Here is a 72089-nt window from a genome sequence, read left to right on the forward strand (position 1 = left end):
AGTACCAGCCTTGAGGGAAAAAGTTAAGAGACCAAAGCCCAGACCCTGAGTTCAAGCCCCGGTACTGGCACAGAAAAAATAAAGAAAGTTTTCAAGAGATCCCAGTCCACTGTGGAGAAAGGCCATTATCAACTGGGCACCAGTGGCTAATGCCTGTCATCCTATCTACTCAAGCCTGAGACCTGAGGATCAAGCAAAATTAAAAGCTAGCCTGGGCAGACTCTTATTTCCAATGAATCACCAAAAAGCTGGGAAGCAGAGCTACTATATTACAAGTGGTACAGCACCAACCTTGTGAAAACAATCTAAAGGATAGCACCTAGGCTCTGAGTTCAAGTCCTGGTTAACACACACACACACACACACACACACACACACACACACACACACACACACACACACGCTAACATCCTTAACAGGTGCCAGTGGCTTATACCAGCAATCCTAGCTACTCAAGAGGTTGAGATCTTAGGATGGTAGCTTGAAGCCAAAACAGGCAAGAAAGTCCATGAGACTCTTATCTCCACTAAACTACTAATAAAAGATGAAAGGTGAGCTCTGGTTCAAGTGATAGAATGTTAGCTTTGAGCAAAGGAAGCTCAGGGACATATCCTAGGCCCTGAGTTCCAGCTCTGAGATTTTTTTTAAAAGACATCTTTTGCCACCCCCAAAGGCCATAAATCCTGATTTTGGTCATCCTAGACCTCACTTCCACTCCTGCCACTTGCACAATACTACCACAAGTGGCCAGTGTGTGGCCAACAATGGGTTAAGAAAGTACACAAGGGAGTGCATAGCCAGGTCAACACTAGTACCCCAAAACAATGAGGTATTAGCCATACCAGTCTCTCATCCCCCAGTTCCCTGGTCCTGGAATCTAAAGTCTGTGCCTCTGTATTCTGAGCATCTGGAATTGTCTAGAAGGACCTGAGAGGCCCAGATGGGGCCGGAAGATAGACTGTCCTGTGATAAAGTACATTTACATTTCCTAGACACTGACCTATACTTCCAAGCCACCTTGGCCTCACCTCTCATGGAGCCCTAGGTCCTACTTGCTTGGGCAGTGTTCAGTCAGCTGTCAAGCTCGAGGTGGCCAGAGACACCAGCAATCCCCCATTCCCCACTCAACTGCCAACCTGCTGAGAGGGATGTGCAGTCAGAGACCAGCTGAGGAAAAGAATAGGACATCGCATGACTGAGGCCCTCCCTCTCCGGCAGAGCAGACCCTATGCTAGCTGGCATCACTGACCCAGAATCCCCTGGAGGCGGCCAAATATTGGGACAGCCAGACTTGTGCTCCAGAGAAAAGTTTGAACACAAGCCTGTGGGAATTTAGGACTCATTGTAGACCCTGATAGGGGGCTAAAGGCCAGGTCGGTGTGAAGGAGGGGCACCATCTGAGGTCAGAAATAGGCAGACCAGCAACCAGGAAGGGGACAGAAAAAGACAAGGGAAAATTACACACACACACACACACACACACACACACACACACACACACACACACACACACACACACACACACACACGGATATTCCAAGCCCTTAGCAGTTCCTGAGAACAAAACCATGAACTCCCTCTATTAGGATCATATCCAACCCGTGAAAGATGGCACTATCATACTCAGACTAACTGTAGATACAGCATTGAGCCTCTCTTATCTGGAATGTCTCATAACCCAGCATGAAATTTTCTACTATACGCACTTCAATGTGGTAAACTCAGCCAACCTAATTTGTTTATTGTTGGTCATGGGGTTCGAACTCTGGGTCATGGCGCTGGCCTTCAGCTCTTCAGCTGAAGATGAGCACTCTACAATTTGAGACACAGTGCCGTTTCCTGTTTTCTGGGGGTTCATTGGATATCAACACCCACAGACTTTCCTGCTCAAGCTGCTTTGAACCGTGGTCTTTACATCTCAGCTTTATGAGTAGCTAGGATGACAGTTGTGAGCCACCGGAGGTGCCAGACTTCATCCATCTTCATATACCCAGAGGAAACCCAATTCATCAGGCCACAAACTTCTTGTAACCCTTTACCTCAGACTTTAACACCCAGCATCCAAATCCATTCTTCATTAGGGAGAATACAAACACAACAATCCCACCCCTGCACCCAATTACACACTCCCTGCCTGCCATATGCCTCGACGACTTGAGTTCTTGGTAAGGCTCCATCCATTCTACTGTGGCTTCAAACTGGTGCAAACTTGGGGAGTTCTTAGAAATGTCTGTAAAGTGAGGCCAGCACCTGGTCTCTCAATCACAGCACCCTCCCGTACACACTTCCACATCTTTGCAGCAAAAATGTTTTACTTTCTTTATTTTTTTCCATTGTTTGCTTGAATTCTGGGCCTGGGTGATGTCCCTGATCTCTTCAGCTCAAGGCAAGCACTCTACTACTTAAGCCACAACACCCCTTCCAGTTTTCTGGTGGTTTGTTGGAGAAAAGAGTCTCAGGGTCTTTCCTGCCCAGTCTGGCTTTGAACCGTGATCCTCAGATCTCACCTCCTGAGTACCTAGGATGACAGCTATGAGCTACTGGCACCCAGCAAAACATATTTTTCAATGCCTGTCATCCTATCCTCCCAAGAGACTGAGATCTGAGGACTGCTGTTGGATCTCACCCTTGGCAGCAAAGTGCATAAGAACTCTTTATCTCCAATTAAACACCCAAAAACCTGGAAGTGTAGCTGTGGCTCAAGCAGTAGAGGGCTCCTTGAGTTGAAGAGCTGAGGGATAGCACCCAAGCACAGAGTTCAAGCCCTATGCCTGACCAAAAAAAAATTTCAGTTTTCACTAACAAGTAGGAGTAAAAATGTGGGATTGAATAACAACTAGAGAAGTATCATTATATTTATTTCTCAGTGATCATTCTGATTAATGAGAGTTTTCCAGACAGGTTTAGCTTGAGAGTTAGTGTTAAGTAATGGATTAGATGGTAAGTAAATCTGACATTGTTTTAGGGTACAGGGGTTCAGGAAAAAGTAGGATCATTAGAAACTACAATATGTTTCCTGATAAGGGAATTTGAGGAAAAACAATATAATACTTCATGTAAGGGAAAAAGATAACTTCAGAAGTAAAGTCAGAAAATTTGTGGGAATTAGGGCAAATTGAAACACATTTATAGAGTGCCAACTGGAGTATCCATTAGAATGATTAAAAATTAGAGTCTTTTTCTTAAACATGAGAATTGGACTATCATTAGAGTGAAAGTTAGGTTTCAGTTCCAGCTGGAGTTAGAGTTAGAGTTAGCCTTAGGGAAATGGAAAGTTTAGGGTCAAACTGAAAAGTAAATCTTCGAATAACAAGTCTAGTTAGAATTAGGATGAATATTAAATAGGGTTCTGTCCAAGATTAGAATTAGAATTAGGGAAATGGAAGATTGAGAAATTGAGTGACTTACTTTCTTTGTGTATGTATATGCACTATTCTAAGGTTTGAACTCAAGGCTTGGGTTCTGCCCCTGAGCTTTTAGCTGTAGGCTAGCATTCTACCACTGGAGCCATGAGTCCACTTCCAGCTTTCTTTGACAGTGATTTGGAGATGAGAGTCTCACAGACGTTCCTATCGAAGCTGACATTGAACTGAAATCCCCAGATCTCTGCCTTCTGATTTAAGGTAGGATTAATGCATGAGGTACTAGTGCCCAGGAAAGTGCGTGAATTATACTGATTGTTTTTACTTTTGTTCGAGATGGAGACTTGAATTCATTATCTGAAAGCTTTGTTCACTAAGTACCACTCTGCCACTTGAGCCATATCTTCAAATATGATTATTTTAAATAGTTGGAAATCATCAAATTTTCTTCAGATGATATGTATCATTAGTATTGTTCTAAAACTTATCCTAACCCAAAAAGATTTATTGACTATTGACCCTAGATATTATCTGAGCAGATTCTCATGCTTTGTTTCTAATTTCATAACATTTTAGGAACATGATTTTTTAATTATTATTTTAAGTAGCAAGCGGTTATCATTAAACACAGCAGTTTATGCGTACAATTTACCTTGATCAATGACAAGCCTTTCAAAATTCTCATCCATTCCTCCCCTATACACTCTACTCCTGGGCATTTACCCGATAGATCACAAACCAGGATATAGTAACAGTTTCAGCACAACCATGCTTACTGATTCAGCCCTGATACTCCTCAAGAGAGAAATGAATCAAGTAACTGTAATACACACACACACACACACACACACACACACACACACAGGAAATTCTACTTACCCATCAGAAAGAATATTGTACCATTTGTATCCCTCATTTCTCATTTCATCTGCCTGGTATCTCATTGCCATCGTATTGTCCCTGTACTGCAGTAACTGATACATGCAAACTGATATAAAAGGGTTATGGGCTAACCATAGATTCCTGAGTATGAGTTCTCTGCTCATTCTCTTTGTCTATTCATGTCTTTGAGTAGTGATTGTACAGATTTATTTGTACCATTTGCTACACAGAAAAGATGAACTATACACATATATGTATGTACATACATGATTATATACATACACACATTTATACATACATGGATATATGCACACATGTGCATATATATTAAATAATTGAGTACATTTTATGTTTTCAAGAATTATGGAGCTAACAAAAATCACATGCAGTTTCCTACCTTTTCAATTTTTTCAAAACCTGAAGACTTCGTCACTTTTGAATACCTAATTTGTAAGATAATATCACCATCTCTGATCTGTCAGTGGCCTTGAAATTAGATGTTCAAATAGGACAAAGTTATTTAGTCTTTTTGGTGGAAGAAATTAATATTACTAGTGTTCTGTTCAGGGGTTCTCTGCTTGCTAGACAGGACTTTTTCTGTATAGCACCAAGCATCTCAACTACTTTTGCGATATACTTCTAGTCCATTTTATTTACTTGAGGTCTTGAACTTTTGCCCTGGTCACATCTGAGATTGACTGAGACTTTGCTACCTATGCCTCAAAACATAATTAGCTAGGATTACAGATGTGAAACTCTATGGGCAGCTCATTTGTTGAGATGGCTGTCTTGGCAGTTATTTCTTTGGCCTGGCCTCAGACCAAGATCCTTGTCATTTCTGCTTCCCAATCAGCTGGGATTACAGATGTGGGCTACTATAATTGGTGTACATGACACCTTCTGTTTTTGTTTTTTTTTTTGTTGGTCGTGGGGCTTGGGCTTGGGCGTGCTCCCTGCACTCTTCAGCTCAAGGGGAGTGCTCTACTGCTTGAGCCACAGCACCAGTATCGGTTTTCTAGTGGTTTTATTGGAGATAAGAGTCTCACAGACTTTCTTTCTTGGGCTGTCTTTGAACCGTGATCCTCAGATCTCAGCATCCTGAGTAGCTAAGATTATAGGAGTGAGCCATCAGTGCACGGCACATCTTCTGTTTTTTAAAAGAGGTTTTCATTGCAAAAATGCTGTGTAGAGGGGTGATAGTTACATGATCAAGTTAATGAGTACATTTTCTATCATACATCGTTACCTCCTCCTTTGTTTTTCCCCTATCATCCACTCCCACCTCCAAAACTACACTCCCCTCTAATCCCTTCCCCTATTCCCTGCCTATATTGCAAATATCCTTTTTCAACATAGTGTCTTGTGCATCTCATTGGTACAGTGGGTCAGCCTGTATCACTATTTATCTATTTTGTTTTTTTTCCCTTCCCTCCCCAAGCTAGAGAAGGGTGTACACAAGATGCAGAGCACCGACCCTAAATACAGTGAAAACAAGGGTTAAGCAATGGTGGAGAAACATAATAAGAAAAAAAAACACATGGTAGATTATAAACCCTATCTTCGGGTTCATTTCGCTTACCAGCATCTTATCTTGTCGTATGTACATAGCTTTTGAATTTTTATGCTTGTCCCAGACATATAATAGTTATTGCAAATAAAGGAAACCATAAGACCAATGTTTCTTTGGTTTTGGCTTACTTCACTTGATATAATGTTTTCTAAGACCTCACTTAGAGCTCCCCTATGATCCTGGAGTCCCCATTTTTTGGTATTTACCCTAATGATCACACACAAGACCATACTAAGTTACCGGTACAACTATGTTTATTGCAGCATTAATAGCTAAGATATGGAACCAACCCAGATACCCCTCAGTAGATGAATGGATCAAGAAAATGTGACACACACACACACACACACACACACACACACACACACACACACACAATGGAATTCTATTCCTCGATCAGAAAGAATGACATTGCCCTAGCATGCTAGGAAATGGAAAGACGCAGAAATGTACTCATTATCTTGCCCAGGTAATTTTAAACCCTCTGTAAAATTTTTTCACAATAAAAAATAATAAATTTAAAAATAGAAAAAAAGAAGAAAAAAAACATGAAAATGGCATGATCTTATATTTAATGGACCGCATGGACTCCACTCCCAAGTTACGTGAGCTGATCAGAAATTTTGGCCAACTAGAAGAATATAATTTTGTCTCAATAAAAACAAACAAGAAAGGAATAAAAAATAAACAAGAAAGGAATACAGTTGGAAATGTGGGCTAATTTTGTCATTATGCTTTGAGAAGTCAAGTATCCTATTGAAATGCAACTCATATATAATCCTCAGTTGTGTTTTAAATGTTGTATTAATTACAGAACATTTCTACATGCAAAAGAGCTCATGATTCCCAACCAAAAATTTGAAAAAGGAGGTATCATTCTGTTAGAGTCCAAAGAAATGAGGAAGGATTACAAAAGTTTAAACCTGATGAAATAGGAAAGTTCATTTAATGTAGGACTTTGTACACCTGGCTAAATTAGAATTTAGATTTAAAATAGATATTTTTGTTTGTAATTTAATATTCTATAGGATACTACAAAATTCTTTTCAAGCAAAAGATTTAATTTACAAATTCTAATTTACAAATTAGAATCTGGCATTCTAATTGACTAGAATATTCTTTCAAGTGAGGTATAATAAGAACTTAGTTAATAGATAATTCCACCAGTTCATGTGTAAGATGATAATGTAAATAATCTAGGCAAATTGCCAACAAATTGATGATATTAATCTATGAATATAGAAAAGGAGCCATCTTTTGAGACTTTGGTGTAATGTGGTATGAAGAGAGTAATTGTGTGACATCTTTTATTCTACCTATACATAACACAGGAAGAAATTTCCTTAATTATGTCCCTCTGTATACAATGAGAAAAATGTTAGGTTTGAGGTTTGTTTTTATTTTGTTTTTGTTGTTTGGTTTGTCCTAGGGCTTAACCTCTGGGCTTGGGCACTGTCCCCGATCCTGTTTTTGCACAAGGCTACTGCTCTACCACTTGAACCTCAGTGCCACTTGGGTCTGGCTTTTCCTTATGAGTTTATTGGAGACAAGAATCTAAGGAACTTTCCTGTCTGGGTGGGCTTTCAACCATAATATTCAAATCTTAATATTAAGATATACAGATCCTGAATATCTAAGATAGATGCTATATAATAAAATAAATATAAAATAAAAATAAAAAATAAATAATATTTGCAAGTGTTCTGATCTCAAGAATACCATTGCGGGGAAAATGATATAGCAAAGTTTAGTGTAGTATTCTTTCCACAATAGGAAGAGCATCACATTAGCAGAAGTGTACTATATTTAACAATAGTGATAAAGTAGTCATGATGTGAATTTAGGGAATTTTAAGGTGCACCTTACAAGTTGGAAATTGTTGGGCTAAGATGACTTTATGGCATAAAAACTTGGGATTGATTGTCATAGAAATAATAGCTTACTCTGATGAACAAATGTTTACTCTTAAGAATTAATTATTATAGATACTTCATAGTTTTAACATCTACCAGAACGTGTCTATTTTTTCTGTTGACTTTTAAATATGTAATGCCTCATTGGAAACTGCACCTATTGCTGAATTAATTAAAATGCAAACAGGTACTTTTTGAATGTCTCTGGCATGGCATGTTCAGAATTTGAAAATGAGTAGTTAGTAGTCATAGAATGTTGAGGACCAGATATATTCTGTCCTCTTAACAATTAGTCAGTTTTCAACGTTTCCATAGTATTGAAATGTTTTCTGTTTTAGTATGAGACAATTTTAAAATAATGATTTTTTTTTCAAAATAATGGCAATTATATTCTGAAAATATTTTATATTTGATAACATTCACGTTGATGTCCCTCCGATAAAGAAAGAGGTAATTCAAAATAGCAGGCAAAATGTTCCTTTTTAAAAAGGTAATACACATAGAATAATATTTACTAAAGCAATACAGTGAAATTATATTTTATGCAGCTCATATTTAAGTTAATTTTATTGTCAAGGTGATATATAGAAGGGGTTGCAGGAATTGTAAGGTATTGGATACATAACATGTCAAAATTTTTACCCCCTCCCTCATTTTTCTCATACTTTTCCTTCACGCCAATACTCCTCACAAGTTGTAATGTAAATTTCTAACATGTTGTCTTGTGAGTATTGCTATTGTATTGCTTTGCCTTTTGTCTTTTGTCTCCCCATTTTATTTTTCTGTTTCCCTTGCCAAATGAAGATAAATGTATATACAATACACAGGATACTGAAATCAAATACAACAGTGGACAAACCATAGAGGAAAACACAAAAGAAAAAAGAAATCACATAGTATATTAAAGACAACAACCACAAAAAAAACCTCTCTTTCCATATCTAGGGTTTATTTTGCTCAGCATCATTTTATGTAGTCATTTATACATAGCTATTGAGCCATTCTGCTCATCTGCTAGGAATATCCTAGATATTTCTTAGTTATTACAAATGAGGGAAACCATGGAATCTGTTTCTTTGTGTCTTGCTTATTTTTCTTAGTAGGATTTTTCCAAGTCTTTCTATTTCCTTATGAATTGGAACCATAGAATTCCTCTGTACATATATAAACCACATTTTGTCAATTCATTCATCTACTGAGTAGTATATTAGTTTAAATAATGATAGCATGTAAGTATCACTTAAGGCCATTCAAAAATGACAGATGCAAACTCCCCAGATATACTAATATCATGATTTCCAAGTAAGATAGTATTTTATGGTGGTACAAGTGTTGAGATATCTGGATGAATCTAATGTATATCTTGCACTGAATTAGGCAAGAACATATCCAATATCATATAGGATTAAAATGGTAGTGACAAAATATTTCCCTTAAGAAAGATATAGGAGGCTGCCTGAAGTATGAAGTAGTTCAGATAATTTTGAAGAATTTAGAAATGCAAGCTCAATTATGTCTCTTTAAATAATAATTATGTAAGTGGAAAGGCAAAAGAAAGGTAAGAGAAGAAAATAACTGACAGTAGATAATTGTCCTAAGTCAGAGTATAAAAAGACATAATCTATAACTTCCAAGTTAAAGAGAGACCAATATAATACGTCCCACTTAATTTAGGTACATGCAAAATATTTACTTAGCTTTTTCCTACTTAAATGTTCCAAAATAAACAAAAACTTATAAGAAAATTTATGTGATTGCCATTTCTTCATCTTGAACACTAACTGTGATCAGCCCTCTTTTTCTCACTTTGCACTTGGAAAATAGTCCCTAAGTTGATGATGCTGTGGCTGAATAGAGTCAGAGTTAGGGGCATCTACTTGTACAATTATCCAAGAATAGTTTAAAGCAGTTTTCCCCAAGATATCCAACAACATTTTCTGAAACTGTACTATGAACACACCCTCACACATGAGCACATTATTTAAAATTATACTTCAGCTTTTCTTGGCACATTCTATTTTGTGCCTTTGTCTTCTTTGCACATTCCTTTTGAGTTCATAGTTGCTCTATTTCCATTTCATCTGTACAATCTGCTAAGAACATTGTTCAACTACCACTTTTTGTTTGCACACACCCAGTCTATGTATGAAAGTAATTTGTCCATGTTAAGCAATAGAGTAATACTCTCTGAGGAGAAAAGTTCCACAATATATCCCTAAGCCCACATTAGAGGATGAAGAATTTAAAGCATTTTGAGAGAACAGTGATATTAGAATTGAAAGGCTCCTTAGGGAAATTTTCTTGGAGCTCATTAGTTTACGCAGGAGAAATATAAATATCCACAAAATTTGGAGCTAATTAGTAATTATCCAAATTAGCAATAGATCCTAGATGTTGTGTTAATACAAGTCACAATTGTATTATTGTTACATCTGAAACCTTCACAACTTGACAGTGTGTATGAGAAAATGAAAGAAAGGCATTAAAGCAAAATGTCTTATCTTTTTAGGCATTTAATCCTAGTGGTAAGGGTAATGTCTGAACTCTTCCATTCAATAAAAGCTTGAAGTTTATAAGAATACATTCCTACATATGAGCATTTGTGTCAGGTTGATTGACAGGGTTATTTCAGCATGGAGTTATAACTAAGAAGAATTAGATTTCAATAGAGTATTTGGCAGTTATGATTTGTTAATGTCTATTGAGGCATTTTCTATTCTAAAGAAGAATCAATTCCAGGAGTCTTCAGTCACATCAGTAAAGCTGTATGTTTAATCTAATACTTGGTGTTACTTGTCCTACATTTATAATGAGTAGGCTGATAAGATATCCAAACATATTTCAATATATTTCAATAAAATCCCAAACTGATATGGATAGATGGGTCACTAATTGGAACTGTAGGACAAATTAGTCTTCTCTGTGCTTTAGTTCAATCTATAATCTCCTGGCTAAATAAAGTTTTAAAAAATGTTCACAGAATACCTCTAAGAAAAGTTCATGACAGTTATATCTGTATATTATTTCTAAGGTCAGGATTAAAGCATTTGTTCCCAACATTTAGAATCAACAGGACCTTTTGAGTTTATGGATCTAGAATTTTATGTCTTCACATTCATATCTCAACATTTTATCAATATGACATTCACCAAAACACTGCTCTTATTGATCTTGTCTATGTTCTTTTACTTTTCAAATCCAAATAGTAGATTTCCTTCAATATCTCCCTGAAAATTCTTTCCTTCCTTTTCTTCTGTAAATCTGTGTTTATTACTTTTTTGTTTCCTTATTTTTCTCTTTCCTCTTATCCACACTGGTACTCACATTTTTCATACTTTCATCAGAACTTTCCTTTTCCTCTTCCCTTTATTAATGTCCCTGTTATTATTATTATTTTTCATATTCATGTTCATGGATATTTTGATGATGTTAAAACAAAACTATCTTTGCATCTGTTTAACATAAACCTTAGATCTATCAGAGAGTTTTTTTCGTCTAAATCCATCTGCTCCACCTGTCGTCCTTATCACCAAGAATGTAATTAACACAGTTAGGAGACTGAGATGTGGAAACACTTTAGATTTCATCTTACCCTACTTCCATCCATTAGATAAGATGAATGATCAAGATTTTCTCAGTTTCTGTCACTAATGTAATTTCTATGTACTCCTTTTTATTCTCCTTACACCAGCCTATTGCAAATAATCATCACTAGTCATTCTGTCCTAAAACAACTGTTTACAAAATATGCATTTTTTCCCCGGGGTCTTTTCATACTGGTCCTCTCCATCACCAAATGACTCTCCTTGTAAGCAAACAGGGTGAAGAACTCATACAAAAATTCTAGTACCATTATTTACTCACAACATTGACTTTTTGTCTTACATTTCTCATCTGTAAATGGATGTAATCTACCAGAAATATTGAAGAATATATTTGTTGATTTCTAGAGTAAGGAAGAAGAAAGTAAACAGTCCTTACATTTTCTACCTTAGCTTACAAATAAGGAAAGAGTCAAATTCAGTTTGTTGGTATAAAGTCAGAAATAGTTTCATGCAGAAATAAAAATGAATTTTAACTCTTGGCTCTGCAGCTTGTGTCCTTTTATGGTAACTGCATATATGTAAGAGGTATTATGTAAATTGTGTCATGTATTTACAGCTGTAATGAAGAACATACTCTTAATACATCATTGGAAAACATTGGTTATTGAATAGTATCTATATGAGAATGTTATTTGAACTAATCACACTAAGTTGAAACCTACATCTTAGTCCATCAAAATATGGAAATAAACGATTTTATTGATAAGAAAATAATACCACCAATTACAGTGAGTATACATTAGAAAGACTACCTGTTTATGTGATTGTATGTCTTGATATTGAAACTCTCCTCTTTTTATTCTAGTTTTTTTTTTCTGGTTCATCATAGGGCCTGGACTCTGGGCCTGGCACTGTCCCTCAACTCTTCAGCTCAATGCACTCTACCACTTGAGCCACAGTGCCACTTCCCGCTTTTTCTGCTTATGTGGTGCTGAGGAATCAAACCCAGAGCCTCATGTAGGCAAGGGCAGCACTCTGCCACTGAGCCAACTTCCCAGCCTTCCTCTTGTTATTGTTATTTGGGGGGGGGGGGGTCCGGTCATGGGCTTGAACTCTGGGCCCAGGTGCTGTCCCTGAGCTCTTCAACTCAAGGCTAGTCCTCTACCACTTGTGCCACAACTGGCTTTTTTTTTCTGCTTATGTGGTGCTGAGGAATAGAACCCAGGGCCTCATGCATGCAAGGCAAGCACTCTACCACTGAGCCACCTTCCCAGCCCTTGTTATTGTTATTGTATGTAATCCAACGCTGTTTATAACTATGCATTCAATGTGGGAAATTTTGCTTCAAAGATATCTAAAGTTTTTTTTTCCTTTTCAATCACAGCATCATCATTATCAGGCTACACTGTGGTCATCATCCTCTCCATCCAAATTATTATTAGCATCATAAGTGCTAATTATGGAACGTGGGATATGTGTTTATGATTTTACTATTATTTGTCTTTTGATTAATAATTTTAATGTTACCATATCAGGTAGCTTGACTATGTGCTTGTAACAAATTATGGAATAGATATTTTAAAGCATTGCCAATTCCTAATCAGTATGAATTAACTTCCTCTCTCCCCCTAACTTTAATCAAATATTTAAGAGTTTGGACAGAGCCTTTTCAAGTAATATGCTGTAAATGTTAGTACAATATCATGTGTATATCTAAAATTCCCTGAAAGTAATAAACTCTACTTTCTATTTAAATATTAGTTATTTTATTCTAGGAAACTTTTAGAAAAATAGTCTGTATATCTTTGAAATGAAAAAGGTAAAAATTAGTAACATAAAAGTTTTAGAGGGAGTCTGTCATATATATATGTAAATGTTAGTGTAGAATTGTACATTTTTAGAGATTATTGGTCATCAGAAATATATACATATATCTAAATTTATTTGCAGAATGATATATATCATAGTGAAACAAACATCTTAAAATAATTAAAATTAAAAAAAAAACTTCGTGAAATCAAGTGCCGGTAACTCATACTTATAATACAAGATATTCTGGGTGCTGAGATCTTAGAATTGTTTTCGAAACTAGCCCAGACAGAAAGTACTTGTTAGATTCTTATCTCCAGTTAACCACTAAAAACAGGAATTACCTCTTGTCCTCAAGTTGTAGAGTGCTGTCTTTCAGCATAAAACGCCTTAGGGACAATGCTCAGGCCTTGCAAAAAACACCCACAACAACAAATTGTATCACATTAATTTCACAAAAGCATCTTTTAACTGCTGTGAACATTTCTTAGAAACATGAATACATACCCCTGGAAAATGTTAAATAAAAAAGTATAGAACATTTACGTCTATGTGAAAGACATGACTATTTCGATTGTTTAAGATATTTAGGTAATGATTAGAAGTTAAGAATAATGATAGGTAGATCATATATTGGGACTGGTTTTTTTATTCTATTTTACAATAGAAATAAAATGATATTTATAATGATTCTATAAAATTACTCTTGGTTGGTTTTTGAATTATCATAAGTGATAAATATTTTTAAATGATTTCCAAAGCAAAGGAGTATCAATTCTTTTGTAATTTCAAAACAATTAAGAAAATGATTTCAAGGCTGGTTCACTCTAAGTCTATATTTGTTTTCTTGTTCCAGTTTTCATACGTTAGTAGAAATTAAAATTCCAAAAATTTAATGGATATTGGCATTCAGGAACATCTTCACATTCACTAATATTGGAGTCCCTTAAGTGGAATTGTTTTATTTCATTTGTTACTTTCACAAATAAATCAAGATGATTGTCTATTTTGTTCTTTTCACTGCTTTTGGCTCTTAGCTTGAGAATGCGATTTTGCTAGCAAAGTAGAGATAAGCAATTGGATTGAGCAAGTAGCATATGACTTTCATAAAATGCAGATGCGAAAATTTGTCTTCTGTCATTTGCTAAAAGTTTCTTCCAGAAAAATTTCTCAATTACTTAGAAGTTTTTCCCTTTCCCCTCCACAAATTATACCTACATCAAATACAGTGAAAGCAGGGGTTATACTGTGGGGAACAGACATACAAAGCAACAAAGATATAATCTTATAAATGTGTTAGAAACAATCGCATGAAAGAAAAAAAAAACACTTGAATACATATCTTAGGGTTCATTTCCCTAACATCACCTTATCTGACCTTTTCTGCTTGACTCAGACATAAAGTAGATATTGCAAATAAGGGAAACCATCGGAAAATATAGGGATACAGGTAGACCCATTGCAACAATAAGATGTACAAGTCGTTATGTCGATAAATGAACTTTACAACTTTGGTGGGGGGGTGTAGTGGTGAGGATTGGGTGGGGCGGCAGCGGAGGATGGGAAGGGATGGGAAGGGGAAACAAAGGAGGAGGCTACAATGCTTGATAAGAAATGTACTCATTATCTTGCCATGTAATAGTAACCCCTCTGTACAGTATTTTCACAATAAAAAAATAAAAATCATAAAAATATTACTTAGAAGTGATGCATAATTCCTAGGTATTCCAGTTATCACACATACTTTTGGATTGAGTTATCTCTGTATAAACTCAAACGGACAAAATACCCTCAAAATAAACAGAAATCACATCTTTGTTTTAAATGCAGTAGTTTACAAAGAGTTTTTAGCCAACAGCCAAAACATCTTTTTAGCTGTTCTGCATTTTGTGTGAAGAAGTTTTAACAGTAGTTTTTTTTTTTTTTTATTTCCTGACATGCAATTCACTTACAATATATTATCTCCTTTTATTGTATACATTTTTGTGCTTTGGAAGTGAATTGTACCTTCATAGGTTCTCAAAGCAAAATTTTCACAAACTTGCATTCTTTCAAATAGAAATGCTGTAAATTTTAGAACACATTAAAATAGATATAAAATTCAGTTACAGGAATTTGCCCAGCATACATCCTCTATAGTGTGTCTTTTCAAATTTTGGTTTTGGGAATCATTTTCAGGGTCTCACACATACTATTCAAGTTCACTGTCAATTAACTACAGTCTCTGTCCAAAAAAAGTTTTTTACTTCTGTTTAATACATTCATAGATGTGTAATGCCTGGATCCTATACAATTCTGTTTCACCTTTTGAAGACTTGAAAAGTTTTTTGCTAAAATGATTGCAGCATTATACAAATCGATCACTATGAGATGTATATCAATTTCTCCACAAATGCATTACTATATTTTGTGTCCTCTTTTTATATTATGGTCATACTAGTGAGTTTTCTTTTCATTATATCTTAGACACTACAGAGGAGCTTATTTCACATGCTCCTCCTATTGACTATTAATTTACATGTTATTTAAAGAAATATCCTATTCAGGATATAGAATTAGAAGATATAAAAATACTTAAGTTTCAGAATCATTGTAGCATTAACATTGTAGCATTAACAAATATGTGCCCTCTGTTGGATATGTTTTTATTTCTGTTATAGTGTCCCTTAAATTATGAAAGGTTATGAATTGATATAATCTAGTTCTTGCATTTCTTTAGCCACTAATGTTTTCCATGTCAAATTTTAGAAACCTTTACTGATCAATTTCATGAATTTTTACATTTATGTTTTATAGGTTTTTACATCTCACATGTAGCTTGATAATCATTCTTTATAAGGTTTGAGGTAGGCCAGGTGCCGGTGGCTCATGCCTGTAATCCTAGCTACTCAGGAGGCTGAGATCTGAGGATCGTTGTTTAAAGCCAGCCCGGGCAGGAAAGTCCATGAGACTCTTATCTCCAATAAACCACTAGAAAAGTGGAAGTTTTGTTGTTGCTCAAGTGGTAGAGTGCTCACCCTGAGCTGAAGAGCACATGGACAGCGCCCAAGCCCAGAGTTCAAACCCCATGACCGACATACAAACAAACAAACAAAGGATTGAGGTAGAAGTCTAAGATCATTCTTTAAATCTAGAGAGGCAATTGTGCCAATACAACCATTTAAGATTCTGTTTTTATTTCATAAAGTCATAGCATCCTTTTCAAAACCTGTGGATCATAAAACTAAGAATTTATTTTTGACAAATCTGTTACCTTCTTCTGTGTATCTGTTCTTATAGTAGAACTATGTTGTCTTCACTACTAAACATGGTAATACTATTCAAAGCTAGTATGAAGGCTCAAGCTACACCATTTTACAAGATTGCTTTGACTGACCTGTATTCCTTGAATTTACATACGAGATTATAGAGCAGGTGGACCAATATTCTACAGAGATATCTAAATATTTGATAGTCACTCATATTTCGCAATTTGTTAAAATAAAAAGCCCTGATATTATATAGAGAAAATGTCTTTAGAGACTGATCAATGCAACTAAAATTAACTTAGGAATAAGCTAAGATTTAGATAACAGTACAGCATAATAAAGCTGAATGATAACGACTTGAGTTGTACTGCAGGAGAGAGTGAGGGGGGAAGGAATGGTGGACCACATTAGAGCTGTATGTCATTGGAATTGTTTCACAAAACAGAAAGACTTCAGAGAAGAGAAGGAGAAAAATAAAATGTCCTGAATCTAGTTACTTTTTAATCGACCTGATAGTTTGGACTGAAAGTCAGATAACATGGGAAAAATAAAATAGAAAATAAAAAGCATTGTATAGAGCTGTTACAATGTAAAGAAGTTGTAATAGGAATATAACTAATTTCCAAAGAAATAAGAGAAAGAATAACAATAACAATTGCTAGCGTAGATAGAAGATGGATCAAATTTTATCATATATAATTTTGAAAAAACATACTAGGAATGAAAATTTAAAAGTTATAATTTAAAATACAATTTGTATTATAACTAGATAGTATAGCTCAGTTGTAAAACATTGGCCTAACATATGAGAAGCAATTGTGTGATCACCCAAGTATTACAAAGTACACACAAAGCACACACACACAAAACCCACATAAACACACACAAACACACACACACAACATACACACATTTGTTATTATCATATTAAACAGAGGAAATTATCACAAATAGTCAAAGTATTTATTAGAAACCATAACATTGCTCATTCTATTTAAAAGTTTAGTAGAAATAAAATAGTCACAACATACTTGGATTCTTATAGCTTAAGTAAATTGAAAATTAAGAAATAAAAGACATGAGAAATTTGCAAACAAGTTTTAAATAATGAACATTTTGAAATATGTGTCCTTTTATTTTGACAAAAGATTGATGTTACTGGTGTTTTAATTCAAGATTTAGAATATTATAACCCGGTCCTCTATATCATGCTAGGGATGGCTGTATCTCTAATCACTTCACTCTGGAAATTTTATGATAAGGTCTCATAGTTTCTCAGTCTCTCCCAAGTTACTAACCCTATTTACACTTCCCACCATAGTTAGAAAATAGAAACCACAATCACTATGCCCAGCTCAAACAGTTTTTTCTAAATTCAAGTACAAATATTTCCAAAAAGTGACCATATAATGAAGCCTTTTTAAATAAATTATGTGCTTCTTGAAAATACAGTATATGTTACATGGACAAATATGTTTAGAACTATAAGAAAATAAATTGATTTAAATTCACCAACCATATAAAATTTAAGAAAATAATTTTTACATATTCACATGTTAACTATTTTGAAAGCAAAAATGTATGTCTGAATAATTTACATCTGTTCAAATTATTCAAAACTAAATTAACTAATCCTACAACTCTAAAAAAAGAATTACCCAAAAGAAACAAAACAAAATAAGTTCAAAATTTGAAATTTAGAAAAAAAAATGAAGTGTACTCTTTAGTTGACTTAAGTAACTGAAAACCCTCTGTATATCAATTTTATAATAAAAAATGCATGAACAAAGAAAGAAAAGTACCCAATGGTCAATAGTAACAGGAAAAACATCAGTAGTTTTTTTTGAGTGTGCAAAAAATTCAATGGAAGAGATAACAATGTTCCTTCCATAATAAATGTACTCATTTCCTTACTTAGGTAACTGTATCCCCTCTGTACATTACCTTTACAATAAAATTAAATTGAAATTAAAAATAAACTAAATAATATCCCAATTAAGAATTCGTAAAGAGCTAGGAAGACGACTCAGTGGTAGAGCGCGTACCTTGCATGCTTAAGGCCCTGGATTCGATTCCTCAGCATCACATAAACAGAAAAAAAAGCCGGAAGTGGCACTGTGGCTCCAGTGGTAGACTGCTAGCCTTGAGGGATAGTGCCCAGGCCAAGAGTTCAGGTTCCACGACCGGACCCCCCCCCAAAAAAAAAGAAAAACAAAAACAAAAAAAACCCAGAATTACTAGAAGCCATTGGTTAAAAACTTTTTAGAAATCTGCCCTAAGTACCCAAGTAATATAATATGATGACACTATTTAAATACTTCAACTTCAGCAGAGAAGCCAAAAGTTTAAAAACTGGTACAAAGTAAAGTAATACATCAGAATATATTACTATTAATAATAATCATAAGATGAATTTATAGTGTTAGTCAAATAGGTAAGAAATGAGGCAATTTGCCTTTCGTTATACGTAATATGTTTAATGAAGAAACTATTCTGTCATATGGTAATCAGATGAGGCTGATATTAGAACAAAGAGCAGATTGTACTAAGTTTTGGATGTTAATGTATATACTTATTTTAGTTGTGGGAAATTGTGTTCATCTTGGGGTATTGGTTTTGTTAGACTGGTGTCATATCAGTGGTTAATTTTAGGATAGGTCTTCCCTTTCCACAAGATCATGCACCTGATCTGTCTTTTTAGCCATCCCATTATCAATGGCATAACAGTTGCACATCAACGTGTCTAGATTCCTACCTTGGCTGGCCTGGATTCTGCAGTCCTTCCAATCTTAGCCTGTAGATAATGCATGATGATGGAAATAATCCAATGCACCCAGTTATAAATTGAGCAGGAATTCCACTAAACTTTTGGCCTGGGTTCTGTTCTCAAGCCTCCTCAATAGTTAAAAGTTCAGAGGGGAGACCCTCGTTCCAAGCAGTAAGAGCATTTCTTGAAGCAACTAGATGTATATATGACTTAGACATGTGAACACCTCAGGACAAGAATAAAAGAGCAGTGAAAAATAGAGGACAGGCCCAATTTTAACTAGCTACTTAGAGGCTGAATAAGCTTAGCTAGCTACTCAGGAGGCTGAGATATGAAGACCACTATTCAAAGCCAGTCCAATCATGAAAATACATGCAATTATCTCCAAAAAAACAGAAGTGGAACAATGGCTCAAGTGGTAAACCTCTATCCTTGGTCACAGAAGCTTAGGGACAGTGCCCAGGCACTATCAAGCCTCAGGAATGATGAATGAATAAATGAATGAGCACTTGCACATGCGTGTGCGTGTACATGCATGCATGTGTATAAACACAAACTCCCTCTCTCTCTCACACACACACATACACACATGAGTATTTCAATGCGAAGATCTTTTTTTTAACCTTGCTGTAATCTATTTCCCTGTATTAGTTTACAAATTAATAAAATCAGCTAAGCACCTATTTACATACAACTCATCATATTTCTCTAAAGTCAATTCTCTTTTTGGAAGCATGCTTTTATTTGACCCAAATGTAAATTATTCAGAAGGTCGATTCATTTCCCTCAATTCTGTAAAATTAGATGAATGTTTAGCTTCCTCCAAGCAATATAATTTTGTGAAATCCTGCATCAAGCAATGTATTTCTTTTACTAGAAGGGAAGCCTCTGTCAAACAATTAATAACAGGTTTTCCTTCTCCTTGCTATCATCTGTAGTTTTATTATCTTCATATAATTCATGATCTGTGTATGACAAAGACTTCTGTGAAAATAAAAAGACCCTTCGCAGCACTTATCATTTATATACCATTCATAGATATGAGGGTGTTGAAATATTACTGAAATTGCTTTGGAATAAACCATGTTCACATTGACTATGGTGAAAAAGAAGAATTGGTTTCTCAGCACTTTAGGTAAGAATTTGATTGAAAGAAACAAGAGGAAAAGTGAGGAAAACAAATTAATTCAGTACTCAAGAACCTGCAGGCAATGCAAAGACTTAAAAAAATCAGCTATGACAAGCTTATGAAAATCCTGACTTCATGGGAGTCTACTCTTGTGAGGATAGAGGTTAAAGCCCAAACTAGACAGAAAGATCTGTACACAATGCCATGCACCTGTTATTCTAAATTCCAGGAAGGATAGCATAACGTGGACTGAGCCCAAGGTCATACACAAGTATCTGAAAAATAATCAGGATAATTTAATGCTGGAGACATGACAAAGTGGTAAGAACACCCATTTAGGGGGAACAAGACAGTCAATTCAAACTCTAATATTATGGGATTAAAGTAAAAAGTTATGATTTTAAATAATTGGAATAATTGTAAGATTTGAGTATCTGAGTGGAAAAATGCATGAGAGAGATAGAAAGAACCCATGGTGCAATGCTTTCAACTTAAGTGAAAATGTTTTGTGGTACTTCAGACAAAACAGAGTTACTTGGCAAATGAGCATGGTTGTGCATTTGGGTAATGGACATACTTTACTTACACAGGTGGAAATTAAATAGATTTTATTTGTGTAGATTGTATTTCTTGAACTAAGAGACTGGATGATGTTCCTGAGATTTTTCTCTCAAGGCTACCACTTTACTACTTTGAGCCACAGTTCCAATTCTGATTTTCTGTTGGTTGTTTGGTGTTAAGAGGCTCCTGGACATTCCTGCCCAGGATGGCTTCAAACCATGATCGTCATATCTCAGCCTCCCGCGTAATCAAGATGCCAAGCAATAGCTGCCGATAGTTTTAATAATTTAGTGAAATGTGCAGTTACTGAAGTTATTCATTATCATTATAACCTGTGTAATATATGTGTGTATGTATATATCAATGCATACAGATAGAAATAATTTAATATACTTTTGTATCCACAGTAGATTTATGAAATCATACATTATAAAATAAAATGGAAACAAAAGTTAATAAGGAGCAAATCAAAGGAAATTTTCACGTTTCTTGTTGTTGAATGGAATACGAATTGCGAAAATCAGTTTGGGAAAACTATCTCTACGTTAACAAAATGGATAAGAGGTATTAATTCCAATCAATCTATTTGCCCATATTGTGCAACCTCACACATGAGTGTCAAAATCAAACCACACTTTTTGACTTGCTTTTAACTCAACTGTTATAATTTATGGGTTAGATGAAGTAATCAAAGATGAACATAATATTATGTGAGACTGTGTATTAGAGCTGAAAATGACTGTAAATATGATAATAACTAATTAAATTGCATACTTCTTAATTTTACTCTGTCATGTCCCTCATTCCCATATTAGGAAAGTACACAGAAGGTTCTCATTAAATTATATGTATAATTATGAAATAATGTATTGAAAGAATATGGGCACAGTGTGGTTTTAGCTTATTGAGACCTGTAGGGGGAAGTGTGTTTCTGAAGACTTGCTATACATTGTGATGAAATGAAGGGAGGGATGTTCTTATTCTGGAAAACTGGCTAGAGGATTGCTCCCATAAAGGTAGTGATGAATTCTTCCAAAAGGTTACAGTAAAATCACTTTCATAACCACGTTCACTGCTGCACTATTCACCGTAGCCAAGTTACAGAAACAGCCCAGATGCCCTTTGGCGGAGTGATGGTTGCAGAAAGTGTGGCACATATACACAATTGGATTGCACCCATCCATTATGAAGACTGTTACATTATTTGCAACGAAATGGATAGATCTAAAAATATAGTAAGTTAACTAAGTCAGAGCCAGACACACAAAGGACCCATGTTCTGTCTCATATTTGGAAGCTAGAAATTTAACCAGGTTTACACAAAAATATTAACCAGAGCATGCTATTTGCAGAGGAGTATTTCAAAGGTGTAATTTCTTATAAAATTGAACTTTTAATCCAACAAAATATATATCAGGAAACTATCACTTGGAAGATGTAAGGGGAAGTCAAAAGGAATGAATAAAGAGAATTATGGAGGAAGAGAGTGAAAATATAATATTCAATGCAGATAGTATGAAACTACAAAAAAATAAAGTGGGGTGAGGTTTGGAAAGGTGTGGAAAAGTTATCTAAAGTTCCATTTTTCAAAAAAAAAACTGATTTGTTGAATGGAAATTCCATTGTCCAAGTATTTAAGATAATAAAAATATATTTAAAAACAATGGAGACATCTGATCTTAAATTCTATTTCCATCTCTTTTTTCATTTTTTTTTCTTTTTTTATTGTGAAAATACTGTACAGAGGGGTTACAATTACATGGGCAAGATAGTGAGTACATTACTTATCAAGCATTGTAGCCTCCTCCTTTGTTTCCCCTTCCCATCCCTTCCCATCCTCTCTCCCCCTCACCTAATCCTTCCCCCCTCCCAAGTTGTAAAGATCGTTTTTGCTTGACAACTCGTTCTTCTCATTGTTGCAACAGGTCCAACAGTATCCTTATTTAAACGAATTGTTTTTCATCTTCCCCTACACAAATTATACCAACATCAAATACAGTGAAAGGATGGGTTATACTATGGGGTAGTGACATACAAAGCAACAAAGAAATAATTTTATAATTGCGTTAGAAACAAATGCATGAAAGAAAAAAAGCATTTAAAATACATATCTTAGGGTTCATTTTCCTAACATCACCTCATCTGACCTTTTCTGCTTGACTCAGACACATACTAGATATGGCAAATAAGGGAAGCCATGGGACTTATGTTCCTTTGGGCTTGGCTTACTTCACTTAATATAATTTTTTCCAAGTCTTTCCATTTACTAACAAATGGGGCAATATCATTCTTTCTGATGAAGGTATAGAATTCCATTTTGTATATATATATATCACATTTTCTTGATCCATTCATCAACTGAGGGGCATCTGGGTTGGTTCCAGATCTTAGTTTGGGTAAATAATGCTGCAATAAACATAGTTGTGCTGATAGCTTTAGTGTGGTCTTGTTTGTAAACATTTGGGTAAATGCCCAAAAGTGGGAATGCTTCGTCATAGGGGAGCTCTATGTGGAGTCTTTTGAGGAACCTCCATACTACTTTCCAAAGTGGTTGAACAAGTTTACATTCCCACCAACAATGAAGTAATGTTCCCTTCTGTCCACATCCCCTCCAGCATCTGTTGTTATTAGAGTTCTTGATTTTTGCCATTCTAACAGGGGTGAGGTGGTATCTCAATGTTGTTTTGATTTGCATTTCTTTTGTGGCTAGGGAAGTTGAGCATTTCTTCATGTGTCTATTGGCCTTCCTTCTTTCTTCTTCAGAGAAGTTTCTCTTTAAGTCATTAGCCCAATTATTCATTGCGCAGTTGTTTCTTTGAGGATTTTTGTTGGAGGATTTAATTTTCTGGGTTCCAAGTATATTTAAGATATGAGACCCTTGTCCGTTGTATGGCTAGTGAAGATCTTCTCCCAATCCATTGACTTTCTATTGATCTTGCTAGCTATGTCCTTTGCCATGCAGAACCTCTTCAACTTCATGCTATCCCATTTGTCCAACCTTTATTTGATTTGTTGTGTTTCCAGGTCTCTATTAAGAAAATTTCGACCTGCGCCAAGGAGACCTAGGGTTTTTCCTATTCCATCCTGTAATGTTTACAGAGTGCCTGCTTTGACTCCGAGGTCTTTGACCCATTTATAGTTAATTCTGGTGCAGGGTGATATATAAGGATCTAGCTTTAGTTTTCTACAACTAGTTAACCAATTTTGTCAGCACCATTTACTGAAGAGGCTATCTTTCTTCCATTCTATTTTTTTAGCTCCCTTATCAAAAATTAGATGGCTATAGGTCTGTAGGTTCATTTCTGGGTTTTCAATTCTATTCCATTGGTACTGAGGTCTGTTCTTGTGCCAGTACCAAGCTGTTTTGATTACTATGGCTTTATAGTAGAGTTTGAAATTTGGTATTGATATTCCTCCAGGAGTGTTCTTTCCATTAAGGAGAGTTTTTGCTATTCTGGGTCTTTTATTGTTCCATATGAATTTTCGGATTGCCTCTTCTATTTCCTTGAAGAATGAAGTTGGAATATTGATAGGTATCGCATGAAATTTGTAGATAACCTTGGGAAGTATTGTCATTTTCACGATGTTAATCTTTCCAATCCAGGAGCATGGGAGTTTTTCCCATTTAATTTCCTTTTTCAATTTTTTAAAGTATTAATCATAGAGGTCCTTCACTTCTTTGGTTAGGTTAATTACTAAGTATTTTATTTTTGTGTGGCTATTGCAAATGATGTTGCTTTCCTAATTTCAGCCCCCCTTTTCTCATTGTTAGCATACAGAAAAGCCTACTGGATTGGGGTTTATCTTGCTGCTCTTTTTCAAGGAGAGTTCAGATGTCTCATTAAATTTTTGGTTTCAGATCTCTCCAATTTGTTCATGTAAGAACTCAGAGCTATAAACTTGCCTCTGAGTACTGCCTTTGCTGTGTCCCAGAGGAGCTGCTAATTTCTGTGATTATTTTTGTTGAATAGCATGAACATTTGAATTTCCTTTCTAATCTCTTCCTTGACCCACTACTGATTCAGCAGTGTGTTGTTCATCCTCCGTGTGTTACCTGACTTTCTTTGGTGGCTTTTGGTCTTGAGTTCTAATTTTATTTCCTGGTGGTCAGAGAGAATGCAAGGTATAACTTCAATGTTTCTGAATTTGGACAAGTTTGCTTTGTGGCCTAAAATGTGGTCTATTTTAGAAAATGTTCCATGTGTTGCTGAGAAAAACGTGTATTCTGATGCTGCTGGGTGAAATGTTCTTTAGATGTCTGTTAAATCTAGTTGATCTATGCCGTTGTTTAGATCTGAGATTTCTCTTTTGAGTTTTTGCCTAGTTGATCTATCTAGTGGGGAGAGTGGTGTGTTAAAATCCCCAACTATTAATGTCTTTGGATCTATGTGGGATTTGAGGGAAAGTAGTGTTTCTTGGATAAATTTGGGTGCTACATTGTTTGTCGAATAGATACTTAGAATTGTAATATCCTCCTGAAAGAGAGATCCCTTAATTAGTATGTAGCGACCTTCTTTATCTCTTCTCAAAAATTTTAATTTGAAGTCTATTTTATCTGATATTAGGTTTGCAAATCTTGCCTGTTTATGGGGGCCGTTTGCTTGGTAGATTTTATTCCAGCCTTTAACATTGAAAATGTGTTTGTTTTTTACGGGCAAGATATGACTCCTGAGAGCAGCAGATAGAAGGATCTTGTTTTTTAATCCAATTAGACAGTCCAGGTCGCTTAATTGGAGAGTTAAGTTCGTTAATGTTAAGAGATAGGACTGAGAGGTATTTCGGAGTTCCTGTCATGTTATCCACCTTCTTGGGGGTTGCGAAAACTTGGTTCTTCCTATGGTTATTGGATTCTCAGTTTGGGTGCAGTTTCTTGGCCTTTATTGTGGTCTTGTTGGTTTTCTATGTGTAGGACATCTTTAAGAATCTTTTGTATGGCTGGTTTGGTGGAGATGTATTGTTTCAATTTTTCTTTGGCATGGAAGGTTTTTATTTGGCCTTCAGTTATGAAGGAGAGTTTAGCTGGGTACAGTATTCTTGGTTGATAGTTGTTTGTTTTTAGGGCATGGCATACATCATTCCAGGTTCTTCTTGCTTTGAATGTCTCTGCTGAGAAATCTGAGGTGATACTAATTGGCTTCCCTTTATAGGTGATTAATCTCTTCTCCTTGGCAGCTTTAAGGATCTTTTCCTTGGTCTGAATTGATCCTGTGTAGATTATAATGTGATGGTTGGATGTCCTATTTTGGTCTGATCTATTTGGAGTTCAAAACCTTCTTGTATTTGAATAGGCCTTTTTTTTTGCATGTTTGGGAAGTTCTCTGCTAGGATCCTGTTAAACCAATTTCCTAGATCATTAACTTCTGTTTCTAGGTGCTCCTCTATACTCATTATCCTTAGATTAGGCCTTCTGATGGTGTCTTCCAAGTGTTGGATAGATCTCTCATATTTCTTGGATTTATGTTGGATGGTTGTATGTTCTTTCTCTATAATGTCTAGGTTGTCTTCAATCCCCAAGATTCGATCTTCTGCATGGTCTAACCTGCTGTCCAGACATTCTACTTTGTTTTTTATTTCTTTTCCTTCTGGTTGGTCAGCTTCGATGGCTTCAAATTTTTTGTTGAAGCTTTGCTTTAGATCTTGTATGAACTTCTTTACATCCTTAATTTGGTGTTCAGTGTTTATTCTCACATCACTTAGTTGATTGGTTATGGTTTCCTTGAACTCCCATTCCTTCTGTTGGGTTCCATTCAGCATTCCCTTTGTGGTCTCCCTGACTTCCTTCAGCTCTTTTTTAATGGATTCCATGAATGCCTTTAGTGATCTTTGTGTATTCTCATCCTGCTCTCTCAATTCCTGTATTACTCTTTGATTAGCTTCCTCCCGTTTGTGAGATTCCTGTAGTTCCCTTTGAGTGTTCTCAGCTTGCTCATGCCATTCCTGCCTTTCTCTTTGAGTATTCTCATGCTGCTCATGCAAACCCTGTATCAGGTTTTGAGTAGCTTCCTCATGCTTATGATATTCCTGTATAAACTTTTGTATTGCCTCCTCTCTCTCCCTCTCACGCACATACAGAGTCCTTTGTATGTTTTCAATCTTTTCATATATCATGTTTGCCAGCAGTGTTTGTAGAGCTATTTGGGAACTCTCCTCTGGATTATTCATTATCTGTTCTGTCCCCTGGTTTTCATGAGTGGGAGTTGAGATACCCGACTTGCCATTATTCTTGTGTTTTTCCAGCTTACTCTGCCCATTTAGGATGAAATTAACACCAGCTTTGTGCTAGAACACTATCTTAAGGCAAGCATAAACCAAAGTCTGAATTTTACAGTCAATAGTCGGCAGAAACAATCTAGTTCAACAGATACATCTACTCAACATCAAACAACTATATATTAATGGGCTATGAACTGCAAAGAAGAATTTGGTAAACCAGAAGTTATTAGGTTTAGCAAGAGATGAGGGTAAAAAATAGGAATAGAGTGATGTGGGAAGGTACAGGGAGTGTTAACTAAGTCCTAATCTCAAAGCAGGAAATAGGTTGGATAGGATGAATGTAGACAGAGAGAAAAAAAAGAAGAAAGAGAAAGGGAACAAAAAGAGACTAAAAAAATAGAAAGGTAAAAATTAGAAATATTATACAGGTTCAAAAACAAAGTACTCAGAGAACATGAATATAATGAGAGAAGGGGAGGGATATAAAGGAGATGTGAAAAACTTAAAAATAAAAATACTTAAAATATTATACAGGTATAAAGATGTAGTACTGCTATTAAGGAATTTAAGTCTAAGAGGTTTTGAATTGAGTAATAAATTTGTGGATTAAGTGTGTACACAATGGGGGATAAGGTCTAATATTCGACTACGGGTTCATCTGACGATGTGCAGAACAGCAATTAAGTCACATAAAGAACGAAAGAGAACAGGTGAAAAGGATAAGAAAGAAAGAAAAAAAGATCAGAAGTTTAGTAGAGCTAAACAAAAATCAAAACAAAACAAAACAAAAAACAAAAAAAGGGAAGAAAAATGCACACATTTATACCCCTAAAATAAAAATATAAGAGGAAAGGAAATACTAGAAAACAATTTTTTTCAAAAAATGTAAAAATTAAAGATTAAAAAAATTTATAGAAAAAAAATTTTTATAAAAGGTACAACAACAACAAAAAAGTTCTTTGATTTTTTTGGGAGGGGTGCGAAAAATCCTGTGTCTCCCTTGTGTCTGTAACCAGCGTCTTGTTGGAGTGTCTGGTCTGCTTGTGTTCCTGTGGCTTCTTTGGTTACTTAAATCAGTTTCTTTAAACAGGCAGAAAAATGCTCTGCGATCCTCCTCCCAGGTTATTTCAGTGGGAGGAGACGGCTTTTTCCTCCAGTTTGGAGATGCTGTGATGAGGCTAGGTTCTGGGTAGAGTTGAGGCCATCCAGCAAACAGTAGCTTTTCCCGGGGACTGGTTTGTCAGAAACTCACAGAGCCCAGCCTGGAGCCACTCTCAGGGTTTCTCTTTACTGAATTTCAGTTTATTGTCAAGGCTGCTAAAGGGAGGGGCAGCCTCTGGCTCTGATTACCCGGTGAAGAAAGCCACTCCTGTAGCTGGAGCCCTAGCTGGGTGACTTTTCCCTGGGTGGAGCTGAGTCTGGCAGGTCATTTAGGCTCTTGTGACCTGGTAGATGACTCTCGATTTATTCCAAGCCTGAGTTGGAGCTAGCAGCTCCGCCGAGCTTTGTCAGTATCCAAGATGGAGATCTCCAGTACTGGGTGGAGGGAGGGGTGGCCTTCCCTCCTCTGCTCCCTGAGAAGGAGTGAGGACATCATGTTTCTACTCACGCTGAGTCTTAGTTCCTGGGTCGTCTCTGGTCTGCGAACTTCAGGATGAAGATGTCTGCTCCTTGTCAGTTCTTGCTGGTGTTGAGTGTAATCTGCTTGCCTGCCGCATCTGGCTCCTTTGTCCCGGACTCTCTGTGATTCAGGTATGGTGGCTGCAGTCGCCACCGCCACCACTGTTGCCACCGCGGCGGCTGCTAGCAAGAGCTCAGAGCTGTCTCCTTGCCTGTATTTTCTCTCTCTGGCCTAACTCTGTCCTATGAAGGCACACTTGGTGTGATTCTCTGGCTTAAGACTCTTCACTGTAACTCTAAAACTGCTTTCTATGTGAGAGCTTGTTTAGCCTCTAGCTTCTCCTCCACCATCTTCCTGGAACTCCCTGTATTTCCATCTCTTTTAAAAAATAAACTTGTTTGCTCTATAAATTGAGTAGAGGGATGGATTTTGTGGCTAGCTCTATCACTGCATATCTGTCTCTCTCTTCCTCTCTCCCTTTCATGGTTCTCATAGGTAATATGATTGCTCCATAATTATCCTAATTTATTTTGCTTTTATATTTTTGGTGGCATCATTTCACTTTCTGCTCTGTCATTTCGCAACTAATTTAGATAGAAGGCATTATTTCCTATTTTCTCATTCCTAGAATAAGCTGTACATGAAGACACCACTGGTCCTCATTTTCAGTCTGTACCTTTGGATAGAGAGGAAAATCTTTCCTCTGGTCTCTACCAATTCCCTACTCTCCAGTTAGAATAATTTAGAATAAAAAAATGAAAAAAGAGAAAAAAAATAGTGAAAAAAACAGATGCAGAAAATTCACCTGTTTTTCTGACCAGTTCATCCAATGTGAACTACTGGAAAAATAGATGGACACCTCATTCTCACTGGCACTCAAAATCTCTGGCTAGGCAATTCTGATGAAGATGAGGAACAAGATGAAAAAGTGAGAAATGGTATCAATTGCAAGAGAAAAATGGATAAGGATTCAAGCAAATTTCTTCTTTGTTCTGCTGAAAATTATCGCCTTACTACAGTGTAGAGACTACTTTCCAAAAAGACCACTCATGTGAATATTAGGGATAATGATGAGTATACCCTTCTTCATCGAGTAGCCTACAGTGGACACTTAGACATTGTCCATGAGTTGGTGGCTCAAGGCAGATATTCATGTAATAACCGTGAATGGCTAGACACCCCTGCAAAGTACTTATACATAGAATAATACCAGAGTGGCTGCTTTATTTCATCATGATGCAGATACCAATGGACAAAATAAAGGCCTCTTGACCCCTTTGCATCTTGCTGCTGGGAATAGAAACAGCAATGTTATGCTAGATCTCCTTCTGTTGAACCAATATATCAAACAAGGTCTGAATCAAAACTTTGAAGAAACTGCATTTGATATAGCCCAAAGGATAAGTATGTATCACTACCTCTTTTAAGTTGTGGAAGTCTGTACAAATTGTTCTCCTAAGTCCTAATGGTTTATTTAAGTTTCTAAAATTTCAAAATTGCCAGCCTATCCTATGGTCTATACAAAATATTTTTACAATACAATGCAACAGCAATATCTTACTTTAAAAATTCATGGATTCCATGGTATTCTACCAAGTGAATTGCCTGACTTTGATGTCAAAATATATTCGAGTTGTTTATATACATCTATAATAATTTCTGTAGAGTTTTTGATTTTTTAATAAGAAATAATTTTAACTGATCTGTTGAAATGAGTAGTGCAGAAACTAAAGATATTTCTGGTGCTTGTTTGAAAAAAGTATATTTTAAAATATTTAGTATTGTGTTTTTATAATATCCATAATCTATTTCATTCTCTCCTAGATCTAATACTTTGAATTCGACATTGGTTTATAATATATAGGTTCATTAATAAATGTGTCCTTTCAGATTGCATTCCATATAGAAACAGTTTAAGATTCCTTTAATTCCTAGGTCCTTATAGAATTTTACTTCTTTGGGACAAAATGACAATGTTATCTTATTTCAAAAGTTTTATAAAGGTTATGCAATGTAAAGGTCTTTCTGAAAAGGTGAAGATTGAATACACTGATGTCAAATTTTCTTATATTTCTATGAATTATATGTATTATTACACTTGTATATTTGTAATCAATATAATCAATTAATAACTGTTTTTCATTTCTTGCATCTGAAGAATGAAAAATATGGAATACTTCACAAATTTTCATATCACTAATATGGCTCTTGTGCATTGTGTATTGTAATTCAGGTAGACGTGCTGCTGAAGCATGTAGTATTCTGTAAATTTAAGGAGTTAATGATGCAATCTTAAGACAGGCATATATCCTTGGTTGCCTATTTGTGACAAGGAAACCTTACTGTTCTCTAAATTGCTATTCATCTTATTTCTGTAAAATTCTTTTTATGGTGGAAAAAACATATTGTTTGTTCAATTGCTCACATTTTCAATTTTTGTCAATAACTATTTTAAGTCTTTTTTATTTGAAATTTGATCATACTTTGAAGCCTTTATAGGTAGGTCCAAAGGTGATGGCTTTTCAAGTAATTATTTATCAACTGAGTTTGCTTTGTGGAGCTAATGGATTCAAAGTAAGCCTTGCTTAAGAGCTACTTCTAAACTTCTCCAGCTTAAAATTTCCCAAATGAGGTCTTACTGGCACAAATGTCTGCCTGACCCATTACCCTTGCTCCATGTAGGAACAGACCAACCAGAATATCTTACCCGGAGAGCATAGCTTGTCATACTGGAGCAAAATCAATCTTAGTTTCAAGGGATCATAGTGAGATGAACAGATCAAACAGAACTGTTCAGACTGGAAGATATGTTTTCAAAATATAATTATTTATTATCCCTACCATTTCAAAAGTAGCTAAAGCCAAGAAGGTGAAAAAATTGTTCATATGAATGATTACCTAATGCCCTGGCTCGTCTATCATCCAACCAGGCAGGAACATACACCACTGATTTTCTATCACCAAATATATGCCATACCTCCAGGAGAAGTCTATATGTTTCTCCTCGTTATTAGGCCTTAAATCGGTAATGTTTTAATCACAGTGTTTCCTCTTGCCTCTAGGCTGTACATCTCCGAATGGTAAAGCTTTAGGTCTAATTCTACCAAACACTTAGGTAGAGGTAATGAAATAATATTTTAAAACACTTGCCTTTGTTACATTAACAACAACAGAACAATGGAAAACATTTTCTTATAGTATATATAGTTATATATTTTATGTTTATATGTGATGATTTTATATTTCACACAGTGAATCTTACTGGAATTAGTTGATAGTTTGACAAATTAATTTAGCATTATTCCAATAAATAGATTGGAATATAAATAATCAGCATTAGAATATATTTTAGAATACAAAAAGTATCAATGCAATGTTTTCGGTATAAACTTGTGATACCTTCTAGGTGTTTTTGGTTTCTGAATTCACATGGTAAAAAAAAAAAGGTTGTTTTCCTTTAATCGATAAGAGATTTCACTCTGCTGTTCTGTTTATTGTTTTAACTCGCTTGTCCCTAACTGTTTTTCCCCATATTTCTGAAGCATTCCTACTGATTATACCCAAATTGTGCTGATATGATGTCTAAAATGTATTATTCTTCTACAGGATTCATGGGTCCTAGGATCCCAGGTCCCAGTTATCTGCATCATCAGATAACTAGGGCAAGAGTTCACACATAGGCCCATGCAACATGCCAGCAGAAAGTAATTGAAGACCCATCTCAATTTCTCTTTTCCTATTTTTCAGGGCCCCAACTCCTTGAAATGCAAGAATTAGCAGTAAGCAATTTGGAATGCCAGACAACATAAAATACAGGATGAGATCACAAAATGTGAAAGTACAGTAATTCAAACTTTCAATTTTCAGATGACCATCCCATATGAATGAACAGGACCACAAATGTCAGAAGATTATTGGTAATACCCCTCTCCTAATGATTAATAAATGATGTCAGTCCAGCATCAGCAGGCCAAAAAATAGTTCCTGGAATGATAGATCCATAATTGGTCTACCAATGCTAGGAATACTTGACATAGAGGTCAAATATAATTCAGAAAAACATTAATTGAGAAGATCCTTAGTGCTTCAAAACACTGGTACTTCAGGAAACCTTGGTTCTGTAGTATAAAAATATCATTCTCAAACAAATGATAACCTACATTTAATCTCGTGAAAGTATATTCCTTTTCAAATAAACTTTTAAAAATCACATTTGCCAAAATAACACTTTACAAGTAGATAATATTTAGTGACGTTACAAGTTTTTCAAGTATAGGGAGCAAGTTACAACAGAGTTAATTTATTTACCCAGCACTAATGCCAAACAGGTTCAACCATTCATTAAAGTATAGAAATAGTACCCTCCCCCACTATTTGTGTTTTTCAGTAGGTGCCTTCGAAAATTTGTTAAATAGATCAGCCTCCTATATTTCAAACCAAAACATTAGCTAATAATGTAAATTTCATCACATAATAAGTACATTTTAAAAAGTCATGAATAGATGCCTTATCATATGGTGTTTTATGTTTTCCCTATCTGTCTAACATACTAAGAAATATGACTTTAATTCTTGAATATGGGTACTTATCAGAGATTTGACAAACATAAAATCTGTCTTCTATTTCTATCATATTCCTCTACAGTAGTAAATTTTAGTTTCCTTTTTTTCTAAAACTTATAGATAGTAGAAAATATTATCTCATGTAAAATAAAATAATCCCAAACCATTATACAAAGCCATTTATAAAACTGGTAGATAGGAATACATTCTAAGCCATTTTTAAACTTTCTTGTTGACTACAGATTAATCTTCCAAATGGAGGGGAATAAAGTGATGTCTAGGTGCTTCATGTCTCCAGTCTTGCAAATTGTTACTTCAGATGAATGAATTATGGAAATATAAGCTGATATCAGTTCAAGTATATGCAGGATATAGACTCCATGGAATGTACATAAACTTTTCAAAGTACTAACAGACAGTTTAACAGAATGACTATCAGGAAGTTGAAACCAGAGAGGAATAATAGTAACGACATAGAATGAATGAAAATGGAACAAGGAGCAAGCACAGCTAGAATACTCAGTGTACACATGTGAGAAAGGACGTGGTAAATCAGAAATAAATCTTTTAGAAGGGGTTGGTTGAGAATGATAGGAGTGACTCTGATCCCGGAACATTGGACAATTAGATGGACATATTTAATTGTAACACACATGCACAACCTTTTTAAATTCAGTGAAAAAACACAACTAAATAAGAAAAACACACAAAAAGCACAATCAAACAGCAATCTCTATAGAGTATGATTATGACCTTTCAAGATTTTAAATAGTTAATGAAGGTCAATCTTGGGAAAAGCATACAAAGCTGTTTAAAGAGGGCAGTTTGGGGTAGAGGAGAATTTTTAACAGATTTAAATAGATTTTCTAAGGTAATAAATCACCTATATCTGCTGCAAATATTTTCTTCTGCGAATTCTCTTGGTCTGAACTGGATATTCCAGTCCTGAGCCACATTTGATAGCTTGTGAAGATAGAAAGGAAGAAACAAGATCAAGAACCCATTACTCTACTGGAGAGAAAACAGTCCTCTATGTTTTCTCTCATTACTCTTGACTACTTTTCTTCATAATTTTAAGTCAAGTGATTTTAAGTTATATTTTCCTTCTTTGTTCTGGCAAAGTAATTGTTCAAAGTAATTTACTAAATATTATTTGCCATTTTTTTTCTATCATGCTGTTTTCTTGTCCAAGTGAGTCCATTAAACTTCCCCCTTTCATTTGGTTGCCACGGAAACCTAGCATCAATGTTAATGAGGACAATGTCTAATGTAAAACTTTGTCTCCAAAATACCAGTCCAAGAAGCTGTGATGACAAATATTTAGCTATACTTTTATCTTTTACCTTGAAAGTCTTTTTGTGTATAAAGTGACCTCAAAAATAAGTACTCCACCAATTTTTGGTTCAATCACTTCTAACCTTAAAGATATATTTTGCTAACAAGATGCTTAGAGGTAACCGAAGAATACTGCACTTTTATCTTCTCTCTTAAGACTCTCCTTAGATACCATATCAGGATCAGTGAAGTTATTCTTTCCAAAATTATTTCAATAGATTATCTTTCTCTTTGTCTTGCATGTGCTCAGCTGGATGTATAGAAAAGAATAGAGTTAAATCATCCATACCTTGTATGAAAGTGTCTGTTACAAAAGGACAATGCTCCTATGTCCTATTTCTCTGTCCTCCTCTTAGCTCTTGCCTGATTTCCAACTAATCACAGATTCTTGGCTTCAAGTCTAGTGATGGTGAAGGACTATAACGCCTTCCTCACTGCTACATCTTCATGGTTTCTCTTTTAAAACTCTTTTATTTGGATGTGGAATTTATTTTCAGGTCTTCATTCAATCTGTTCTAAATTGTAGTGAGCTAAATAGGCTCTGTAAAATCACTTTATGTAGCAAAAATATTACAACAATCTATATCAAAAAGTTTGGCCTCCCTCCACTGCTGAAGCCAATATGCTTAGCTAGGACTTCTAAGAACTCATTTTCTTGCCTTTTCAATTTGCTCAATTCTTTTCTGATCCCAAAACTTATTGACTTATGTAATAAAAGAAGTCTTCATTATCTCATATTAACAAGGATATTATATTGTGTGAGCTACTAAGAAATGTGAAATCATTAGTTTCAAGTATCCAATCAGACTTTTTTCTGTGTTTCAGTTCTTCACGTACAAAGACATTGTAGAAAGTATTACAAACAGAAAAGTGTAAACCCAATATCTTCTTTCATTGTTGAGGGCACTTTCTCCCTAAATATTTTGACCCAAAGTAACTTTTTCAGATAATTACTGTTTGGTAATTAAAATAGATTCACAATTTTTTTGTCTGATTTTAAAGACCTTTGAATTTAAATTCCACTACAACCTTGTTTCACACAGTAAGTGTAGATTTCCTGGGTATGGACAATTCCCAAAGGAACCTACAGGATTTATAGCAAGGTTTCTGAGGTTTGTTTGTTTAGTGTGAAAATGAGCCATCTTCACTCACATTGCTCCCCCTCCACTAAGTCTCCATGGATTACTTTGCATGAAAGCCTATTTTCCCAAGCAATTTTAAATTTTCATAATAGGCTACGTTGTTAAAAAGTTTGAACAAATTAAAATTTACCTGTCATAATTTTAAAACTCTTTTGAAATTCATTTATTAGAACTGCGAATTCACCAATTGTAACTCCACTTTACCATCAAAAACAGTTAACATGTTGTTTTCAAGATATAGTGTCCATGAAACTATTATTTTCCAGTGGCTTTGTTATGCATATATATAAACTTATAAGCTGATTCTGAGCAAAATGAACTCCAAGATATAGAAACGGAGAGTATTATTCGTGGTTGTTGTTTTTAATGTACTACGTGATTTCTATTTTCTTTTGGGTTGTTCCCTATGCTTTACTTCCTGCTGTATTTGATTTTGGTAGCCTGTGTATTGTGTATATATTTACCTTAATTAGGGAAGGGAAGAGGAACAACAAAATGGTGAGACAAAGGACAAAGACAAACCAACGCAATTAAAATACTCACAAGACAATATGTTGGAAATGTCCATTACAACTTGTGAGGGGTATTGGGTGAAGGAAAACTGAAGAAAATGAGGGAGGAGGTAACAAGTTTGAAAAGTTATGTATTCACTACCTTAAAATTACTGTAACCCCACCATTCATCACTTTGACAATAAAATTAAATTTAAAAAATAAACTGCATGAAATAAAATTTCACTGTATTGGTATAGTAGATATTATTCTTTATGTAGTAACTTTTTAAAAATCAATACTGTTTGGGATCTAATTTGAATGAATTATCCCTTTTTAATCAAAGGGCCATCAACTTGAATGCTATCCGACTAGACAATATTTTCACAATATACTTACCAATATTTTAAAAAAAGAATAAATATAGTACTTTCTCATAATAAAAGCGAAAACAGTTTAATTCTTATGGATACCTATAGCTTTTAAAAGTAAATAAGTTGTTAAGAAGACAGAATATATGTGTTCCTTATCATTCCAATGACTTGTAACTACTCATTTTCAAATTCGGAAGATTCTATACCTGAGAGATTCAAAACAGTACCTGCTTGCATGTTATGTAATTCTGCAATAGATGCATTTTCCCATGGGCTGTTACAGATTGAGAGTCAACAGAAAAATAACCACTTTCTGGTAGAGGATAAAACTGTGTAGTATCGGTAATAATTCTTGAAGAGTAAGCAATTGTTTATCAGAGTAAGCTATTATTTTTATGACCATCAATAACAATATTTATGTTATAAAGTCATCCTAGGGAACAGTTTTCAAATTTTAGGGTGCACCTCAATATTCCCTTAATTCACATCATGAATAGCTTATCTCTATTGTGAAAAAATACAACTCTGCTAATGTGATGCCATACATGTTCTGGAAAGAACACCACAATAAACTGGGTTGCATCATTCCCCCCCCCCCCCCCGCACTGTTATTCTTGAGAATTTATGTTAGGTTTTTAAAAAGAGGTAATCGAGTAAAAACTGCACCAGCACGCACGTGGTATTCAGGTAAGGGGTAGGTTTATTCAGTAGACCTGCTGGGACCAGGCAAGGTTGGCACTCCACGTGGCTGGGAAAGAGAGAGGAAAGAGCTAGAGCAGAGAGAGAGCTAGAAAAGAAGAGCAAGAGAGAGAGAGAGAGAGACCTAGAAAAGAACAGCAAGAGGGATAGAGAGTTAGAAACGAACAGAGAGAGAAAGAGAGAGTCTGGGCCTGGGCTAGGCCTTATGTAGGGTATGGGCGGGGAAAGGTGTGGCCACATCAAATTCAGATGTGACCTTTTCCAGGTGTCTCAGTTGCCTAGGTAACGCAGGTACTGGGTGGAGACTTTGCTGCGAGGAGGGTGGAGTCTGCTTGCCAACCAGGAGCGGACCTTACATTCCAGCCTTTTAATAATCATGAAATAGGGCGAGGATTCTCTCTGGCTACTTCCTGCTGACAAGGGGCGTCGACAATAGGGGTAAAAGGCTGGAGTTTGGTCCCCTCCCTGAGAAGGCAGTGAGCAGCAGCTGTCCCTTGGTGGCGTGAGTCCTTAGATGAAATCTGGAGAAGTCTCATGAGCATTGAGGGGCTGGAAAAAAATACTAGAGAGCAAATAAATGGCAAGAGGAAGGACTTGGGCTGAAAATGTTGTTAGAAATGTTCCTAGCTACTTCTGACATCTGGCTACTAGGTAGAGAAGTCAGGTGACAAAGGCAAGAATATAAATTCCTGTTCCATTAATAGGTAGACAGGTATAGACATTGGCTGGGTAGGCTTCTTACTTCCACTGACCTCCCGGCTCTGGTTAATTTTGAAAGGGCAGGCACAAAGTAGCTGATGTGACATTATCTCCTCTTACTCTTCTCCATGTTCCCTTGTTCCCCAGACTGGCTGAGTCTAGGTGCTCATTGCTGGGATGGCTTGTCCCAGTTGGTATTCAAGATTTGAACTCAAGGCCTGGGTACTGTCCCTGAGCACTTCTGCTCAAGGCTAGCACTGAACCACTTTGAGTTATAGTACCACTAATATTCAAGGAGGTTTGAACTCAAGGCCTGGGCACTGTCCCTGAGCACTTCTGCTCAAGGCTAGCACTGAACCACTTTGAGTTATAGTACCACTTGCAGAGTTTAGCTGGGAGATGGAGTATTAGGGATTTTTTAGCCCGAGATGGCTTTGAACTGAAATCTTTGCCACAAAAGCCCTTTATTTTTTCCAATTAAGGCAACAAGGAGATCAAGTAGAATAAATAGAGATTACCTGGTTCTTATCAAGAATTGCCAACAAATGTTCTGAAATGATGAAACTCATTAGATGTGATGAGAATTTTAGCAGATATACCCAGTATTTTAGAACCACATAGTCAGTAGTAGAATACACAACACAAAACAAAAAAGGCAAAACTTAAAACCTAAAATTTCGACAACGTTTAGACATCTTTGCTAACAAAACATATCAGCTGGTTGGGCCTCCATTACCAGGGCCTGTGAAAAGAGCTACTTGTTAGCAAGGCACCTTAGAATAGATGGAGTAGTAAACTTAGTGGAAGGTTAAGGGTCAGATGGGGCCAAACCCTTAACCCACCACGTGGCCAAGATGGCGAATTCAAGATGGCGAATTTCTGAAAAAATGCAAAGAAAGCCTGAACAAATAGATCAAGCCTACATTGGCTAGCCTTTGAGAGGGAACCTAGAGGGGGGTCCCTGGGACCCAGCCTGCGTCGCACTCTTCAAGGCACAAGCCAAAATGTAGAAAAGAGAAAGGGAGAGATAGGGAAAGTTGGACATGAATGGCAGAGAGAGAGCAAAGAGAGCCCGAAAGTAAACAGACTTCTGATCATTTACCATTGCAGTAGCAAAAACTGTACTTTTGAGAATGGCATAAAAATGAGGCTCTCTGGCTTTCCAGGGAGCGCAGGAGACATTTCAAAGGGGTTTCACGGCTCAGGCGTGATTCGTAGCACCCCATTAAATGAGTAGAGTCAGTCTGGTGAGTGAAGGAGAGCTGACCAGGCAGAAGCGGCGTCCCGACTTCCCCCAGAGCCCTCTAGAGAGAGCAACAGAGAACCGTAGAGAGTAGCTTCACTCACCAGAGTAGAGAAGTGGTGTGGACGTGGATGTGAAGGCAGCAATGGTATCGATGAGCTGATTCCGCCGCAGACAGACTGGTTCGCAAAAGGCCGTCAGAACTGTGGGTATTCCTCAGAGCAAAAAGGGAAGAACAAAAAAAGAAAAAAGAGGAAAAAAACAGAAATCCCAGCTTTCCTGACTATAAGCCTTCTTCAGAACACTTGCAAATATTATTAATTTTTATACTTTTTAACTATCATATAAAATCTGGATGCTAAGATCTGAAAATTACAGTTCAAAGCCCACCCAGGCAGAAAGATTCCCTAGATTCTTATCTCCAATAAACTCAGCAAAAGCCAGACGCAAGTGGCACTGAGGTTGAAGTGGTAAGGCATGAGCCTTGAGCATAAACAGACTCAGAGACAGTGTCCAGGCCCAGAGTTCAAGCCATAGGACAAACCAATAAAACCAAAACAAAAACAAAAACAAACCCCAAACCAAACATTTTTCTCAAAGTATAAAGTAGCAAATAATTAAGGAAATTGCTTCCTGTGTTACATACAGGTAGAAGAAAGAAGATGTCACACGATAATTCTCTTCATACCATGTTATACCAAAGCCTCAAAAAATTGCTCTTATTCTAAATTTATCAATTAATATCATCAATTTTTTGGCAACTCTGTCTCCAACATTCACATTATCATTTTATACATGAACTTTTGAAATTATCTACTAACTAATTTCTAATTATAACTCACTTGAAAGAACATTTTAGGCAAGTAGAATGCAAAATCATTTGTGAATTTGTCAATTAAACTCTCTACTTAAAAAGGATTTTGTAGAGTCCTATAGAGTATAAAATTACAAACAAAACCAAAATATTTATTTTAAATCTAAATTCTAACTTAGCAAGATCTTCAAAATCCTACATTAGACAAACTTTGCTATTTTTCCAGGCTTAAGCTTTTCTATTCCTTCATCATTTCTTTGGGATACAACAGAATGATGATTACTTAGTTTTTCAAATTTTGGATGGGAATCATGAGTCATTTTGCATCTAGGAATGTTCTGTAATGAAGAGAGAATTTAAAACCCAAGTGAGGATTAAGTATGAGTTGCATTTCAACAGGAAATTTGAATTCTCAAAACATAATGACAAAATTACCCCAAACGTCCAACAATGTATTCCTTTCTGGTTTGTTTTGTTTTATTAAGACAAAATTATATTACCTGGGCCAGGGAAGGTATCACTATGTAATTCCATTCTCTAATCTCCTGTTTTAATCTTAGTGCTAGAATTCCAGGCCTGTATCACATTGCCCTGCCATAGTTTCTTGGTATATTTAATCTAGATACAGACTACCAATTCTGAATTTCTCCAGTGATATTATACACATTATACACCAGAGTGACTGCTCAGACTGTTCATGTACTATTTTCAAGGATGTTATAACATTTGACACAGGATATGAATTTTTTCAGATGCCCTGTGGGGTCTCTGATTCATTCCTCCATGGATCCGATCACTTTAATAATGATTTTTAACTCTCTATCACTGACCCCTAAAAATGTAATATTCTCAAACTTATTTGAAGGAAGTTCATTTGAGGACTTTCTAATATTAGAAATTATCACTTGATTCTAGTCTTATTCAGGACATATATTTATTATTTTCTAAATTTTCTACACATTCTGAGAGTTGTTTCATTTGTGTATTTGTGTGTGCACATATAAGTGCCTCTGTGTGTATGTGTATGTTTGTATGTATATATGCAAAATCCTCAAGCTCTTATTCAGCAATCTTGCTCATGACTGGTATTCCATCACCTGAGCCATTCTTCCAATCTGGCTTTTGACTGCTTAATTTTATATACTGTTGCAAAGAGTGTTCTGCCCAGGCTGGATGCAAACTTAACATCCCAGACTCCTTTACATCCTTAGGTTTTATTTCTCCAGGAGTATTAACTTTTAAACTACAAACATTTTTTGAGGGTAATGTCTATGCTGTAGCCCAGATTTTTAACTCAAGAATTCTTTTTTTTTTGTTTTGATGGGGAGTCTGGTCATGGGGCCTGAACTCTGGACCTGGGCTCTGCCCCTCAGCTCTTCAGCTCAAGGCGAGCACTCTACCACTTGAGTCACAGCGCCAATTTCGGCTTTTTTCTTTTTTGCTTAAGTCGTGCTGAGGAATCAAACCCAGGGCCTCATGCATGCGAGGCAAGAGCTCTACCACTGAGCCACCTTCCCAAACTCTAACTCAAGAATTCTTATAAAGATAGATGAACACACACATTACATTTCCTGAGTGTACACTGTTAGGCATGTAATCATAAGTTGGGTCATGGTGAGATATGAGGATTGAGGTTCAAACCAGCCCAGGTAGGAAAGTCCCAGAGACTCTTTTCTCCAATAAACTAAAAAAAACTGGAAATGGCACTGTGGAACAAATGGTAGAGCATTAGCCTTGAGCTGAATAGCAGAGAGACAGCTCGCAGGCCCAGAATTCAAGTGCCAAGATTACCGCCAACAAATATGTGTGTGTGTGTGTGTGTGTGTGTGTGTGTGTGCAAAGAAAAAAAACAAATGTGATCTTAGCCCCCAGTTCATTGCTAGCATAATCCCTGCTCTCACAAGATGAACATTTTCTTTTCAGTTAAATCCATGCTCTTATATCTCACTTGCTTTGGGAACAGGATTATTCTTCCATTCTACTTTCTACAAAGTTGCATGATTAGCAAGCATAATTTAGAATGGGAGTGGCCTCCTACTTCATGTTCCACGTAGGTGTCTTGCTTTCTGTATATCACTCTCATAAATCTACATACTGGACTTGGCTTTATTGTTACAATGTTGTCTTCTTTGTAGTCTTCTATATTGTATTGAACCCTTATACTTAAAAACAGAACTTCTCTTTCTCCTATTATTGCTATTGTTTCCCTTACTGTTAGCTCATGTACACTTGGGAAATAATGAACAGTACGTACACTCACAAAAAGAATGTTCTGAAAACCTCTTTCCATTTAAAATTCGCCTTAATTAGCCGGGCGCTGGTGGCTCACACCTGTAATCCTAGCTACTCAGGAGGCTGAGATCTGAGGATCGCGGTTCAAAGCCAGCCTGGGCAGGAGAGACCGTGAGACTCCAATCTCCAATAAACCACCAGAAAACCGGAAGGGGCACTGAGCTCAAGTGGTAGAGCACTCGCCTTGAGCTGAAGAGCTGAGGGACAGCGCCCAGGCCCAGAGTTCAAACCCCACGACCGACCAAAAAACAAATTCGCCTTAATTTACAGAGAATTTACAAAGTTTGAACTCAATGTACTCATGTATAATGTATTTATAAGCAATATAAATTTCATATTTTCTCTTTACTATGTTGTCTCTGAAACACGTGTTAACTCAGGTCCATAGGTGTCCTAGTATTATTTCAGTGAAGCCAGAAAACATTCATTATACCTCAAGAAGCACCATCGATTGTTATTGGAAGTAACTGTTACTGGATGTGGAAACTGACCCCAGGAGAGGAATAGAACATAGAGGAATAACAAAGTTCAAGTTACCTTGAGCCTTCCTTTTTACTGTACAAGAAAAGTATCCCAAGGCTTGAAGGAAACTCTGTCCCTGGCTTTTTCTAGTGTGTTCTTTACTCATATAAAATTTTTCTGTAAACTTCTTGTTGAGAGTGTTACAAAAAGAAATAATGTACCATTTGAAGATCAGTATAGAACAAAAGGAAATAACGCTGTTTTAAATGTGTTCTCCTGCAAAGGAACAAAGACATGGAGGTTTTAAAGTGTCTTATGGATGGATATTTCAACCCTGAGATGATTCTCTTGATGCAGGCATCGGTTATCAATTCCTTTGGTCTGGTCCTGAGTTCTCCAGAGCAATAAGGATTCCAAAAAAGCAGGATCCAGTGAGTATGATCAACAAAAGGAGCCTCTTCTCTGACCAGTACTCCTTTAAGGAGGGTCCCAAAGAAATTGATGAGATTTTTGTTTGCTTGTTTGTTTAGTTTGTGCTGGTTCTGGGGCTTGAACCCAGAGGCTGGATCCTGTCCCTGAACAGTTGTCTTTCCTGCCCACTGGCCCCCAAAGCTAATACTCTACTGCTTGAGCCAAAACTCCACTTCTGGTTTTTTGGTGTTCAATTTGTGATAAGAGTTTGACAGACTCTCCTGTCTGGTTTGGCTTTGACTTAAGACAGTAAGAAAGCTAAGTGGCATCACCTGTACACACTTCTCTTTTTAAACAAGAAATATTAGATGAAGTTTATTGTAAAGCTAATATTTGACAATTGTTAAAGGAAGAAAATATGTCTAGCAAAGAAGCCATAACTTAAATAACTCAGCAAAAGTAGGTGCACTGAGTTATTTTGAAATTATTTTTTCTGCTTGGGAAGATTATTGATCTTGTCCTTTCTTTTGGGGAAACTTAAGGTAATATTTGCACTTTTTGTTGGCTGTGAGGCTTGAACTCTGATCCTGGGCGCACTCCCTCTGTTCTTCAGCTCAAGTTGAGCACTCTAGCCCTTAAGCTACAGCACCACTTCCGGGTTTATGATGGTTAATTGAGGATAAGGGTCTCATGGACATTTCTGACCAGGCTGGTTTGAACCACAATCCTCTGTTCTCCTGAATAACTAGGATTACAGGCATGAACCATCAGCACCCAGCTCATATTTGCGATTATGTGCACTGAATGACTATGTAGACAAATAATGGAAATTTCAATCAAATGAGGGCATTGCAGCTTTTCAGAAAATTTGAGGTAACAATAAATATGTTCTCCTTTTCCATGTTGTTTCATTAATGACTCGTGAGCTATGGGACCCTTGAATTAGCACTTTCTGCCATCTGTGTAGGTGTATTTAGTATCAGGAAATGTTCATAGAGAAGTATAGAAAGACTGAGATTTTCAGAAAGCAAAGAAGATAAGGTAAGATAAAACAGCACAGAAGGAGATACATTTATTACACAGAGATTAAGAAGTAGCCTAAGAGATTTAGAATGCTAAAGATAATGATAACTATTTGTTCAATAAACAAAAATTATTCTCTAAAATATTTTCTGGTATAACATAGTTACTATCATTTATTACTTAACACTGGAGTTATTCCTTCTCTTCCTTCACAACTGTTAATTTGCCTCTGCTGTTTTGTTTCCATGAATAAACAAAAAGATTTCCAAATCTCACTTAGACTACCTTTCTCATTGTGATTAGCAGAGAGCATTCAAAAACCTGGAATCTTTGAATTTCCAGAATTAAACTTCACCTGACATCTAAGCACATTCAAGCCATTAATTGCTGTGACCTAATGAACAAAACTTTTTTTCAACACAATATCATAATATAAGTAAAGTACATGAATTAGGGACTATTGTCAAGTGTCAGTATGGCAGGAGCAATTATATAGTCCAAGTACGGGCTCTTTATTTTGCATTTACTAACTAAATGTTTTATGGTTTTGTTTTGGTTTGGGTTTTTTTTTTTTTTGCATTTTTGCTCAAGGATATCACTTTACCACTTGAGGCACAGCACCACTTCCAGTGTTTTTCTGTTTATGTGGTACTGAGGAATTGAACTGAGGGTTTCATGCATGCTAGGCAATCACCGTATCATGAAGCCACATTCCCAGATCCCTAAATGACATTCTTAAGTTGACATTACATTTTCATTCAGTAACTATGTACCATAATATTGGCCAGGTGCTAGAAAATAATGTAGAAAAGAATACAATAAAATCCAGTAAGGCTAAATGGACAGAGAATAACGCTCACATTCTTGCAAGGATACAGAGGGCTTATCTCATGGAGATGTATCAATACGCTGAATGAGACAGCTCCTGACCCACAGCCCACCTCCAGAACGAGTGGGCCATCTTGGGTTCCACCCACCTGTGGTCGTTGGGCCACTGGCTACAGCACCCATTCTAGCAGTTCCTTAGAGCAAGAGTGAGAGAGAAACAGAAAGAGAGAGAGAGAGAGAGAGAGAGAGAGAGAGAGAGAGAGAGAGAGAGAGAGAGAGAGAATCAGAATTAGATTAAAGTCAGGTGCCATTGGCATAAAACTCTAATCCTAAGTACACAGGAGGCTGAGATATGAGGATCATGGTTCAAAGACAGCCCAGGTAGGAACGTCTGTGAGAATCTTATCTCCAAAGAACCACCAGAAAACTGGAAGGGGCACAGTGCGCTCAAGTGATAGAGGGCTATCTTTGAGCTGAGGAGCTCGGGAACAGTGCACAATCCTAGAATTCAAGACCCAAGACTGAAAAGAAGTGGACTTCCCACCACAAGAAGTGGACTGAATAGCACCCATTGTCCTAGAGAACATGGTAGAGAAGTCAGGCCGAGCTTCCTGTGAACTTGAGGTCATAAGTCACCTGGCTTCTCTGTGCCTCGGTTTCCCCAGCTGCAAAACTGAACAAAGTGAAGGATAACCTCCCTCATGGGGATAGGGTAATAATGAAAGAGAGACATGTTTCAGTTCATAATCCCACACCTGTTGCACAATTAATAACAGGCCCCACCTGAGCCCATTCTGGTATCTTCCTGTCATATGCTCACAGAATTGCCAAAACCTTATCTGAAGGCCGCTCCCTCTCTGCCTAGACATTCTCCAGAGATCTCTCTGTATAAATCCCTTGTTTCCTCACAACTGTCCTGTGAGGAGAATGAGGTCCAATGGTTGAGGCCCTACCAAGAGCTTCACTTGTGGTCAAGAATTCGCTGCTGTGGACTGAGTTTGGGATAATCCATCTACACTAACGAATGAGCATGGTGCTACATGTCTATCATCCCAACTAGAGAGGACCAGACCTGGTAAAGCATATCTTTCACAGGAGGACCACGATTTAGCCCAGCTTGAGCATATATTTAGCTTCTATCTCAAAAATGCTCAAGACAGAAAGGTGGCTCATCAGAGCCGGGAAGAGGAAAAAAGCAGGGGGGTCATGGTGCCCCCAGAGGGGTGTTGGTCCCAATGCAGGTTGGTGTTGGGGCCATTCACCTGTGCTGCTGGAAGCAGCTGTTGGCAGCTGCTCCAATTGGGGTAGCAGCGATGGAGGCAGCATCGTGGACACATGGGCACAGAGCAGAAGACTAGGGGCAGGAATCAGGTCGGGGATTTAGGCCTGTTGACAGCACCCCATTGCCTGAGGTTTGAAACCTGGCACCCCGTGAAGGGGGGAAGGGGCCGGGTGGGGGTGGGAGCATCAATTTTCTGCTATACTCCAAAGTCACCTCGAGTATCTTCATCACCACTCAGCCACCAATACCTTCCTCAACTGCTGGTAGTGGTGTAAACTAACAGAGGGAAACCCAGTGCTACCTGGCAGCATGGAATGTGAGCGTGTCCACCATTCTTGTATCCCATTGGTTAGAAAGAAGCATGAAAGAATGGGGGTGTGGCCAGAATCCTGTGAAGCAAGCAGCGGTTCAAAATGACAGCGATTCTCCCAGCCTTTTTCCCAGGGAATTCTGTCCAATTCAGTTGGGGTCAAGAGGGTGACCTGCTTTAGCTGGATAGGTACAGAGATTGTTGTGTATTTCTGTTTGTTGCCAGTCCCAGACCTTGAACTCAGGATCTGGGCACAGTCCATGAGCTGCTTTTGCTCAAGGCTGGTCCTCTACACTAGAGCCACAAGGCTTCTGGCTTTGTTGGCACTGAAGTTGGACAGGGGTCTCAAGGATTTTCCTGCTTAGGGTGACTTTGACCATGTTCCTCCTATCACAGCCTTGTAAGTATCAAGGGGAACTGCTGAGAGCCACTGGTGCCTGCCTAATCACTGGTCTTGTTGATGTTCTTGGACAGACTGGTGAGTTCCCTATCCTCGGGTTGAAGTGGTGGGAGCTGGAGCCCACAATTTGAATCCTGATCCTGCCACCTCCAAATGGTAGGAGAGCCTAAGAAAATTGTTCCTATCCATATGATTACAAATGGAATGTGATGCAAGTCATGATTGAATGAACAGTTCTTGAATGATTCTAGGATAAAATTATACACAATTATATTATACGACACTGATTGATTTTAGTTAATATTTTAAGCATTTAAACAATCACATTCATCAAATGGAGGCATAATGAAATATCTAAGAATTGGGCCTCACATACTATAAAAGTGAGGTTTTTTCTACCAGGACTAGGATTGGAACTCATAGTCTGGGTAACTCTGTTGCACTGTGTAGGAAGGGGAAGCTTGCCTCCTTGAAGTCAAGAAATTCAAGTCTGTTCCTTAGGCCTGAAATCGATCCCAAGTACTAGAAAACACACTATTCATGTACAATTTATATATATGTTTTATATTTATATACACATGTTGACTCCATATTGCATTCAGTATTGTTCTATTATTTTTTGTTTTATTCATTTATTGACCATTTATTTATTGACTGTTATAGCACATAGAATATTGTCTACATAGGCGATAGGACACATATGTATTCCACTTCATACCTGACAAACAGAAGATTCACAGTAAAGGAAAATATGTGTCACCATCTGATTCTTACTCCATGATTCATTGTTTGGAAGCACTGACATCTGTACTCATGGCCTACAAGGCCATGTTCATGAATGGTGACACGCCATAATGGGGCAAATTGAGCTGACATGTTGTTCCCAGGACTGAGAACGAGCCCCAGGGGTTAACTAAATAAGAACAGATTGACATGCAGAAGGCAGTATGCTAAAAAAATATATATCTTTATAGACTGCCAGAGATGTCTATACATTATTCAGTTATATAGACTATATTCCTTCCAATTCCTGGGTATTTATTATGCATCCATGTAATTAATGTTATTGGTTTCATTCTTAAAATATTAATGAAAGCCCTCAGTGTCCTGAAATTCTTTTGTTCCTGTAAGTAATAATATTCTTTTAATGCTTCATAAATATTAAATGAAATCAACCAGCCTTCTGAAATGATGCTTTTTAAATTTATAGGATCATCATTCATGATCAACTCATTCAACTGTGACATTGACAAAATTCCAGTGTTATTCCTTTGGATGGGAACCAGTTTCTTAGTACCTCCGGCCATTGATTGATGTCAGGAGGAGGATATGAAATGAGGGCCTATGTTTCCATGTGGGCCTATGGCTTCCCTGATCGTCTGGCAGCCTTCAGCAAAGCAAGGTGAAGTACCCTTTGCAACAGTGTCATTCAGACCCAGAAGGGTCACTGTGCAAAGGAAGAAAACATAAAAGGCCACATTTTTTCTGTGCATTGTTTTCCCTGCAACACATGGGGGTCTAGGATTCCAGCAGCACCTGTGTGTCCAGTGGCTGCACCCCATCCTAGGTTGATCGAAGCTGAGGCAGAGTTGCCATGACCAGAGTTCGAGCCCCATGCTGAGAAAATAATTAGCTCCCTGGCTTGCAAATCACACAATTTTTTCTTACAGGCTTTGGATTTGAACTCAGGATCTGGGTAAATCTGCAACAATGTGTATAAATGGGAAGATCACCTTACATGAAGATAAAAATAATGCAGGCCTGTTCACTAGTCCTGAATTCAAGACCCAACCCTGGAAAACATACTATTTATATATATTGTAAAGATAGGATTTATACTTACCTATGGATGTTCAGTCCATACATGTTTGATGTGGTTGTTACTTATATCTTTTGTTTTAATCATTTGTTTAACATTGATTTTACAATGATGAAACCCATTCTGTTTATTACATTAATGACAACCTATCACAGAACATCTAGATTTGTAGAAATGTTCTCCATCATGCCTGACCCCCAGGATTCTCAGAGAAAAGGAAAAAAAAATTTCACATTCTCCTTCTTACTTACTCCATGATCCACTTGTTGGTAGTGCTGGGATCTGAACTCAGGGTAGAGCAAAACCAATTGGCCAATGTGTCAAGGTGATCATACGAACCTGTGAGCAAATAAGGAGTGTGGCCATTCCCAGAATCTGACATTGATCCCCAGGGTGGTCCACTATAGTCATAAATTCATAATTTAAATATAGGATATATATTGACATACATGTGTGGACAGCATCTTGTGTTCAGTGCAATTATTCTCCTTATTTTGTCTCTAATTCATGGAGATATTGTGTATTTTAATAAGCATGGTGACAGGTATAACTGTGCTGACATAGATGACAACCTGTTCCCATGGTTACAGAGTTGTCTATGCATTCTCGATCGTATTTGAGACCCAGGACTTTCACAGGAGAGGATAAAAGGCACAACGACTGCCTTCTGACATCAGGATGAATCTTTTGTCAGTGCTGGGGTTTGAGCTTAGGTCTGGGTAAATCTGTTGCACTGTGGGGGAAGGGGAAGCTCACCATCTTTGAAGACTAGAACGTTATACCTGGTCCAGGGCCTAATTTGAAGCCCCAGCACTGGACAAAATAACAAGCCAACCTTTTTTAAACATAGGATTTCTCCTTACCTACAGGTATGGTATGCATCTTGCATTCAGTGTAGTTATTCATTCTATTTTGTGTCTTATTCAATGGATGTATTTTGTATTTTATTGCATATGGGGTGACAAATATAACTGTGCTGACATGGATGACAACCAATTCCCTTGGCTAAGAGTTGCCTATATAGAATTCTCCATCCTCAATGAGACCCAGGACATTCACAGAACAGGAAAACATGTGCCACCATAGGGTTCTCACATCAGAATGAATATTTGAGTAGTGCAGGAATTTGAACTCAAATCCTAGCAGGCCCAATTGGTGAATGGGTTATGGTGAGCACACCAGGCTGTGAGCCACTAAGGAACTAGGCAATTCCTGGGACCTTCCATGGAGCCCTCGTGGGGGCCAATATAGTCATAAATTCATAATTAAACAGTGGATATATATTTCCAAACATGGGTGGGAGGCATCTTTCGTTTGGTGTAGTCATTCTCTTTCTTTTGTGTCTGATTCATTGATGTATTGTGTATTTTCTTGAGTATAGGATGACAGATATAACTGTGGTGTCCTGGATGACAACCTATTCCCATGAGTATAGAGTTGCCTATGCATTCTCCATCCTAGCTGAGACACAGGACTTGCACAGTACAGGAAAACAGGTGCAACGACTGACTTCTCACATCAGGGTGAATGTTTGGCAGTGCTGGGATTCGAACTTTGGGCCTAGGAGGCCCAACTGCCCAATGGGTCCACGTGATTACACCAGCCTGTGAGCCACTAAGGAGTTGGGCCGTTCTCAGGAACTGAGATCGAGCCCCAGGGAGGCCAAAATAGTCCTCAAGGATCATTGAAACATGGGATGTACATTCACATCCATGTGTGGACTGCACTGTGCATTTAGTGTAGTTATTCTATTTTGTATGCTATTCATGGGTGTATTGTGTATTCTTTGAGTATGTGATGACAGGTATAACTGGGCTGACATGGTTAACAACATATTCCCATGGCCACAAGGTGGCCCAGGCATTCTCCATCGTAGCTGAGATCCAGGATTAGCAAATGAAAGAAAACAGGTGCAAGGATTGACTTCTGACATCAAGATGAACCTTATGGCAGGGCGGGGAATCTGAACTCCGGACATTGCAGGTCGAAGTGGCGAATGGGTCCACTTGAGCACACCAGCCTTTGGGACCTGCCACTGAGCCCCCTCCCCCAGGGGAGAGCGGGTAACATAACAGTCATCCATTCATAAGCTGAAGGTAGTATGCACATAAGTACACATTTGTATAGAGTAGGAGAGATGGTAACCTGTGGTGGAATCCAATCTGTGTGACTACCGATTCTTGGATCTTTCCTGATGCCTCCATTTCATGACTGTGATGATTATTGTCATGCTTCATCAACTTCTTTACAAATAATCGATAACCCATGAGTTTGCTTATCATTTCCTACTTGCAACTGCTGATTCAAGGATGAGATCGATCACATTGCATGACTCATCCCAAGTCCACAAATGAGTATCTCAGGATCTCCCACCATTCCCTCTGCATAGGGGGGCTGAATTCAAGCCTCAGGCCTGGAAAAGATATTCCCTATACTTTTTTTTTGGTCCACTCTTCGGCCTGAACTCTGGGACCGGGCGCTGTCCCTCAGCTCTTTACCTCAAAGCTAGCGCTCTACCTCTTGAGCCACAGCGCCACTGCTGGATTTTTTTCTGCTTATGTGGTGCTGAGGAATCGAGCCAAGGGCTTCACGCATGCAAGGCAAGAGCTCTACTACTGAGCCACCCTCCCAGCCCTCCTTATATATATTTTAAAGATATTATTTATACTTCTGTACAGATGTTCAGCCCATATTGTGTTTGGTGTGGCTATTCATTTTATTTCTGTGTCATTTATTTATTTAGAATTTATTTTATTGACTCTCATGACACCTATACCATTTATTACATTGTTTACATCCTATCCCATAACATCTAGATGTTAGATGTGTTCTCCATCATGCATGGCAGTGCCAGGATCTGAACTTAGTGCCTAGCAGGCCCAATTCATGATTGGGTGAGTTTGAGCATGGCAGCCTCTAGCCAATGAAGATGCCATGTTGTTCCCAGGCTCTGAGATCGACCCCCAGGTTTGGCCAAAACAGCGATACATGGATAGGCAGACGGAGGTATACAAATAAATATATATAAATATATATATTGGTAAAAAGTTCCATAGCTGTCTATCTATGATAGAATGACAACTACTATGTTCCTACTAACTCTTAGGTATTTATTATACCGCCATTGAAGGAATATTATTCTTTTCATGCTTAATAAACTATTAATGAAGCTCAATCAGCATTCTAGGATTATTGTATCCAATTTTAGCATAGACTGATGTATAAACTACTCTTTCAATCAGTATTCCTATGCATAGGAATGAGTCTCTTGTGATCTCCTGCGATTGATGTCAGGACTGTGATTTGAATCCAGGGCCTATGTTGACAGGTTGGCCTATGGCTTCACTGATAGCCCACCAGCCACCAGCAATGGCAGGTCAGGTCCACTTTGCAGCTTTGTCATTCAGACCCAGGATGGTCACTGTCCAAAGAAAAAAATCATAAAACCCCAGCTCTGTGTAGCTCACCACTTTTTTGTGCTTTCCACCTTTTTTCTTCCTGAAAGCACTCTGGGCCCAGGACCCCAGAATCGGCTATGGGTCCAGAGACTGCATCCCAGCCAAGGTAAATCCAAGCTGAAATAGAATTTCCAAGACATGTGTTCAAGCCCCATGCTTGGCCAAAAAAAAAAGAAAAGAAAAAAAGAACATATAAAATTAACTATTTAACTAAATTTAAAAACAATAAAGCTCTCTGTTTTGGAATTTTTGCCAGTTTTTTTTTTTCCTAGCCTGGGATTTGAACTCAGGGTCTTGGTAAATCTTTAGCAATGTGAGCGAAAAATTGCCATTACTTGAGTTCAAACCCCGTGCCACCAAAAATGAAAAAGTAAGTCACTGACCTTGGCAAGGGGAGTAGTTGTGGAGATGGGAGGGAAGGGATGGTAGGGGAAAAACACAGGAGGAGTAAACAATGCTCAATAGGAAATGTACTCATTACATTGCTCCCCTCATTACATTGTATCCCCTCTGTAGAACATTTTTACAATAAAAAGCTTACAAAAAAAGAGAAACAATATAGTTCTCAAAGAAGCATTTTGGAGGGAAGGGAAGGATGTTTAAATAGCTGTACAAAACTCTACACTGCTTTTTTTAATGTTCAGTATGGAACTGAATAAACATAACTGCTTCCATTTAAAAAATTAAGTCACTCTTGGAACAGGGACTAGTATTTCTGCCATTGCTAGTTTTTGAGCTCACCATCCAGGTAACTCTTTTGCACCATGGGTGAATGCAAAGCTCATTGTCCATGAGGAAAAGAAATTCAGGATAGAATTCCCAGGGCCTGAATGAAGGCCCTGCAATGGAAAATATATTTCCACATGTGTAATACATGATATATACTTATATATGTATGTTAATTATATATTATTTATTATTATTTTATTATTGATTTTGTATTTTATTTTTCTTTGATTCATTTATTGATTATTGCATTTAGTAGTATTATACACATAATATTATATTTTGCATATCTATTATAAAATTATACACAATAATTTGGACATTGACTCATTTATCATTAACATTATATTCAATGTTGAAACATGATACATAATTAAATGGAACAATTTGTCACAGTCTTCACATGTTTAGAGTCTCTACCAAGTATGAGCTTTGAGTTCAAGCACCAAGACTGGCAAAAAAAAAAAATTGAGCCTTGGGAGACATATTCTTCTGGGACTCTGAGGAGGGCCGAGGTTATAGATAAGAGGTAGGGTAGCCGGCAGGTGCTGGTGGCTCACCCCTGTAAGCTATTCAGGAGGATGAGATATAAGGATCCCTATTGTAAGCAGGAAAGCCAATTTAAGACACTTTTCTCCAATTAAACACACAAAAAGCCAGAAGTAGAGCTGTGGTTCAAGTAGTACAGTGCTAGCCTGGAGCACAAAACCTCAGAGATATCATAACATCAGGCCCTGAATTCAAACCCCAGGATTGTCACACACACACACACACACACACACACACACACACACCAATATAGAGCATTTGCCAGTCAGCCTGCACAAATTCTATCTCTACCAACTCAATAGTAAAAAAAAATAAAGATGGAGAAGGGAAGGAAAGACTTGCTTCAGTGCCAAAATTTGCCAGTGCCAAAATTCCACAGTAGTTCTAATATGTGGGTACAAGACAAAGAGACTCAGGCAGAAGGTATAGCCTTGGCAAAGGTCCTGAGGTGTGCTGTAGAGCAGGTGGTGTGAGTGGTATGAAGGTTCTATGGCTTCCAAAATGTCTGGCAGGAAATTCAAGGCTGGGTCAACCTTCACTTGAGTCACAGGGCAGAGGGTGAGGTCCCAGAATGGCGCCTAAGGGGAAGATTAGCTTGGCTTTTCGCCAGGGACCCAAAGCCATTTCCTGTGGCTGCAAACCTGTTTTCATAGCTCCTGACCCTCAGGCCTCCTTTGCATGGAGGAGTCAGGACAAACGCAGGGAAAAATCTCTTGCTTTAGAAAAGATTCTCGCCCAATACCACCAGTGGCTCAATGCCTGTAAATCCTAGCTACTCAGGAGACTGAGATAGAGATCGAGGGTCAAGCCAACTCAGGAGAGGAAAGTTAATGAGACTCTTCTTGCCGATTAACTACCAAAATCCAGAAATGGAGCTGTGGCTCAAGTGGTAAAGTGGTAACCTTGAAGGAAAAATTTAGAGACCAGAGCCCAGACCGTGAGTTCAAGCCCCAATACAAGCACAAGAAAATTAAAGAAAAGATTTCAGGAGCTCCTAGTCCACTGTGGTGTAAGGCCAGATCATCCAGGCACAGGTGGCTCATGCCTGTCCTCCTAGCTCCTCAGGAGGCTGAGATGTGAAGATCACGTTTCAAAGCCAGCCCAGGCAGGAAAATCTGGGAGACTCTGATCTCCAAGGAACCTACAGAAAACTGGAAGTTGTTCTGTGGCTCAAGTGGTAAGATGAAGAGCTAGGGGGACAGCGCACAGGTCCAGAGTTCAAGCCCCATGACCAACACCTGGCCTGCTTGGACCTTACTCTGTGGTTCTAGACAGAGTATATTCCAGTGGTCCCCTAAGGTTCTCCTAATGTCTAGGTGTACAACAAGTCTTGGTAGCAGCCTGTTTGTAGGATATTGCCTACAGAGCAGGCCACAGTACCAGAGAAATGTCGAGCCTTGGGGCATGAAGATCTTCAGAATTGCATCTGTCATGGGTGCTATGTTGATCTGAGTAGTAAATAACTGTCTTAGACCACGGATCTGGGCCAGGAGGGGCAGGAGCTTCAAGATGTCACACCAGATAATACCCACTCACGTGAGTATCACAAGAGTGCAAATTTGTCAGTCAGACATTGGGCAGATGTTGAGTTTGGGCTCATGAAAATTTTGTAGGCTCAGAAATCCACAGCCAACTGGCTGCTGCTTGTAGCAGTCACTATCCCAGGAGTCCGAGGGCACGGAACCTTGCTTTCCTCACCAGTGCTTGGGGAAGGGGGGAGACAAGCACCAAGGAAGTGGGCAGAGAATGATGAGGGAAAAATAAACACACACACACACACACACACACACACACACACACACACACACACACACACACACGGGGAGGCCTCAGCAGTCCCTGAGCAACTGAACATCCCAATCTCCGAGAAGATGGCACTATCATCCTCAGACCAAATGTTGACAAAACTCAGAGTTTTCACACATCTGGAATGGCTCATAAAACAGCATGGCATTTCCTACTGTACACACCGCTATGAAGAAAATTCAGCCCTATTGTTTTTTGTCATCGATTATGGGGTTTGAACTTTGGGCCTGCATGCCATCCCTTAGCTCTTCAGCTGAAAGAGTGCACTGTGCCACTGGAGCCACAGCACCACTTCCAGTTTTCTGGTGCTTCCCTTGAGTTAAAAATCTCACAGACTTTCCTGCCCAAGCTGGCTTTGAACTGTGATCCTCAGATCTCAGCCCCTTGAGTAGCTAGGATGACAGTTGTGAGACACTGGCACTGCCCAGTTTCAGCAACCTTCTTACAACCAGGGGAAACCCAACTTGTCAGAAACCCAACTTGTCCGGTCATAAAACACATGTAACTCTACACTTTCAGACTTTGACACCAACACCCAAAAACATTGCTCCTTGGTTGGAGAGAATATAGTTGACATTAATCTCCCACACCTGCACCCATTCGCCCACTCCCTGACTAAGACAGGCCACAACCTCTGCAGTTCTTGGTAAGACATCATCAGGGACAGTATCCAAGCCCTGAGGTCAAGCCACTCATCCAAAAAAACAAGAAAGAAAGACACCACTTGTTTGTCAGAGATGATGAAAGAGTGGGGTTGCTGTGGTTGGGACACCAGCTTCTGGCCTCAGTGTACAGCCATTTCTAAGAACTCCCCAAGTTTGCCCGAGTGTGAATTTACAGCAGGGTGTGCATTGTCTTACCAAGTACTGAAGAACACAGGTCAAGATTTAAAGTAGGGTTGGCCTTGCACATCAGACGTCATGATGAGAAGACCCAGAGTCTGACCCATGCCAATACGTTCCATACTAACAGAACTCAAAGCCTTACTAAGTGCTGACCATGCTCTCTGTCCCCATGGGGGAACACCCCCTGTGGGCCCCACCTCCAGATCCTCCCACACTCCCTCTGCCACCAACCAGGCCCATGGGAGTAGACAGTTCCAAAGCACAAAGTTCTCTTGCTCTTATAATTTAACGGTGCTGAGTCCCCTTCAAGGTCTCACCCTTCCAGGCCCCCAGATATCAGCCTCAAAGCCCATGCTGCCCCCAAAGACAGCGTTTAGAAGTTACCAAAGGGTTCAGAACTCCTTGTTACAACCAACTTCTACACACACACAAATCTAACTCGGGTGACTCCTGTCTGTCATCCTAGTTACTGAGGAGGCTGAAGTCTGAGGATCACTGTTCAAAGCCAGCCACTTAGAAAAGTTTGTGAAGCTCCTATCTACACTGAACCACCAATTACCCAGAGGTGGAGCTGTGGATCAAGTGTGAGACCTCTAGCTTTGAGCAAGAAATCTCAGGAAGAGCATTAGGAGTGGAGTTCAAGGACCAGTTCTTCTACCTCCAAACACACACAGACACAGACACAGACAGACTGACAGACAGACAGACAGACACACACACACACACACACACACACACACACACACACACACACACACACACACACGGATAGCCCAAGGATTCAGCAGTCCCTGAGAACAGAAACATGAACTCCCTCAATTATTATCACATCCCACCCCTGAGAAGGTGGCAGTATCGACATCAGACCCACTGTAGACAAAACATTGAGCCTCACACATATCTGGAATGCCTCATAGAATAGCATGGCATTTCCTACCATACACACTGCTATGTGGAAAATTTAATCACCTTTTTTGTTGTTGTTGGTTAAGGGACTTGAACTCTGGGCTTTGGTGCTTGCCCTGAGCTCTTCAGCTTAAGGCAAGCACTCAATTGATTTAGCCACATCACTACTTCTGGTTTTCTGGCAATTCCTTGGAGATGAGAGTCTCAGGGTCTTTCCTGACCAGGCTGGCTTTGACTCATGATCCTCAGATCTCACCTCCTGAGTACCTATGATAAAAGCCATGAGCTACTGGCAGCCGGCCAAACATTCCTGTTATCCTGTCGCCTCAGGAGACTGAAATCTGAGGACTGCAGTTGAATGCCACTTAGCAGCAAAGCCAGTGAGAACTCTTTATTTCCAATTAAACACCCCAAAAAGCTGGAAGTGGAGTGGTGATTCAAATGGTAGAGTGCTATCTTGGACCATAAAAGATAAGATCCATTCTCTAATTTCAAGCTTTTTTTTAGCATAGAAACAACCAAGTAAGGGAAGCAGGTGGGCATGTGGGAGCTCAAAGCTAACACATAATACTCTGGACTCCCAGAACAGACCCCATCCAGCTCTGATTCTCTACATTCTATGTCCTACATCATGGCAGTCTTAGATGGGACTGACCATGCACCAAATTGGGACATTCAAGTACAATCACATACTGAAGACCCCTGGACCTTATCAAAGACTCAGGATCTCTCACTGTCCTGCCTCAGCACTGGGCAGTGAGGTAAGGTCTAGTTATTCAACCACATGATATGGGAACTAAAGGGTTTCCTGGTCAATGGACAGAGACTGGGGAGATCTAGGTCCCTCTTGGGGAGGTGAAAAGGGCTGCTCTATCCAAGAAATTTTCCTATAATGTGATTATTAGCAAAGAAACCACCATGCTCAGAGCCTAGTGCCTCTGGTTCAAAGCCCACCCAGGTAGGAAGGTTTCTTAGAATCTTATCTCCAAAAATCTTCTCACAAAAGCCAAGTGGCACTGAGGTTAATGTGGTAGGGCACGAGCCTTGAGCATAAACAGGTTCAGACTGTCCAGGCCAAGAGTTCAAGCTCTAGGATGAACCAATAAAACAAAAACAAAATTGAAAACAAACCCCAAACCTAGCATTTTTCTCCATGTATACAGAGGCACGTAAATAAGGAAATGGCTTCCTCTGTTACATATAGTTAGAAGAAAGAAGATGTCACACAATTACTCTCTTCATACCATATTAAACCAAACCATTAAAAATTGTTTTTCTAAATGTATAAATTAATGTCATCCATTTGTTGGCAACTTATTCACATTGACATGGTATACATGAACTGTGGGAATTATCTATTAATTATGTTCTAATTATAACTCTCTTGAAAGAATATCTAGGCAAATAGAATGCCAGAATCATTTGTGAATTTTTCAATTAATCCCTCTACTTAAAAAGAATTTTGTAGTATCCTATAGGATATGAAATTACAAACAAAACCAAAAAACATATTTTAAATGTAAATTCTAATTTAACAAGGTCTACAAAATCCTACATTAGACGAACTTTGCTATTTCTCCAGACATAAGCTTTTGTAATCCTTCAACATTTATTTGGAATCCAATAGAATGAGGCTTACTTACTTTTGCAAATTTTTGGATGGGAATCATGAACTATTTTGCATCTAGGCATGTTCTGTAATGATGAGAGCATTTAAATCACATGTGAGGATATATATGAGTTGCATTCAATAGGAAACTTGACTTCTCAGAACATAATGAAAAAATTAGCCCAAACTTCTAACTGTGTATTCCTTTCTTGTTGTTTGGTTTGTTTTACTGAGACAAAATTATTCTACTTGGTCCAGGGAAGGTATCATTGTGTAATTCCACTCTCTAATCTCCTGTCTGAGTGCTAGAATTCCAGGCTTGTAGCACATTGCCCTGCCATAGTTTGTTTATTTAATCTACAAGCAGACTAGCAATTCTGATCTTCTCCTATGACCTTATCCACTAGACTGAATGCTCAGACTGTTTATGTACTGTTTTCAAAGATGTTTTAACATTTGACACAGGATATGAACATTTTCAGATGCACCTGCAGGATTCCCTGATTCTTCCACCATGGATCCTATCCCGTTAATAATGATTGCTTGACTCTCTTACTATCTCTAGTCCCTACCTATGTAATATTCTCAACTTCTGGGGGAAAGTTCACTTGAAGGCTTTGTAATATTAAAAATTATCACTTGATTCTAGACTTTCAGGACCTATTTTCTATTGTTTTCTAACTTTTCTACATATTCTGAGAGTTGTTTCATTTGTGTGCACATATAATTGCCTCTGTGTGTATGTGTATGTCTTTATGTATGTATGCAAAAACCTAAACCTGTTATTAAGCAGTCATGCTCGTGATTGGTATTCCAGGTTTTGTCTGGTTAATTATTGGTAGTGTCTCAAAGCCTATACTGTCCAAGCTGGATGCAAATTGAACTTCCCAGACTCCTGTACATTCTTAGGTTTTATTTTTCCAGGAGTATCAACTTTTAAACTTTTGTTTTAACATTTTAAACACATTTTGAGTGTAAAGTCTAACCTGTAGCCCAGATTTTTAACTCAAGAATTCATATAAAGATAGATGAACATATACATTACATATCCTGAGTGTACACTGTTAGAAATGTGATCATAAACCAAGTTGTTGTGAGATCTTAGGATTGAGGTTTAAAGCCAGCACGGGTAGGAAAGTCCTGGATACTCTTTTTTCCAATAATTACCAGAAAACTGGAAGTGGCACTGTGGCTCAAGTGGAAGAGCACTAGCCTTGAGCTGCGTTTCAGAGGGACAGCACCCTGTCCCATATTTCAAGTGCCACGAACAACAACAACAACAAAAAAAAAGAATATAAGAAAAGGAAAGAAAAAGAAATGTGACCTTGGCCACCAGGTTCATTGCTAGTATAATTCCTGTTCTCTCAAGATGGACTCTTTTATTCCAGTTAAGTCTATTCTCCTATATCTGACTTGCATTGGAAACAGAACCATTCTTCCATTCTCCTTTTAGCACATTTACATGATTAGCAAGCGTGATTTAGAAAGGGAGTGGCTTCATGCTTCATGTTCCACTAAGGAGTAATGCTTTCCCTATATCACTCCCATAAATCAACTTACTAGACTTGGCTTTATTGTTTCAATATTTTCTTATTTGTAGAGTCTTCTATAGTGTATTAAACACTTATACATAAACATAGAACTTCTTTTTCTCCTATAATTGCTATTGTTTCTCTGACTGTTAACTCATGTACACTTGGGAAATTAATGCACAGCACATAGACTCACAAGAAATTATCTGAGAACCTTCTACCTATTTAAAATTCACCTTAATTTACACAGCACATAAGAAGTTTGAACAAAATGTTCTCATGGATAATGTATTTATAAGCAATTTAAATTTCATTTCTCTTTACTAAGTTGTCTCTGAAACACGTGTTACCTAATGTCCAAGTTTCCTAGTGCTATTTCAATGAAGCCAGAAAACATTCATTTTTTTTCTGGAAATGCAACATAGATTGTTACTGGAAATAAGTGGAAGTTACTGTTACTGGATGTGGAAACTGATTCCAGGAGAGGAATTGAACATAGAGAAATGAAAAATTTCAAGTTAAATATTGCTTTCCTTTTACTGTACAAGAAAAGGATCCAAGGCTGAAGGTAACTCTGTCCTTGACTTTTTTGAATGTGTCCTTTACTCATATAAAACTTGTCTGTAAACTTCTGGTTGAGAGTATTACAAAAGGAAACATTATATCATTTGAAGGCCAGTATAGAACAAAAGGAAGTAACTTTGTTTTAAAAATGTTCTACTGCAAAGAACAAAGATATGGAGGTTTTAAAGTGTCTTATGGATGGATGTTTCACTCCTGAGATGATTTTCTTGTTGCAGGAATCGGTTATCAATTCCTTTAGTCTGGTCCTGAGTTTTCCATAGCAATAAGGATTCCAAAAAAGCAGGATCCAGTGAGTATGATCAGCAAAAGCAGCCTCTTCTAGGATCACCATATTTTTAGGAGAGTCCCAAAGAAATACCTAGGGTTGATTTTGTTTGCTTTTTTGTTTAGTTTGTGCTGGTTCTGGGGCTTGAACTTAGAGACTGGCCTCTGTCCCTGAACAGTTGTCTTTCTTTCCCACCTGGTCCAAAGCTAGTACTCCACTGCTTGAGCCAAAACTCCACTTCTGTCTTTTTCATGTTTAATTGCAGATAAGAGTTTGATATACTCTCTTGCCTGGGTTGGCTTTGAACTAAGACAGTAAGAAAACTCAGTGACATCAACTGTATGGACTTCTCTTTTGAACCAAGAAATATTAGATGAAGTTTATTATAAAGCTACTACTTGACAATTTTTAAAGAAGAGAATATGTTTAACAAAGAAGCCATAACAAATAACTCAGCAAAAGTAGGTGCACTACTAAATCATCTGGGAAGATTACTATTGACTTCATCATTCCTTTGTGGGAAATTTAAAGACATATTTGCAATTTTTGTTGGTTGTGAAGATTGAACATTGATCCTGGGCACTGTCTCTCAGCTCTTCAGCACAACTTGAGCACTCTACCACTTTAGCTCCAGCAAATCTTCCGGGTTTCTGGGGTTAATTGAAGATAAGTGTTTCATGGACTTTCCTGACCAGGCTGGCTTTGAACCACAGTCCTCTGGTTTCAACCTCCTAAGTAGCTAGGATTACAGGCATGAGCCACCAGCACCCAGCTCATATTTGCTTTTATGTGCACTTAATGTCACTATGTAGACAAAGAATGGAATTCTGAACCAAATGATGTGACATTGAAGCTTCTTAGAATAATTGAGGTAGCAATAAATATGTCCTCCTTTCTCATTTTGTTACATTAATTACTCATGAGTTATGGGACTCTTACATTAGCATCCTCTTTCATCTTTTTAAGTGTATTTAGTATCAGAAAATGTTCATAGAGAAATATAGAAAGACAAATTTTTAGAAAGCAAAGGAGATCAGGTATGAAAGAACAGCATAGAAGGAGATACATTTATAACACAGAGATTAAGAACTAACCTAGGAGATTTTGAATGCTAAAGGCAATGAGGAATAAGCCTAGTTGATAACTAGTCTTTCAATAACCAAAAATGGTTCCCTAGAATGTTTTCTGCTATACTTTAGTTACAATCATTTTTTCTTTCCATCTGGAGTTATTCCTTCTCTTCTGTCACAACTGTCAATTAGCCTCTACACTTTGGTGTGATGACTTGCCAAAATAGTTTCCAAATCTCACTTACACTGCCCTTCTCCTTGTGATTAACAGTGACCACACTCAAAACCCTGGAATCTTTGAATTTCCAGAATTAATCTTCACCTGACATCTAAGCACATTCCTGGCATTAATTGCCGTGACATAATGAACAAAACATTTTTTCACCACAGTATCCTAACACAGGTAAAGTACATGAATTGGGGACTATTGTCAGGTATCAGTATGGAAGGAACAATTATATATTCCAAGTATGGGTTCTTTATTTTGCATTTAATAACTAAATGTTCATTGTTGTTGCTGTTGTTTTGGCAGTCCTGGGGCTGAAACTCAGCGCTTGGGAATTATTCCTCAGCTTTTTTTCCTCAAGGCTAACCCTCCGTCATTTGAGGCACAGGGCCACTTCCAGTGTTTCCTTTTCAATTTCTGTGGTACTGAGGAATTGAACCCAGGGTGTCATGCATGCTAGTCAATCACCATACCATGAAGTCACATTCCCAGAACCCTAAATGACATTCTTAAGATGGCATTACATTTTCATTCTGTAACTATGTATCATAATTTTAACCAGAAATTTTTGCTAGAAAAGAGCATTGAACACAGTACTGAGTCCAGTAAGGCTAGATGGACAATGGATAAGAGTCACAGCATAGCCAGGCCACAGAGGGACTTACCTCATGGAGCTGGTACAATAGACTGAGTGAGACAGCTCTTGACCCACAGCCTACCTCCAGAATGAGAGCACCACCATGGTTACACTTAAGCCAGGTACCGGTGGCTCAGGCCTATAATCCTAAGTACAATAAAGGCTGAGATATGAAGATCGTGGTTTATAGCCAGCCCAGGCAGGAACACCTTTGAGACTCTTATCTCCAAAAACCACCAGAAAACTGGAAATGGTGCTGTGACTCAAATGGTTGAGTGCTAGCTTTGAGCTGAGGAGCTCGGGGGGCTGCCCCAGGCCCAAACTTCAAGCCCCATGACTGAAAAGAAGTCCACTTCCAACCACAAGAAGTAGACTGAATAGCACCCATTGTCCTAGGGAGCATGGCAGAGAAGTCAGGCCGAGCTTCCTGTCAGCTGGGAGTCATTAGTAGGTCACCCGGCTTATCTGTGCCTCAGTTTCCCCAGCTTCAAAACTGAACAAAGTGAAGGATCACGTTACTCATGGGGATAGGGTAATAAAGAAAGAGAGCCATGTTTTGTTTCATAATCCCATACCTGTTCCACCATTAATAACACACACCATCTGAGATCTTCCCGGGTATCCTCCTATCATATGGTCACAGAATTGCCAAGAACAGTATAAGATGGCCCATCCCTCTGTACCTGTCCCTGCTCCAGAGATCCCTCTGCATTAATCCTTTGTTTCCTCACAACTGTCACATGAGGAAATTGAAGTCCAATGTTTGAGGTCCAACCCAGAGCTTCACCTCTGATCAAGAATCGGCTGCCGTGGATTGAGTTTGGCACATCCATCTAAACCAATGACAGAGCATGGTGCTACATGTCTACCATCCCAACAACAGAAGACTGGGCCTGGTGGCTCATGCCTGTCACAGATAGGAGAACCATGATCCAGCCCAGCCTGAGCATATATTAATTCTCTATCTCATAAATGCCCAAGACAGAAAAGCTTGACTCACATGGTAGAAGACCTGACTGGCAAGCCTAAGGCCTCGAGGTCTAATATACTAGTATACCAAAAAGAACCAGAGTCCCAGTGCCAGATGCTCATGCCTATAATCCTAGGTACTCAGGAGGCTGAGATCTGAAGATCACAGCTCAAGATTTAAAAGAGGGTTGGCCTCACCCATCAGATGTCATGATGAGAAGTCCCAGAGTCTGACCTATGCTGTTGCGCTCCATACTAGCAGAACTCATATCCTTACTGAGTATTGGTCTTGGTAAGCCATCCCCTGCAGGCTGCACTCCCAAGTCCTCCTAAGCTTCCACTGCCACCAACCAGGCCCAAGGGAGTGCACAGCTCCATTGCACACAGATCCCTTGTTCTTGTAATTTAACAGTGCTGTGTCCCCTTCAAGCCTCTCACCCTTCCAGGTCTCCAGTCCTCAACTGAAAAGCCCATATATGCCCCAAAGTTAGCAGGTAGAAGTTACCAAAGCATTCAGCCTCCTTGTTACAAACCACCTCTATACACACCCACCCACACACACTCACACACACACACACACACACACATCCAGACCATTGATAGAAGGCTCATCCATGCAGCACCTGCAAATTGCCAACTGATCACTCACCTGAACACAGTCAGGCTGTACAAGGATGTCTATATCTCTCTCTGTCTCTCTGTCTTCAGGTCAAAGGTTGACTGAGCACAGAACACAAGGGCTCACACAGCAAGGTGTCTATCTTCTGCATCCAACACCTCCCATCCCCAGAAAAAAAAAGAAAAAGACACCAGAAGGCAGGTGTAGACATGCTGCTCCCCACCACTGACTAAAGCCAACGGGTTTCCACCAGGGAGAGGAAGGGCGCCGATGTGTGACAGTGTGGCTCCCACTGCTCCAGGCCATGGGTTCTGTGGTGCCCACTCCTCACCCAACCCTGCATCTCCCCATTTCCTGGGACACTAGCCGCTGGGGATGGTGGTGGGATCCTCAGGTCAACACCCACCCCCACCCATAGGGCACATTTGTGGCAATTTGTAGGCCAGACTGTGCGGCACAGGGGAGACGCTGCTCCAGGTCAGAGGGGAGGGAATATGGGGTCGCAGGGCGCGGGGCTGTGTGGCAGCCACTCACACGTGTTGCTGGCAGAAGCTGTTGGCAGCTGCTCCAGGTGGGGCAAGCAGCAATGGCAGAAGCATGACAGACACTCAGGTCCTAAGCAGAGGACAGGGTAGCCAGGACCAGGTCAGGGCCGCAAACTAGCTCATGGCACACCATTGCACCATTGCCTGAGGAAATCATAAGTCTGAGCCCGCAGCACCTTGTTTGAAATGCTGCTACATAGGGAAGGGGGAGAGGGGGCTGGGATTCAGGCAGGCACATAATGGGCCTGTGGAAGGCCTTTCCTCTTAGGCCTCGAGACTCTTGCTCATCACTCAGCCACCTCTACCTTCCTCAACTGCTGGTAGTGGTGTCAACAAACAGAGGGAATCAAGGTGCTACTAGGCAGCATGGAATGTGGGCGTGGCCACCATTCTTGTATCCGATTGGTCAGAAAGAACCATGAAACAGTGGGGGGGTGGCTGGAATCCTGGGGTGCAGGCAAAATGGGCGGAGTCAAAATGAAGGCAGCCCCTTTCCCCTGGAACACTGTCCAAGCCAGTTGGGGACAAGTCGGTGACCTGCTTTAGCTGGATGGCTGCACAGATTGTTGTGTATGTCTGTTTGTTCCCAGACCTTGAACGCAGGATCTGGCACAATCTGTGAGTTGCTTTTGATCAAGGTTAGCTCTCTACCACTGGAGCCACACGGCTTTACTTCTGGCTTTGTTGGCACAAGTTGGACAAGAGTCTCAAGGACTTTCCTGCCTAGGGTGACTTTGACCATGATCCTCCTTTCACAGTCTTGTAAGTTTTAAGGAGGACTGCTGAGAGCCACTGATGCCTGGCTAATCATTGGTTTTGCTGATGTTCTTGGACATACCTGTGAGTTCCCTATTGTCAGGTTTAAGTGGTAGGAGCTGGAGCCCACAGTTTGAATCCTGGTCCTGCCACCAAAAAATGGCAGGAGATCCTATGAAACTCATTCCTATTCATATGATTACCAAAGGAATGTGATGTATATCATGATTAAATGGGCAGTACTTGAATGATTCGAGGATAAAATTATACACAATTACATTATAGGACACTGGTCGATAATAATTAATACTTTATGAAGCATTTAAACAATCACATTCATTAAATGGAGGCCAAATGGAATACCTACGAATTGGGCATCACATAGCATCGAGATGCCATTTTTTTTCTGACAGGACTGGAACTTGAACTCATGGTCTAGGTAACCCTGCTCTTGCACTGTGTGGGAAGGGGAAACTTGCCTCCTTGAATTCAAGAAATTCAAGTCTGTTCCTTTGGCCTGAAATCGATGCCCACCACTACAAAACACCCTATTTGTGTACATTTTAAATATATGATTTATATTTCTATACATATATTGATTCCATATTGCATTCAGTGTAGTTATTTACTTGATTTTTTTGTTTTATTCATGTATTGACTACTCATTTTATTGACTATTATGACACATAGAACAGTGATTACATTGATTACATAGGATATAAGTTTGCATATGTATTGCAGGTCCTTCCTGACACCTAGGACTTTCACAGAAAAGGAAAACATGTGTCACCATCAGCTTCTTACTACACGACTCATTTTTTGGGAGTGCTGGCATCTGAACTCACAGCCTACAAGGCCCAATTCATGAATGGGTGAGTGTCAGCCTGCCATCCTGTGGCAAATTGAGCTGACAGGCAGTTCAGAGTACCTGAGATTGAGCCCCAGCGGTTGACAAAATATGAACAGATTGACATGCAGATGGCAGTACACTAATAAATATATATCTTTATAGAGTGCCAGAGATGTCTATACATGATTCAGTTATATAGACTACATTCCTACCAATTCTTGGGTATTTATAATGCCTCCATGTAATTAATATTATTGTTTTTATTATTAACAAACTATTAAGTAAATCAATCAATATTGCATTCTGTAAGTAATAGCATTCTTTTAATGCTTCATAAATATTAAATAAAATCAGTCTCCTGAAATGATGCTGTCTAATTTTATAGGAGCCTCATTCACCATCAACTCATTCAACTGTGACATTGATAATATTACCTTGTTAATCCCATTGATGGGAACGAGTCTCTTAGAATCTCCTGGCATTGATTGTTGTCAGGACTGGGATTTGAAATCGGGGGCTACATCGCCATGTGGACCTATGACTTCCTCAATAGTCTGACAACCTTCAGTAATGCAAGATGAAGTACCCTTTGCAACAGTGTCATTCAGACCCAGGAGGGTCACCGTGCAAAGGAAGAAAATATAAAAAGACCATCTCGCTGCAATTTTTTCTGAACATTTTTGCCACACAAGGCATGGGGGTCTAGTATGTCAGGATCTACTGTGGGTCCAATGGCTGCACCCCAGCATAGAGTGATCGAAGCTGAGGCAGAGTTACCACAACCTAAATTCATGTCCCCTGCTGAGCAAAAATAATTAATAGAGGTTAGCTCCCTGGCTTGCAATTCACCCCGTTTATTTTGCCAGGCTTTGGATTTGAACTCAGAGTCTGGGTAAATCTGCAACACTGTGGAAGAAGGGGAAGCTCACCGTGTTTGAAGATAAGAAAGTCAGGCCTATATTGTAAGACAAAATACAAGCCCTAGCTTTGGAAAACATACTATCTATATACATTGTAAATACATGATTTGTACTTACCTATGGATGTTCAGTCCATACACGTTTGGTGTGGTTGTTCCTTGTACATTTTGTTTTATTCATTTATTTACCGTTGATTTTACTATGATGACACCCATTCCCTTTATTACATTGATGACATCCTATCACATGGAATCTAAATTTGTAGACGTGTTCTCCATCATGCCTGACACCCAGGACTCTCAGAGAAAAGGAAAAAAATTTTCACACTTGGCTTCTCACTGCATGATCCAGTTGTTAGTAATGCTGTGATCTGAACTCAGGGCCTATCAGGACTAATTGGTGAATTGTTCAAGATGACCACTGCAGCCAGTGAGCAACAAAGGAGTTAGGCCATTCCCAGGATCTGACATTGATCCCCAGCGTGTTCCACGATGGTCATAAATTAATAATTTAAACATAGGATCTATATTTACATATATGTGTGGACAGCATCTTGCCTTTGGAGTACTTTTTCTCCTTATTTTCTGTCTTATGTAACTATTGTGTATGTTACTGAGTAAGGTAACAGGTATAACAGTGCTTAAATCGAAGACAACCTATTGCCCTGGCTATGGGGTTTCCTATGCATTCTCCATCCAAGCTGAGACCCAGGACTCTCACTGGACAGGAAAACAGGTGAATCGATGGGCTTCTCACATCAGGATTCATCTTTTGGCAGTGTTGGGTTTTAAACTCAGAGCCTATCAGGCCCAATTGGGGAAAGGGTCAAGGTTAGGAGACCAGCCTGTGAGCAACGAAGGAGATAGGCCATTCCCAGTACCTGACGTCGAGTCCCAGGGAGGCCCAGATAGTCATAAATTCATAATTTAAACATAGAGTCTATATTTACGTACATGTGTGGACAGCATCTTGCATTTGGTGCACTTCTCCTTAATTTGTGTCTAGTTCATGGAGTTATTGTATATTTTACTGAGTATGGTGACAGGTATTAGTGTGCTGACATGGATGACAACCTGTTCCCATAGTTATAGGATTGCCTATACATTCTACATCCTAGTGGAAACCCAGGACTTTTACAGGAGAGGAAAACATATTCAACAACTGGCTTCTGACAACCGAATGAATCTTTTGTCAGTGCTGGGATTTGAACTCAGGCCTGGGTAGCTCTCTTGGACTTTGGGGGAAGGGAAATCTCACCATCTTTGAAGACAAGAATGTCAGGCCTGGTCCAGGGCCTGATTTGAAGCCCCAGCACTGGACAAAATAACAAGCCTGCTTTATGTAAACATAGGATCTCTCTTTACCTACAAGTGTGGTATGCATCTTGCATTCAGTGTAGTTATTCTTTTTATTTTGTGTCTTATTCATGGATGTATTGTGTATTTTATTGAGTATGGTGATAGATATAACTATGCTGACATGGATAACAAACCATTCAAATGGTTATAGAGTTGTCTATATAGAATTCTCCATCCTCGCTGAGACCCAGCAATTTCATTAGACAGGAAAACAGGTGGATCGATTGGCTTCTCAAATCAAGGTGAATCTTTTGGCAGTGTTGTGATTTGAACTCAAGGCCTAGCAGGCCCAATTGGTGAATGGGTCATGGTGAACACACTAGCCTGTGAGGCAATAAGAGGTAGGCCGTTCCCAGGACCTGAGATGAAGCCCTGGTATGGGCCAATATAGTCATAAATTCATCATTTAAACAGAGGATCTATATTTCCATACATGTATGTCCAGCATCTTGAATTCGGTGTAGTCAGTCTTTTATTTTGTATCTTATTCATTGATGTATTATGTATTTTCTTGAGTATAGGATGACAGATATAACTGTGGTGACCTGGATGACAACCTATTCCCATGAGTATAGAGTTGCCTATGCATTCTCCATCCTAGCTGAGACCCAGGACTTGCACACCACAGGAAAACTGGCTTCTCACATGCGGGTGAATTTTGGCAGTGCTGGCAGGCCCAACTGTCCAATGGGTCCATGTGATCACTCCAGACTCTGAACCACTAAGGAGCTGGTCGGTTCCCAGGAACAGAGATCGAGCACCAGGGGGGCCACAATTGTCCTGAATGCATCATTTAAACATGGGATGTATATTCAAATCCGTGTGTGGACTGCATTGTGCATTTAGTGTAGTTATTCTATTTTGTATGCTATTCATGGATGTATTGTGTATTTTCTTCAGTATATGACAGATGTAACTGGGTTCACTTGATAACAACCTATTCCCATGTTCACAGGGTGGCCCATGCATTCTTCATCCTAGCTGAGACCCAGGACTTGCACAGGAAAGGAACACAGGTGCAACAATTGGCTTCTGACATCAGGATGAATCTTTTGGCACTGCTGGGATCTGAACTCGGGGACCAGCAGACCCAATTGACGAATGGGTCCATGTGAGCACACCAGCTTGTGAGCCACTAAGGAGTAAGGCCGTTCCCAGGACCTGAGATGGACCCCCAGGTGAAGGTGTGGGGAGAGGGCACACAGCAGTCATCCATTCATAAGTTGAAGGTAGTATGCAAATAAGTACACATTTTATAGAATAGGAGAGACGATAACCTGTGATGGAATCAAATCTATCATATGTCTACTGATTCTTGGATCTTTCCAGGTGCCTTCATTTCACGACTGTAATGATTATTGTCACGCTTAATTAACACTGCTTTACAAATAAGCGATACCCCATGAGTCTTGCCTATCATTTCATAGTCACATCATGCATGAACTACTTATTCATATACTTTTCCTTGGTCCAGAAACCAGTATCTCAGGTTTTCCCGCCATTGCTCTCTCATGGGTTGGGATGAATTCAAGCCTCAGGCATGAAAAACATACTCTTATATACATTTTAAAGATAGGATTTATACTTCCATACAGATATTCAGTAGATAACGTGTTTGGTGTGGTAGGATTTGTACCTCCATACAGATGTTCAGTCCATATCATGTTTAGTGAGTTTATTTATTTTATTTCTTTTTTTATTCATTTATTTACGATTTATTTCATTGACTCTTATGACACCTATGCCATTTATTACATTGTTTCCATCATATCACATACCATCTAGATTTGCAGATGTGTTCTCCATCATACCTGACACCCTGGACTCTCCCAGAAAAGGAAAACATATGTCACACTCGGCTTCTTACTCAAAGATTAAATTTTTGACAGTGCTGGTATCTGAACTCATGGCCTAGCAGGCCCAATTCATGATTGGATGAGTGTGAGCACAGAAGCCTCTAGCCAATGAAGCTGTCACATGGTTCCCAGGCACTGAGACCATCCCCAAGTTTGGCCAAAACAGCAATACATGTATAGGCAGAGGGTGGTATACAAATAAATATTGTTAAAGAGTTCCAGAGCTGTCTATCTATGACTGAATGACATCTACTTTGTTCCTACAAACTCTTAGGTATTTATTATATCGCCATTGAAACAATATTATTTTTTTCATGCTTAATAAACTATTAATTAAGGTCAATCAGCATCCTAGGATTATTGCATCCAATTTTAGACTAGACAAATGCATGGACTACTCTTTCAATCTGTATTCTTATGCATAGGAATGAGACTCTTGTGATCTCCTGCAATTGGTAAGTGTAAGGATTAGGATTTGAACCCAAGGACTATGTGGACATGTTGGCTTTTGGCTTCCCTGATAGCCTGCTAGCCATCAGCAATGGCAGACCAGGACCACTTTGAAATCATGTCATTCAGACACAGGAAGGTCACCATGCAAAGAAAAACTGGTAAAACACTGAGCCCTCTACAGCTCCCCGCTTTTTGTGCTGTTCTGCTTTTTTTTTCTTCCTGCAGGTCCTCTGGGCCTAGGGTCCCAGGATCAGCTTTGGGTCCCGAGGCTGCACCCCATCCTAGGGAGAATGAAGCTGAGTCAGAGTTGCCATTACCTGAGTTCAAGCCCCGTTGTTGGCAAAATTAATTAACTAATTAATTCAATGATTAACTAAATAACTAACTAAATTGAAATAATAAAGCTCCTTGGTTTGGGATTTCTGCCAGTTTTCTTTCGTACCCTGTGTTTTGAACTCAGAGTATTGATGAATCGGTAGCACTGTGATGGAAGGCGCAGAGTTGCCATTACTTGCTTTCAAACCCCATGCCAAGCCAAAAATAAATAATTAAGTCACTGACCTCAGCAGGGAAGTTAGTAGTAAAGATGGGAAGGAAGGGATGGTAGGGGGAAAACAAAAGAGGAGGCAACAATGCTCAATAGGAAATGTACTCATTACTTTGCTCATGTAACTGTGACCCCTCTGTACAACCTTTTTAAAATAAAAAATGTACAAAACATTATATAGTGCTCAAGAAGCACT

Source organism: Dipodomys spectabilis, unplaced genomic scaffold (assembly GCF_019054845.1).
Source record: "Dipodomys spectabilis isolate Male_0828 unplaced genomic scaffold, ASM1905484v1 ptg000205l, whole genome shotgun sequence".
Classification (NCBI taxonomy): Eukaryota; Metazoa; Chordata; class Mammalia; order Rodentia; family Heteromyidae; genus Dipodomys; species Dipodomys spectabilis.